Below are 72,089 nucleotides of genomic sequence, written 5' to 3'. Positions count from 1 at the left end.
CCTATCGCCATCTGGTAATCTCTGAAGCTAGTTGTTATAGTTGTCTGTGATAGGAGCTTGTTCCTCAGGTGACTCTGTTAGCCTCTATCAGCAGACTAGCTCTATCCTTAGCTTCAGTGGTCAGAGTACTTTCTGCAGGCAAGCTCTCTTCTTGCACAGAAGGTGGCCAGATATCAGTTGTTCGAACCTGCCTGGCAGAGGTTGTGTTCCACTCACCAGAGGTCTTAAGATCCCTTGGAGGGTCCCGTGAGGAACTTGGGGGTGTCTGGAAACTCCACGTGAAAGGAACCCCAGTGCTAGGGTGGACTGGAAGGGACTTTTGCCCCTGTTTAGGCTGGGTATCTGCCTCCCTAGTTAATGAAATCTCAGGTCCTGCGTGAATGGATTGGTGCAGACGCTGTGTTCCACACACCAGAGATCTTAGGATCCCTGGGGGATCCTGTGTGCATCCTTGCAGGTGTCAGCAGACTCCCCGGGCAATGCACCCCAATGCTGGAGTGGACCCGAAGGCTTATTTTATTTCTTAATTTCTTTATATTTCTTTTCTTTTCTTTCTTTCTTTCTTTCTTTTTTTTTTTTTTTTTTGAGTTTTTTGGAGACTGTTTTTCTCTGTGTATCCCTGGCTGTCCTGGAGCTCCCTCTGTAGACCAGACTGGCCTTGAACTCAAAAATCCCCTACCTTTTCCTCCCAATTGCTGAGTTTAAAGGCATGGGCCGCCATTGCTTGGCAACACTAAAACTATGAAACACCAAAATTAAAAACACTCAATTTTTAAATAAGTATTCAAGAACAAGAACAGCAAAATAACCTAAGAAAACCACTAAAATACAAAAAAAACCAAAAAACAAAAAAACAATAAACAAAAAATAAAAAAAAAACCCTGAAGGATAAATAAAACCTCAAAACCCTAAAACACACTAAAATCATTTAAAGAAACAGAAAAAAATACTAAAAATACACTAGAAGCCTGAAAAAAAAGACAAATAAACACTCTAAAACACTCTTCTAAAAACCCTACAAACACTAAAAAAAATCCTAAAAATCTTTAAAAAACACACAAGAAGCCAAAAATATCACTAAACCTTTTTTTCTTTTCTTTCTTTCTTTCTTTCTTTCTTTCTTTCTTTCTTTCTTTCTTTCTTTCTTTCTTTCTTTCTTTCTCTCTCTCTTTCTCTCTCTCTCTCTCTTTCACTCTCTCTTTTCTTTCTTTATTTCTTTCTTTCTTCTTTTTTTTTTTTTTTTTTTTTTGAGTTTTGGAGACGGGGTTTCTCTGTGTAACCCTGGCTGTCCTGGAGCATCCTCTGTAGACCATGATAAAATTGAACTTTTAAATCTATCTACCTCTGCCTCCCAAGTGTAGGATTAAAGGCAAGGTCACCACTGCCTGCTAACACTAAAACTCTTAAGCCCCAAAAATATAATTCTTAAATTAAAAAAAAGAAAAAAAAACTCAAGAAAACAAAAAAATAGAAACAATAAAATGCTAAAAATACCCTAAAGCCTAATAAGAACTGAAAATCACTAAAACACTGGACCAAGTAGCACTCTGAACCCAAAAGAAGGGGCTCCTCAGCGTCCCTCCTCATTCAGAAAGCTTGGATGATTGCATTGCTACCTCAAGCAGAACTGAGGTAGATCAGAATGAGATCAGATCAGGTGAGGAAGATCAGAACTGGCCAGTGCAGGCACAAGGACAGCTTCTCCACGGGCTCTAGACTGGCCCGTGCAGGCTTGACGACAGCCACTTTCCAGCTGAGGACTGACGCGTGCAGGCGCAAGGACACTCACTTTCAAGGCTCAGGACTGGCCCTTGCAGGCATGAGGACAGCTGTTCTCGAGGTTTGCTTGATTCCTGAGGCCAATGGCCACTCTAGTTCTGTGTGCTTGGCCTTCAGGACACGTTCACAGTTCTAGGGAGAGAGAGCCTCTCTCAGAGGAAGCTGCTTAAGTGTTTATTTTATTTATTTATTTATTTATTTATTTATTTATTTAGCCTCGAGTAACCATTTGCAAGTACATTTGCTGCCCCTTTCATGGGCAGTGGCCCATTTCATGTTTCTTGAACAAAGTCCTTCACAATTAAATGGCCAGATGTGTGGAGAGGTGGCAGCAAGTCTCAGCCTGGACTTTACCCTCTGACCACAGACCGTCGGTTTCCCAGCCTCCACAGCCTGGGACCCCCTTCACTGTCCCCCAACCAGATGGTAACACCTTACCCCAACAGGGTCAGCACTTGACCAGCAGAGACCCGAGGGACTTTGCTACTCCGGGGCCCCTTAGACCCACTGGGTAAATGTTCAGGTTCCCAAATCCCTATAAAGACCAGAGATTCAAAACACCTGATGCGCATGTGACAGAAAAGCTACTGAAACTCAAAGCTCTTGTCAAGGCTTCGGCCAAGAAGAGGACCTCGGACCCTCTGAAGGATCTAAAAAAGAACAAAAAAATGGAAACTTACACTTCCTCTGAAGGTTCCTGAGAGCAAGAGTCACCCACTGACCAGGGATACCAGACCATCTGTTTTACAGCCCGCCACCAGAAAAAGAGTAGCCTCCTCTTCTGTGCCCATCCCTGGGAAGGTGACAAGAAGCCAGTCTATATCCAATGTGTTTGAAGAATCTATGGATTTTGACCAGTTGGGTGCCAGAGTGCCTGCAACATCTTTTAAACATGGGGCAGGAGATGTCAGTCAAAAGTTCAAAGATGATCACACAGTGCATGGGCCATCTTCTGCTGGACAACATGGACAGGTAAATTCCCCGCACATTCAAGGTTCCCCACACCCTTCCCGATTTAGCCAGGAAGATCTGGGATCTTCCACTTCGCCCCAAGATGCTCAGGGACTGTCGCTATCCACCCAACATGCTCAGGGACTGTCCCTATCAACCCAAGATGTTCTGGGTTAACCAGATATTTCCAAGAGTCTATGGGACATTCCACTTCTGCCCAAGCATCCCAAAGACTTCCCACTTGTGCTGAAAGGAAAATCATACATGCCTCCTCTTCCATAAGGAGTTCTAAAAGGATGTCCCCTACCCTACATAACTCTCATCTTTTCAATTCTCCTCCAAAGCATGTTGGACAAGACTCCTCTGTTCAAGGGGACCTACCACAGGCCCCATCAGACAAGGAGGGATCCAAACCTCCTTCTCCCAAAGGTAACGTCAGAGATTTCTCCTTTGTCCCAAATGCACCGAGTTCCATCTCCTTTTCCCAAGAGAGTTCAACATGTTTGACAGCTGCCAAAGCAGAGCATGGAGATAAGTCCTGTAACAAAGAGAGCCAAAGATGTTCCCCTTCTCCCCCAAAGTGCTCTATGCAATCTGCTTCTAGTAAAGTTAGTGTGAGACCTGACCCTGCTGACCAAGGGGATTTCAGAACTTCCCCTTTAAACCAAGAGGGCTTTCAAAGTCCTCTACCATTAAAAAACGGGCTTGGATCATCTCTTACAGTCCAAAGGGAAAGAAATGCAAACATGATTCCCCAAGTGAGCCTCAAACCGCTCATATCTGCCCAATCAGAGACAAAAATTTCCACACTTATACCAGGAGTTCAAGGACCTTTGCCATCCTTAGAAGGGGCTCTTGAGAGTTTCACACATAGGCTAGATGTGATAGAAACTCCCGAGTCGTCCAAAGGGACTCTTGTGCCTTCTGCACAAACACAAAGTGAACTAGAACCATCAACATCTTCGCCAGGGGTTCTGAAACCTTCTCTATCTGTAAGGGGGCCACTTGGATTATCCCCCTCTATGGAAGAGCATCAAAGACATGTTCTTAAATCTGCTCTCCCACAGAAAAGAAGATTAAATCATTCTCCTGCTATGAAAAGTGACCCTGAACATTCTCATTCTAGCAGAGGACTGAAAGATGCTCTCTCCAAACAATGGGTCCTCAGAAAGTCCCTATCTGATCAAGAATTATTCAAATATCCCCCACCAGCCAAAAGGGCCCTCCTGACTTGTCATCAGGTCCCAAACAGCCGAGATTCTGCCAAAATGCTTCCAGGGAGCCAAACAAGCTCCATCTTTGTACAGTGTGCTGAGACCATACAACCCTCCATGCAGCCCTTGGGGGCGCTGGTACATTATGTATCTGTAGGAGAGGCTGTAAAGAAGTCCCCATATACACCAAAGATGCTAGGATTTCCAAAACCTGTACAGGATTCTCTGAGTATTACCCTATCACATAAAGGGATTGTAGGACAGGATACCTCTACAAAAGGAATTATAGCCACAGTCCCATCTTTAGAAAGGACTCGTGGTTGTGACACATCTACAAAAGATGTTCTAGGACAGATTCCATCTGTACAGAAGGTTCTGGATCCAATCCAATGTGAACAAGGTGCTATGGGACGTGATTTGCACACACAAGAGTCTGTAGCATCCTGTACAGTTAAGAAGGGAATTCCTTGGATTCTACCTGTGCACAAGAATCCATAGGACCTCCCCAAATTTCACAGGAGACTATGAAAACTACCCTATCTCCTCAAGAGGATCAGCCATCTTCCCCAAATACACAAGATGCTACAGACTCTTATTCACATGGACAAAGGGCCGTTGGTCCTTCTCCATGCCAACACATGTCTCCAGAATATCTTCCAAATGCCCAGAAAGCTCTGGGTTCTACTTCATCTTCAAAAGGCCCCGTGGAACCTGTTTTGACCATCAAGTTGGCTAAGATACCTGATACTTCTAGACAGAAGTTGTTATCCCCTTCTCCAGCTGAAGATAGTTTTCTTGGAAATTCCATGAGTACACAAGTAGGGCTAGAAATCTCCCTACCTGCCCAAGAGTCTCTTAGATCTCTCAAATATGTCCATGATGCTCTAGGAGAGGCCACATCTACAGAGGTATCTCTAGGCCCTTCCCCTCATTCTGAAGCCACAGTCAAGTCTTGCACAGGTACACAAGACACATTAAGACCTTCCCCATCTGTGCAGATGTGCATAGGATCTACCATATCTGAACAGGGCACTTTACAATTATGCAAGTCCCATTTTAGCAGAAGTTCTGGAGTCTACTTTGTCAAAGTGTTGTTGAATGTAATATGATTATTAGGATGTTTGGACTCACATACAAGTAATGTTACTCATCTTCCAGAACTGCTGTTAAGAACAGTAAGATTATACTATACATGTCATGTATTATTCCTTTTAGAATTAGACTATTCCTGACAAGTCTGAAATTCCTAGAACACAGTTTTACCTGTTTGCACAGTACATCTATGAACTGATTATATATATCTATATATATCTATATCTATATCTATCTATCTATCTATCTATCTATCTATCTATCTATCTATCTATCTATCTATATATATAGTGTGTGTGTGTGTGTTTGTGTGTGTGTGTGAGTGTGTGTGTGTGTGTGTGTGTGTGTGTGTGTGTGTGTGTTTGTAGCAGTGGTGGCCCATGACTTAAATCCCAGCAACTGGGAGAAACAGTTAGAAGGATTTTTAAGTTCAAGACCAGCTTGGTCTACAGAGGGAGTTCTTGATCAGCCAGAGAAACCCAGTCTCTAAAAACTCAAACAACTAAAATCAAGAAACAAGGTCATGTACTCTTTCCAATAGTATTTAATAAAGTTAATAGAACAGCAATGGAATGTGCTGTAAGATCGAGTATTGACAAATGGGACCTCATGAAACTGAAAAGCTTCTGCAAGGCAAAAGACACTGTCAATAAGACATAAAGGTTACCAACAGATTGGGAAAGGATCTTTACCTATCTTAAATCAGATAGGGGACTATTATCCAATATATATAAAGAACTCAAGAGGGTGGACTCCAGAAAATCAAAGGACCCCATTAAAAAATGGGGCTCAGAGCTAAACAAAAATTCTCACCTGAGGAACACCTAATGGCTGAGAAACACCTATGTTGAATAGAATTGTATTTTTTTTAAAGGAATTTATTATAAATCTTGCCTAGAGAGCAAGGAAAAAAAATATTAAAAGTGATTCAAATAGAGAAATTTGAAGTCAAATAATTTTAGTAATAAATAGCATAACCTGACACGAAAAACCCCTAGAAACCTTCTAGAAAGCTCTTAGATCAGATGTGTAAATTCAACAAAATAATAGAATAGTCAGGATATAAGAACTAGTAGACAGCATCATTGGTTGAATTGGAGAAAGACTGAAGGAGGCTGATGTCACAGGCCCCTCCCATGACATGCATTTCCTGCCCTGGGCCTGAGTGACTGAAAAGCCTTGGCCCCCTGGCCCCGCCCCCTGCAGCTCACTTCTTGCCCCTGGACCTCGCCTCTCTGGCCTCCATCAGAGGCTTCTTCATTGACTTCAGGGCCCTGGGACTCCCCCTACACCTGCTTGTCATATTTAAATAAAAAATATCCCATGAGTTCCTGAACAGAAGGGATTTTTATTTTTTTATTTTTATTTTATTTTTATGAGAGCCCATTGGGTCAAAGGGGTACATTTTATGACCTCGATCATCACTTTATGAGTCTTCAAATACTATAGCACATTGTTTCACAAAATGGTTTTATAATTTTTGGGGTCTTTTTAGGGTTCTTGAGGTTTTGTTGAATTTTAGGGCAATTTTTAGGGGTTTATCTCTACCTCCCAAAGTACTGGAATTATTCACATCAACATTTCTGGTTTTTTAGATTTAAAGTTTTTTCGGGTCTTTTTAGGGTTCTACAGATTTTTTATTATTATTTTAGGTTGTTTAATGCTTTTTAAAAAACATACCTAAACCACATGATCATCTCGTTAGATGCTGAGAAAGCATTTGACAAAATCCAACACCCATTTATGATAAAAGCTGTTTATCAGATTTAGTTTCTCTCTGGTGGAATTATTTTGCTTCCGTTTGTTTCTTCTTAGATTATCAGATTAAGATTGTGAAAATGGCTCTTTTGGAAAATCAGAGGTCTTTTGTATTTAAAGAACCCATATAATGGCAGAATCTCTCTGTCCCTGTCTCTGTATCTGTCTCTGTCTCTCTGTCTAAGTCTCTGTCTCTGTCTCTCTGTCTCTCTGTCTCTCTGTGTCTCTCTCTGTCTCTCTGTCTCTCTGTCTATCTGTCTTTCTCTCTGTCTCTTTCTCTGTCTCTCAATCTCTCTGCCTCTCAATCACTCTGTCTCTCTGTCTCTCTCTGCCACTCTCTGCCTCTCTCGGTCTCTGTCTGTCTGTCTCTGTCTCTGTCTCTGTCTCTGTCTCTGTCTCTGTCTCTGTCTCTGTCTCTGTCTCTGTCTCTGTCTCTGTCTCTCTCTCTCTCTCTCTCTCTCTCTTTCTCTCAGGCTGCCTAAGAATCAATAGTTCTCTATTGCTTCAGTTCTGTGCTACCTGCCATGATGATTGACCAAAGTTCTGACGCTGTATCCCATCGTCCAAATAAATGCTTTATTTTCTAATAATAGTCTTAACCATGGTGTCACTTCACTGCAATAGAACAGTGACTAAGACATGGTCAAGCCAATAAACAGTGTTTCCTGTTATCACTTCAAGTTACTATTTTTGGCTTCCTAGGAGATAGTCTGTAACCTGTAAGCAACTAACCCTTTTATTCCCAAGTTATTATTGATTGTAGTATTCTTTATGGTGAGAAAGAAGCAAACTAGAACAATTACCTGTCATATAGGTACATGACATCTTACCTTTAAATTAAAATGAAACGTCTATACATTATTGTGTGAGGTTATAGGATAAGTGACAGTGATACTATTGGACATTTTGCTTCTGTAAGAATCTGTCCCACTTACTGGTTCTATTGTTGTAAGGATACACCAGTTTCATAGAGGAAACTACATAGAAAATGTTTTATATAGTTTATACTTCCACATTGCTGTTTATCACCAAAGAAGTTAGGACAGAACCTGAAATAACACAGAATCATGGAGCCAGGAGCTCATGCATAGGCTATGGAGTGGTGATGCTTATTGACTTGCTCCTCAAATCTTGCTTTCATAAAGAGCACAGGACTACCAGTATAAGGATTTCACCATGCACAATGGACTGGGCAGTCTCCCACCAATTAAGTAAATACTTGGGAGTTAGATCATATGGAGGCATTTTCTCAACTGAGGCTCCTCCTCTTTAAAGAATTTAGATCTTGTCAAGTTGCTATGAAACCAGTGTGGCAGTCTGAATGTAGTTGGCCTATGAGGAGGTGTGGACTTGATGGAGTAGGTGTGTCCTTGATGGAGGAAGCATATCATTCTGGGTCTTTAAAGCTCTGTCCAGTGTGGAAGAGACTCTCCTCCTCCCTGCATGCAAAACAAATCTTTTATCCTGGCTGCAATTGGATCAAGATGCATAACTCTCAGATTACACTCCACCACCATGCCTGACAAGACACAACCCTGTTTCCTGCCTTGATGATGGTGGATTGAACCTCTGAACATGTAATGAAATGTTGAAAAGCCCTCATGAAATGTTGTCCCTTATGAGAGGCCTTGGTCATGGTGGCTTTTCAAATGAATGAAACCCTAACTAAGACAACCAGCTAGTACAGAAACTCTCCCAGATATCAAAATTAATCAACAATAGAGAGTATTTTCAAGTCATGCAGCATACAAACTTATTCCAGAGAGAAAAACAGCAATGAATGAGTACATGATAAGCCTCCCTCAAAGAGACACTCTTAGAGTGCAGATTTGGCCAAGGCAGACACCCATGAAGCTCAGGGGCTCCTCAGGGGAAGTGACCTACCAAGTGGGCAACCTCAAAGCATTTGAAACCCATGACAAACAGCATAGGAAAGATGTCAGCACAAATGCATTCGATACACCTTCTATGTTTTCTGAGAAGGAGGTCACAGACAAGTAAAAGACTGGAATTTCAAGGGCATAGACAGGTTGAAGTAGCACACAGATATGTAGATAGTCATAAGTTTGGTGGAGAGCCAGGTGGAACAGACAAGTGTGGGAGATTTTGATGGTCATCTGGGTCATTCATCACAGATATCCAAAAGATCACAGGATTCATCAGAGGCAAAGAGTGCTCAGGGAAGGAACACAGGATCTATTCAACACCTGAAATTACATAACAGCATACTCATTTTATTTTCTGAATTATTTATTTGAATGAACATAAAAAAATCATGGTGTTTATGATGTTTTAGGGAGACTCATATATATACTCTTAGATTTGGATTCACTAGTTATTCTGGTATAATGTACTCTAAGAAACACACACACACACACACACACACACACACACACACACACACACCACATCCTTCTGTAATGACTGGCTGGCTATTTGTTAAGAAACAAAAGAAGCCAATGTGGATATGGCACAAGTTTGACTATGTAAATGAACTTTCTATTCTTCGTGAGTCTCCTGCTTCATTTTGTGAGAATTCCTTCTTTGAATTTATATATCCCTCAGGGTCCTCTCCTCCTTTGTGTGTCCATTGTTCTTTTTAAAGGTCACTATCAATTTGATCTTTCTTACATTCATCGTGGTTTCATTTCTGCATGTAAATAATGTATTTCTTAAAATAGATATCTTTATGGGAATAGAGAGATGACTCTAAATCCAGAAGACTAGATTTGGTTTCTTGAATTCATATCCAAGGCTCAAAATCACCATTAATGGCAGCTCCAGGGGACCCAACAACTCATATCTCTGTGGTCACCTGCACTCACAAGCACATGTCCTACCCTCACACATATAAGAAAAGATAAAAATATTAAAAAGAGAGACAAGTTTCACTAGACTTCATTATTCAAATGAAACCTGATACTCTCTAATTGCTGAATCTGTTTGGATCATTTTTATGGGTTACTCCTTATGTTCCAAGGCCAAATTCCTTTTATGTGTCACTCTTTAACCAACTTTGTTCTTCCTCAGACATCATACCAGAGATTCTACTGATGTTATATCCTTCTCCGCTACTTAATAAACACCCTTCTTTTGCTGTGATTCCTGCTCCACCACATCCCATCTCCAATTCCAGTCCTCCATACAGAGCAGAGATACTAAGTCCTATTAATTTTACCATGTGTGATATCAGATATATGTACTGTTCTTCCACCATAGCCCATCTCTTCCACCAAAGTCTTCACTTACAGCATGTCATATCACACGTTTTAAATTTTAGAGCAAAACAAATTTTATTGGCAATCATACTGGGTTTGTCAAAGACACTTAAGTAGACAACACAGGAAAACAAACATTTTTTTTCCTATTCTACAAGTTTATGGGCCTGTACTTTTGTGATTTTTTCACCTTAAGGAGTCTTTGACACCAGATTATAGACATAGATCTGGAGATCACCATGAAACTTGATAAAGTACACAGAAGGATTGGCAAGAATTTGGTAAACAACCTTTCCAAGATTTTTGGAACCATCCTCTCTGGTGTATTGCACCCAGTTTCCTATTAAGAAGTCACTGTTATCATGTGATGTCACCTCAGCATGAGGAGTCTCTGGAATGATGTCAAGGTTACCTTCATCATAGTCATCCAGGAGCTGATAAATGTAGAGGACCGGATCCTTCTTGTAGCTAATGTAAAACCAGTCCTTCATGACTGGCACCTGGGCTAGCACCATCCCATTCCAGTTTTCCTCAGAGCCATGCTTTCCCTCAAATTTGTGTTGTACCGCTCTGCCAACCAGGCTTCTGGCTAGGTGGGCATCCCTTATCTGAGGAAATACTACATTGTGAGGCAAGACCTTAAGATTTAAAATCCTCTCATCACTGAGGAGCTCCTGTCCATAGACGCTGTCAATACCGTCATACTTCAGCAAATAAAGAGAAGGGTTTGTTGGCAGTTGATCTAGAACTATGGCCTTCCAATGGCTGACAGGTTCATTACCTTCCTTCCAACTGTGAGAAATTCTGCAGCCGACAATAATTCTCAGGGCCTGGGATGAAGGCATCCTCCTCCTCTTCTTTTTGAGAGATGACATGCTCAGCCTCTTCAGAGGTATTGTCTTCTAAATGGTTGTAGAACTGGTGTAGTAGGCCACAGCAACCCTGGTCCACTGTCTTGTGACTATCATTCTTTGTTCAATCATCATACTTGGCCATTATCTGGGTTTGAAGATCTTGCCTGTTTAAACCAGAAACAATGCTGTTGCCTCTGTCATAAATATGAGATCTTAAAGGGCAATGGGTGTGGGGTGCGAGAGAATGCTGGACCAATGCTCTTCTTTAAGAGAACTTCTGGGTAGGTGAAGAAGGCTATGCTAATCAGGTGTGTGCTTCTAAAGTCAATTTTATCAAAATAAGAAGTTCATAAGCCAGCCATTATGGTGCATGCATTTATTCCCAGCACTCAGGAGGCAGGGTCTGGCATTTTTCTGAGTTAGAGGCCAACCTGGTCTACAAAGTTAGATCCAGGGCAGCCAGTGATGTACAGAGTATTCCTGTTTCAAAAAGAACAAAATAACAAAACAAAACAAACAAACAAACAAAACAAAGAACAAAATAACAAAAAATGAACAAAGAAAACAAACGAATAAAAAGAGAATTTAATAGGAAATGGTCGTGACTTAAGTCTTTATCCCAGATTTCAAGGGGCAGTGGGAGGCTGACCTTTGTGACATCAAGGCTAGCCTGGTCTGACAGCCATAGCTACACACAGAGAAACTCAAAATAAAATTAAACAAACAAATAAACCAACGAACAAGGGATTCCAGGAAATGAACATAGGGAAATTAACAAGTAATTCACTAGAGCTCAGAATAACATACTCAGATAAAATTTTCTTCAGCCCTGAGCTAATTTTCCTCTGCTGAGGAAACTTTCCTTAAATGGGTAGGTCAGTGTGGAAGTTGGTATGTCTGTTGCCCTCAAGGATCAAGCAGAATAGAATTAAAAAATGAGCCAGAGTTGTCACCATACCTCTCTTGTATTTGCATGTTCTGAGCTAGGTGGCTACTTTCACAAATATCTACCTAGGGACAGAGCACACAACTGGCCTTCTGTATTGTGTCTCCAGATCCAGTCCCAGGCACATTATTGAAGCTATTGCATCTCCGACTTCAACAAGATCTCAACAAGTCCATGCCATATCAGCCATTTAGAAGTAATGTCTTCTAAAATGCACATGGACAAAGGGGAGTTTTGGCATATTAGTGGAATTCTGAAGGAGATATTGTTAGCAAGGTTAATAAACTCAGGAGATCAAATAACCTAAACCATCCACCCTCCTAGATCCCAAACATGGGAGAAATTAGAATGTACAGTTACTCACTGTAAGAGGGAAAACATATAGCCTTAAGGAGCCATGAGAGTCCAAGATACTTCATAAATATACATACCCCAAACAAATGTCCTAGTTTTCAAGATTCTGTCTTCTGAACCAGGCCAGGCACCAAAAGCCTCTGGAACAACATTATGGGTCAGGAGCTGACCTGGCATTCACACACCACTGTGAAGATACTGAACCCAGCTTCAAGGAATTCTAGTGTCTCCAAGTGGAATAGATGTGCAAACTCTGACCAGTGCTCTGTGACATCACCCTATCTCAGCTTACATCATAGAACCTCTATCAGGCTGGTTTTGTCTGGAGTTACACTCAGAAACTTTGAGCATCTAGAATTTACATTTTTATATGGCCTCCTAGAAATCCAAAATAAATCCCTACAAAAATGGCCTGATTACCTGATTCACATTCTGCCCAAGTAGATTCACTCTTGTATCATTTTTATTGTGTATTTGTTTGTTTGTTTGTTTGTATGTTTATTCGGGTTTTTGGGGGGAGGTTGTTTCTATTTTCCTTCGTGAAAGTCTTCAGTGTCTGACACACCAGCATTCTTGGTGGTTATTTTCCCTGTAACAATCTTCCCCTTGGTTATCTTTAAGCTGTTCTTGGAATCAGAAATGTTGCCAGACTCTTGAGGCAACACACTGTATAGCACACTATTCATTTTATCAAAACCCACAGTTAGAGGAAGACAATTTTTTATTCAAAGAAAGCTGGAATTTGACAGGATTGAATACCTTGTATTGAAGCCAATGGCAACCATGAATTATGGATTCTTTGCAAAGTGCAAGGAAATCATAGTCCTTGGGCCTGCTTACAAATTTGAGATAAACTTAAAACAACATGATATCTAACAGTCACATTTTAAAGCTCTTTAAAATTTACCACCATTTCTGGTTACAAGGAATTTCATAGATTGAATGCAGTAAAACAGGATGAAATAGATAATGTAATTTTATTTTTGAAATATGGGTTGACAGAATACTGGACACAGGTAAGTATGGAATTTACTTACAAATTAGAGGGCACTTTAATTGTTCATGCCACATAGATCTTCAGTTCTTCAAAAAATCTTTTTCAGTCTCCTCCACTGTCCCCACCACACTGTACATCCTCTTCATAGTGAATGACACCTACTAATTAGTTAGACTCTTCCAGCTCAGCCATCAACAAAAGATCATTCCTTACAGATGTGGCCACATGTCAGTGTGATGGGAGTCAGTCTTCATCTGAGGTACTATCTTCCCAGTTTGATTTTTGTTCCAATAATAATCTAAGAAGGACCACTAAACATCCATATTATCAATGTTGATTGTTATACTGTGTGAAATAGACAAGCTATGGAGGAAATATAGATGTCAACCACACGATGAATTTTTAAAATGAGAGAGAGAGTGAGTGTGTGTGTGTGTGAGAGAGAGAGAGAGAGAGAGAGAGAGAGAGAGAGAGAGAGAGAAAGAGACAGAGACAGAGACAGAGAGACAGAGAGACAGAGATAGACAGAGACAGAGACAGAGAGACAGAGAGACAGAGACAGAGAGACAGAGAGACAGAGAGAGAGACAGGTATTTCTCATCTAAGTTTACTAGTGAAGGGTTTTGTTTTCAGAAAGAATAGATGGGAATGGGAATTATGTTAGGTGAGACAAGCCAAACTCAAAATGACAATTGTCAAATTATAATTTTAATAAGGCACATTAAATAAAAGGAGATATTTTGAAAGTGTATGGGCAGCAGCAGGGGGGCTGAGCAGGTAGAAATGGAGAATAGTGGGGAGGATGAAGATGGTTAAAGGACAATATAAACCTGTGAAAAGAGTCACAACAAAGTCCAGTGACTTGTACACTTAAAGCACATTGGTATTAAGTAGAAGATTCTAAATGATGGTTTGATTAAATTGGGAATTTTAGCTTCAAGATACTATAAAATTTATTTTTATGTTTCTACTCTCATGTGGATGTTGCATTTTGGGCTAGATATGGTTGACAGGATATGGCAAGGTGTTTACATCTTTGTATATCATTATTCACCCTAAACACATGTCACTCACTGGGCTGCCATGCTTTCATAGGGAAGGAAGTAGCTAGAGATTTTAAGTGTACATGAGGTAGAAAGAAAAATGCCCCCACATGACTATAGATTTTCCTTATTCACCTTCATATGTTGTTTGAATGTGTTTCTTCAAATGTAATTTTCTGTAGACTAATACTCAGGTTTTAATATATTAGGAAAAATTGGACTGGGTCAGGAGGGATAGGACCTACAAATAAAAATCAATGAATAATGCTGTCATAGAAAAGGTTTAATTATGACAGGGAGTTTGGTTCCCTCTCTTGTCTTTCTAGCCCATTGGATCCCTTCTGTGATTTCAACATCTCACTAGAATTTCTTTATCTACTGATAGTGTCTTCTTCTTGAATTTCCTGACTCCTGAAAAGAAGTCTTGCAAAATAGGCTTTATTATATACTAGAAATTAGTGTCATTCTTTTGGTCAATACAACTTGTATGATTATGTCTCAGAATCATGATCAACTGAACCATAGGGGAAAATAATTAGGCTATTTGTGCTCACTAAAGACGAGATGAGTTCAGTGTTATCATGCGTTCTCTTCATGAAAGAAAGCTGCATAGTGGGTGAGAATAGATCAGAGAGGTACAGCCCAGGAGGGACTCAGCCATCTGCTGTTGGCCTTGGAGATATAAAGGGACACTACATAAGGGATCCCTAGGAAGTGTGCCAGCCACTGCTTTTAGCTAGTGGAACCATTTTTAGAATCACCATTTTCTAGATTTTAAGAGATAACTGGATTACTTTAATTTACTAAGTAAGGCCATTTGATACATCAGTGATCATCAACAAGCTGTACAGGTGTGGAAAGAAGTTTGGGGACTCAGAAGAAGCCTGTTCTTGAAAAACCCTCTGCGTTCAAGGGTGGGAGACATCTGCCCAGCAACACTAGATAAACAATATACATTGGTAATGGTACCCCCATCCTGTCCAGACTAATGGTTTTCAAACCATGGGTTGAGACTCCTCTCAGTGCTCAAACAACCCTGATACAAGTGTCCCATATCATATATCTTGTTTATAAGATATATACATTACAATCAATGACTATAACAAAATTATAGTTTGAATTTGCAATGAGATAACATTACGATTTGGGAGCTGTGTTTTAAAGGGCCACAATATTGGGATAATTGAGTACCACTAGTCCTGACTCTTCAAAAGCATGCGATTCAGGATCATCTGGAGGAATAATCCCCTTTACTCAATCTGATACTCCCGGAATACATCACCCAAAATTGTGAAAGTTAAACAGCTGCCTTACCATAGACTATAAGCAGGGCATGCTCTCATCTTTATTTTATTTTATTTTATTTTTAGAATTTAAAGGGATTTTTTTTTTTTTTTTTTTAGAACTTTAGCATTCTCTTTAGGGTTTCAGGTTTTTATTTAGGGCTTTAAAGTTTTGTTGGTATGTTTACATCGTTAAAGGGTTTTTTTGGATTTCAGTGTTTTGATGGGTTTTTAGCTTTTTCTTTTTAAAGGATTTTAGGTATTTTATGGTTTTAGTGTTTTTTGTGTCTTTTTAGTGTTCTTCAGTTTTTCAGAATTATAGGAATTTTCTTAGTGATTTAAGATTTTTTTGAAGTTTTTTTTTAAAAAGAAATTTCATGGTGTTTTCTTGTTTGTATATGTTTTTTAAAGAATTTTATTGTGTTTTTAAATTTTTGGGATTTTTTTTTTGGAGCCTTAGGGTTTTTTTCTTATAGTTTTACATTTTTTTATTAGGGTTCTTGAGGTTTTGTAGAATTTTAGGTCTTTTTTAGGTTTTTAGAATGTTTTAGGATTTCTTAAGAGTTCTTGTTTTGTTTTGTTTTTATGTTTTATATGTTTTTTTGTTGTTGTATTTTTGTTTGTTTGTTGTTTTTTCTTTTTTTTTTTTTACAGCTTTAAGTTATTTGAGGGATTTTTGGTTTTTGTTTTAGTGTCTTTGTAGGGTTCTTGGGTTTATTTTGGTATTATAGATTTTTTTTTTTTTTTGAATTTAGGATTCTTTTTAGGATTTCAGTTTTTATATTTAGGTTATTAGGATTTTATACGTTTTTAAAAGTGTGTTTCAGAGATTTGGGGAGATTCAGGGTTTTGATGTATTTTAAGTGCTTTTAATATATTTTAGGAGGATTTTTTTAGGATTTTAGGGTTTTTTTGGGGGGGTCTTTTTATCATTCTTGAGTTTTAAAAAAGAATTTTGGATTTTTGGTGATTTTTTTTAAAGCTTCATTTTTGTTTTTGTCTTTGTTTTTGTTTTTAATTTTATGGTTTTTAGGGATTTTTCAGGTTTTTTAAAAAAGATTTAAATGTGTTTTTTTGTTGTTGTTTAATTCTTTAATTTTTTTTTAGGGTGTCAGGGTTTTTTATTTTGATTTTTAATAATTTTAGGGTTTGGGGAGGTTATGGTCTTTTTTTTTAATAGTTATTTTTAGGGCTTCTTTTTAGGCTTTTATAAATTTTTTCATGGTTTAATTTTTTAGTTTTTTTCTGATTTTAGGGATTTTTATGTGTATTTTAAAAATGAGTTTAATTTTTAATTTTTTAGCTTTATAAGGATTTAGGAATTTTTTTAGGATTTTCATAAAAATCTTTAGGGTTATTTTGGGGTTTTGGGGGTCTTACGTATTTTTGAAGGTTGTTTTTTGATTTCTAGAGATTTTTTTTTGTTTTGTTTTCTTTTATTTTTAGAAGTTTAAAGTTGCTTTGTTTGTTTGTTTGTTTGTTTTATTGTGTTTCACGGTTTATTTTAGAGCTATGGGTGTTAGGTTTTATATTGTTATTTAAGATTTTTGGGTGTCTGTGTGTGTGTGTTAGGGTTTTTTTTTTGGAATTTTAGGGATTTTTGGGGGGTTAGGTTTTTCTGAATTAAAGAATTTTTTTTTAGAATTAGTGTTTTTTAGCATTATAGGTATTTAGGTTTCTTTTTTTAAGATTTCAAGATTTGGGGGGAAAATTCAGGGTTTTTTGAAAAATTTTTTAAGGAATTTTTTTAGGGTTCTAGAATTTTTTTTTTAGAAATTTAGGGTTTTTCAGGGTTGTAATTGTGTGTTTTTATTTTGTGTTTCTCTTGTTTTTATCGTTTGTTTCATTTTAGGGATTAGGGTTTCCTGGTTTATTTTAGGGTTTAATGTACATTGTAATGTTTTATATATATATATATATATATATATATATATATATATATATATGTTTATTTAAAGGTTATAGATTATTGTTTTTGAGTATTGGTTTTGTGTTTCTGGTTCCAAAGATTTTGTTTTATTTTATTTATTTATTTATTTATTTAGAAATGTAGTTTTTTTTTTTTTTAGGGATTAGGGTTTACTTGTTTATTTTAGGGTTTTAGGTTCATTGTAATGTTTATATATGTATATATATAACATAAATATATGTTTATTTGAAGGTTATAGTGTTTTGTTTTTGAGTATTGTTTTTGGGTTTTTGGGTCCTAAGTTTTTATTTTATTTTATTTTATTTTATTTTATTTTATTTTATTTTAGAAATTTAGGGTTTTTTGTTTGTTTGTTTGTTTGTTTTTTTTTTTTTTTTTTTTTTTTTTTTTTTTTTTTTTTTTTTTTTTAGTGTTTTAAAATCTCCTGCAAGTTTTTGTTTTGGTTTTTGTTATGTTTTTTGTTTGTTTGTTTGTTTGTTTTTTTAGGAATTTTTTTAGGACTTTAAAAAAAATTAGGGTTTTTTAATGTTTTTGAATTTTTAAAAAAAGTCTTTAGTGTTATTTTTAGGGTTTTACGAATTTTTTAGAGTTTCAGGTTTTTTTCTTTTAGAGTTTTAGGTTTTTTTTAGATTTTTGAAAGTTTAAAAAAAATAATTTAGGGTTTTTTGGCTTCTTATAGGGTATTTCTTTGTTCTTTGTTAAATTCCCCCTCGACCCCTTCCTATTCCCCGGGATGTATGCTTTAAAACCAGACACATCAGCCTAATAAATGGAGACTTAATAAGACCCTCTGCTTGGTTTCTAGCTTTTCTTCCCCTTCCAATTCCATTTCCTCCCAGGTTTGCAGTACCACTCGCACCCATGTATAACTGAACCCTATGGGACTGGATAAGGAGCACCCAAAGTGAGGGCGAGTTTTGGACCTTATTTCCTTCCAGTGGAGGTTCCAGAGAAGTTTGTCCTGACCCCAAGAATTTAGAAGTAGTGAAGGACCCCTTCCACTGCTCATAGAAGAGAGAAAAGTCCTTGAATAGTTGATTCATCTCCGCTCCAGGAACTGGGAAACAAACTATCAAAGAAAGCAGCCTTTATAATTTGCTTAAAGATAGCTCTCATGAAAAGAGGAGTTAGAGTTAAAAAGTAAGATTTGATAAACTTTTTTGTTTGTTTTCATAGACCAGGCATGTCCATGTTTATTATAGTTGGAGCAGAGATACATTGTAAGAAATGGAGAAGAGTAGGTAGAGGACTAAATGAAATTTTGACAAAGCAGGGCCCTGATGTGATGCTGTCCCTGAGAATTTATTTACTTATTGGAGTTTATTCCGTGATTTGGTATAAAATGCAGCTGATGATCCAGAGAAACAGCACCTTTTGTCAGTTGCAGAATATTGCCTCTATCCCTTGTCTCAGGAAGCTTTAGAGGGCTCCCTCCCTACTACAAAGCCTCCAAAAGCTGCAGACAGGTCTGAAGTCCCACAGGCTGCTCTTTATCCACATGTCCAGGTAACCATTTTGTCTGAGCAGCCCGCCCTGGGCAATCCACCACTGATCAATCCAGTCTTTAAGAAATATTTGGCTTAAAGCCCTTTAATTTCAGAGGACTCAGACACTTTAGAGAAAGAGGTAGTTCGCCCAGTAAACTTGAGCTGCTGTCTTGCTTCAGACCCTCCCTGCAGTGCCCCTCCCTATCTGCTGCCTATTAGTTCTTCTGCACCATGGTGTCAGGTTTACAGGTTTCTATTCTCATTGCTGCTAAGGATAAGCTGGTGTCTCAGGTAGCAGGATTACAAGAAGGACTAAAGCTACAGATGCAGTATGCTCGCCTTTCTAAAGAGCTAGCTTCACTCTAAAATTGCTTACAACAGACTATCCTGTTTCCTCCTCCAGCTGCAGTCTCAGGAGGCATAAAAAAGAAAGCTCAGTGAGCCATAAAAAACAAAACATTGGCTTTCCTTGTAATCACTCTCTCCAAGAGAACTTCTAGCTGTGACCTGCCCACTTCTATGGCGGAGGAGCAGCCCCCAGCCACCAGTGCCAAATCTCCTTCTGCAGAAATAGGGCCTTTAGAAGTGCCCCATGCCGATTTCTTTGTAGACACTAACAGCGAGGGTGGAGAAGATTATGAGAGTGATAATGAAGTAGAAATCAAGAAGAATTAACTGTCCCTATTCAACAGACAGAGCTTTGTAGGCTAAGTTTTAAAGACTTAAAAGAGCGTAACTCTGCGGTTAGAACTTATGTTCCATCTGCCCCTTATATGCTTACGCTCCTAGAAGTGAAAGTAGTGATTGGATCAAAGATATTTAAACTGTGTTAACTCGAGGATAGTTTTTCTCATGGAGGGTTGATTTCCTCAATAGGTGCCAGACCATTGCAGTAGCTAATCAGAAAAACCCTCTAGTGCCTGGACTGGCTGGACCTTGGAAAAGCTTTCTGGTCAAAAAAAATATTTGGCTAAGGCCAGGCAGAAATTGCCCAGTGGGTCTCTTGGCGCAAACTGCTAACACAGCATTGGGAACTTGGCATGCTATTCCTATGAAAGGTTCCATTATTTCCCCTTTAACTAAAATCATTCAAGGAACCCAAGAAGACTTTAGTGAATGTGTTAGTAATTTGCTTGAGGCTGCAAAAAGGACCTTAGGTCATGAGGATGTGAAAGAACCTAGTGGGGAAACCCCCACTCAACTCCCAATTCAGCGTGCACCCAAGAATCACAAATAGAACACAAAGACTTTTAATGGCGGAGCTCCGGGTCGAAACGCATCTCACACAGGAGACAGTGAATTAGACCACGAGGCTTGGAAGAGAGGGGTTTTTATAGAAAAAGAGTGGGGCTGGGGGAGGAATTGGCACGGTTTCACATGATTGGTCCATTTAAACATCAGCAGCCTGAGGTCAGAAGGGTGGGAGATAGGGAGGCAATGGGCCTGCCCGGGCATGTCCTGGTCTGTTCTGCTATGTTCTCAGCCCCAGGTTTCAAAACTCACAAACAACACTTTGGGCTATTTGACATACATTACATGAATCACAGGTCTCAAGTTTTATTTTCTTTCATTCCCCTCTTCTTCTGTTTAGACTAATTCTAATCATAGAATTTTAGAGATTGGTGTCCCCTAACTCTTCATTTACCTGAACTATATGCTGATATTGTCTCTGAAGAACCATGAGTTTTACTGTATCAATGCTACTCTGGATGAAAGCCATTCCTCTATTTATTATAAAGGGGCCGAAAACTAAAGGTAAGCATATCATAAGGATTGGTCCAGCTACAGCGGAAATCAAAGAAGTTATCCAAGATGGTCATAATTCAAACCACATCTCAAACCACCCACTTTGAGCATTCCATTCCCGTTTCCTTCACTCTAATCTTTCAGTTTCTGCATAGAGTCTCTAACTCTTCCTGTATGATCTGCATAGAAGCAACACTCTTCTTTAAGGGCGGCACACAGTCCTCCTTCTTTTAGGAACAACAAATCAAGGCCTCTCCTGTTCTACAAAACTACCTCAGACAGGGAGGTCAAAGATTTTTCTAAAGCATCAATGGACTTCTCTATTGCCATTAGGTCTTCATTGACAGCATCCCTCAAAGACTGAATTCCCTGTCTTCCTTCTATCAAAGCTGACACTTCTGTCCCCACTCCTACTGCCATACCTATTCCCATGAATGCAGCCAGGGTTAAAGTAATTGGTTCTCTTTTCGACCACGGGCCAGCATAGCTTTCTTCTAAACTGGATGCAGGGTGATAATATATATGGGGTAACAGCTAGATCATGACACAAAAATCATGAGTTGAATTAAAAACCTTAGTTGATACACAGGGAGTAAGTCCTGTATTGCAAACCCACCATCCAACCGGGGAAGATACAAGATAGTAATTAGCTTCCGTTCTGGACATGGACTGAATTTGTCTGCATAGGTGTTTGTGAGTGGAAGGTGGGGTGCCTATACAGAGACCTGGACTCCTCACAGATACATCAGTCAGGGTCAGTTTTTGTCCTGTTCCCCAAGAGCAGGAAGTATGGCTGCTGATTCTGTTGAAATCTCCATTGAAGGCAATTTCTTCATAATAAGGCGGACCCGAGGACAGGGATAGCCAGCAGTCCTCAGTAGCCCTTGGATCAGTTCTATTAAGGGCATAAACAGCTCCTCTCACTAGGTTAAACATCCTCTGTCTTGTTGAAGGAATCTCAGGGGTAATAGTTAGAGGTACCTGAGGATTGGGAGGTTAGGTGATAGCAGCCATACTAAGGGGGTCTGCAATCAATGGAGTACGCTGAGTAATAGTATGGGTGAAGGGTGTGGACTTGGTTGGGGGGCCTAAAGGATTGTAGGGGGTCTCTATTTTTAATCTGATAGTGAACAATAATCCCTCATCATATCTTTCCTTGTAAGTCCTAAGACCCCAGGTATACCTTTTTGTCCATCCCAGAGCTCTTTTCCCTGGTTCAGTAAAGGTGACACAGCGCAGATGGCACCAGTCAGTACACTCATCTAGGTCAAATCCTCCAGGTATATAAGACGCTAGGGAATAGTTGGCTGTTACTCTAATATAGTCCCAGCTTGAGGAGGGCTTCCAGTGGGCTGTACCTGAAGTCTCGCAACCCCAGCTCTTGCAAAAGAAGTCAGCCTTACCTCCACATGTTGGATTAAGGGATTGACTTTGGTGGGACCCGGGACAGACAAAGAAGGGATGGGTTTGAAGCATACTTCTATCCCTTTGGTTAGAGCAACCACCCCATGGGTCTCTCAAATGTTTTTCTACGTACGGACAGGGTGTTAAAGGTGCCCTCTGAATGTCAGAGTACCCCACCAAGTCCCATCCAGTAGGGGCTCCTATAGCCAACTTAAAGATGTCAGGGAAAAGAGCAGGCCACCAAGTCCACAGAGGGTGTACCTTGGCTATTGTCCATACAGCCCTACCCCCCTCATTGAGTACCTCCCACGTTTGTTGAACAGGACTGTGGGGGTTGAAGTCCATTGGGATCACTCCTACAAAGCAGGCACAACTTAAAAGGGTTAGTAGTCTTCTCCAAAGTCCACTCATCATGGCTGACTCCAGGGGGTGCTCTCTTGACGTGGGATGCATGGACCCAAGTGGGGATTCCAATTTGATCACGGTGGGCGTTGTCAGTAGAACCAAGTAGGGTCCCTTCCACCTTGGATCTAGGTTTCCCGCTTGGTGTCTCCTCACCAGGACTGCATTTCCTACTTCAAACTGGTGCAGCACCTGTGTGTCACCAGCAATATTGGTTTCTTTTAGCTGTTCCCAGACCTCATTTCTTACTATTTCGAGAGCTTTTAATCGAGCCAAAATACTAGAAGAAGGAGAGAAAGACACATCCGGGCGATTCCTATCCCCTACAGTCATAAAAATGGGTGGCGACGCCCCATACATTAACTTAAATGGAGTTAGGTCAAGGGGTCCAGGTGTATTCCGAACCCTGAACAAGGCATAAGGGAGAACGGCTGTCCAATCACTTCCACTGGATTCTAAGGCTATTTTATTCAGAGTCTTCTTTAGCGTTCTGTTCATCCTCTCTACCTGTCCTGAACTCTGGAGTCTGTATGTACAATGTAATTTCCAATTTGTCCCCAGTTGCCTGGCCAATCCCTGACTTACCTGGGAGACGAAGGCAGGTCCATTGTCTGACCCCATTACCTTAGGTATCCCAAAGCAGGGAAGGATTTCTTCAAGTATCTTCTTGACCACTACATTAGCCATTTCTTTCTTGGTGGGGAACGCTTCGACTCATCCCGAGAAGGTGTCTATAAAAACTAGGAGATATTTATTTCCATACATAGTTGGTTTCACCTCAGTGAAGTCAGTTTCCCAGTAGGCTCCAGGCCTGTCTACTCGCAGTTGTTTTCTTTCTTGGAGCTTGCTAGACTCAGCATTGGTAAGTGCACAAGCAAGGAAGTTTTTTATTATCTCCTCCACAATTCTCTTTAATCCAGGAATGTAATAGGGGGACTTACTAACCAATTTTAGTATTTTTTTAGTTCCTAAATGAGTCAGATGATCTATGTTAGCTAAGTAATCTCGCCCCTCTTCTTCTGTGAGGGTTCTTTTATTTATTTCCTCAGCAGCAGGCTTTTGGGTTCTCATAACCAGTCATTGGCCCTTGGGCTGCTTTTTTAGCTTCTTGGTCTGCCATTTGATTTCCCTTTTCAACGGGCCCAGTTCCCTTCTGGTGTCCTGGGCAATGGATAATTGCCACCCAACGGGGCAGATGAACAGCTTCTAATAAGCTGAGAATTTCTTCTTTATTTTTGATATCTTTGCTGGCAGACATCAGCAGTCCATGGTGTCGGTATATTGCTCCGTGACTATGAGCCGTGGCAAAAGCATACCGGCTGTCGGTATAGACATTAAGAGTCCTTCCTTCTGCCACCTTAAGGCTTGAATTAGTGCAATTAGTTCCCCTTTTTGAGCTGATGTACCATCCGGTAGGCTGCTGGCCCATATGACAGACTTTCCATCCACTACTGCTGCCCCAGCCCTCTGCTTACCTTCTACTACAAAGCTGCTTCCGCCCGTGAACCAAGTCATCGCCCCTGGCCAAGGTTGGTCTGTGAGTTCTGGCCAGATTCCAGGCTCTTCTGCCAGTATTTCTTCACACTTATGTGCAGGGGTCTCGTCAGCCTCAGGTAGTAAGGAGGCAGTGTTGAGAATGGCTGGGGATGCGAAACTTACTCGCTCTGTCAGCAATAGACTCTGGTAAAGCGTCATTCGGGCATTGGTCATCCAGCGGTCCGGCGGTTGCCTGACGATGCTCTCAAGAGAGTGTGGGGCCACTATGGTAACATTCTGGCCCATAGTCAGTTTGTCAGCATCTCTTAATAGCATAGCCGTGGCTGCTATCGCTCGCAGGCAGGAGGGCCATCCACTGGCCACAGGGTCCAGTTTCTTTGATAAGTAGGCTACCAGGCACTTCCATGGTCCCAAAACCCGGGTAAGGACTCCCCTTGCCACTCCATTTCTTTCATCAATGTATAGGGTGAAAGGTTTGTTTAAATCTGGCAGGGCCAATGCTGGAGCCTGCAACAGTGCCTTTTTGAGAGTTTCAAAGGCTAGCTGATGTTCCCTGGTCCAGGTGAATTCCCCTTTCTCTTTGGTTAGTGGATACAAGGGAGCTGCCAGTGAGGCAAATCCGGAATCCAGAGTCTGCAAAACCCGGCAGTCCCCAGGAACTATCTTACCTGGCAAGCAGTGGTTGGGGCCGGGATCTGCATAACAGCTTGATTTCTGGCTTCTGTGAGCCACCGTTGTCCATCTCTCAGGACATATCCTAGGTAGATCACTTCTATCTGGCATAACTGAGCCTTTTTAGCAGAGGCCCAATAGCCCAGCTTACCTAACTCACCCAGGACGTTATGGGTTCCAATTTCACAGTCCTTGCATGTTTCTGCAGCTAGGAGCAGGTCATCTACATATTGCAGAAGAGTCACCTGTGGGTTATTGGCTCGGAAAAGAGCAAGATCTCGGTGTAGGGCTTCATCGAACAAAGTGGGTGAGTTCTTGAATCCCTGAGGCAGCCTCGTCCATGTGAGCTGTCCGGCGTGTCCACTTTCAGAGTCTCACCATTCGAAAGCAAACAAGGACTGGTTGTTGGTGTGTAACCTCAAACAGAAAAAAGCGTCTTTAAGATCCAGGACTGTATATCATGTCCGACCAGGTGGCAAGGTGCTGAGGAGGTTATATGGATTTGGCACCGTGGGGTGTATGTCCTGAACTCTCTTATTGACTTCTCTAAGGTCCTTGACTGGACGGTATTCACTGGTCCCTGGTTTTTTTACTGAAAGTAAAGGAGTGTTCCAAGGGGATTTGCATGGGACCAAAATGCCTTGTTGCAGCAGTTTGTTGATTTGGGGGCATATACCCTCTTGAGCTTCTCTGAACATGGGATATTGTCGGACCCCTATAGGGGTGGCCCTGGACTTAAGTTCAATCACCATGGGGGGGACCAGTTTTGCCATCCCCACTCCTCCCGTCTCTGCCCATGCCTGAGGGTATTGATTCAACCAGTCCTGTAATCTCTCATGGGGCTTTACTTTATTTTGGTAAAGTCGATATTCCTCTCCTAGTTGTAAAGACAACTCTAGAGTCTGGGGCACTTTTATTCCCCAGAAAACCTCTGGTCGATGAAAGGTGAAAGTTATTTGTGCTTTTAACTTGGTTAGTAAGTCTCTCCCCAATAAAGGCATAGGACACTCTGGAATGACTAGAAACAAGTGAGTTACTCGATTTCGCCCTATGTCTACTACTTGGGATGTGGTCCATGGATACATTTTTTGTCCCGTGGCCCCAATCACCAAGGTTTTTTCATTTTTCTTCACTTTTCCTAGAGGAGTTTTGAGTACTGAAAATTCGGCTCCCATGTCGACTAGAAAATCCTCGGGGGTCCCCTCCACTTCTAAGTTTACCCTAGGCTAGGGGAGGGGGTCCAAGCCCCTTTCCCCCTAGTCTTCATCTTCTCCAAGAGAAAGCACCTTTACCTCTTGTTTTTTTTGTTGTTGTTGTTTGTTCCCCCCCCCCCCCCCCGGACAGTTGCTCTTCCAGTGGCCCATTTCCTTGCAATATGCGCATTGGTTCCTCTCCAGGTGCTGCCCGCTTTCTCGGGGTCTCCTTGGTCCCTGCTGTCTTTTGTCTCCCAGGTTTCCTGAATGTCTACCTCTTCTTCCTTTATCTCTTTCTCCTACTGCGGCCAGGATCCTAGTCAAAACCTTTTCTTGCATCTTGTCTCTCCTATCCTCATCCTCTCTTTTCTCTCTTTTCTCTCTCTCTAACTTTTCATCTTCTGTTTCTTTCCTATGATACACTTTCTCTGCCTCTCTAACTACATCCCTTATAGTGTAATCCTGCAAGCCCTCAATTCGCTGTAACTTCTTCTTAATGTCAGGAGCCTACTGGTCAATGAAGGCCATAAGTACTGAGGCCCTTTGACCCTTACGTAGGGTGGAATGGGGTATATCTCCTATAAGCATCCATGAGCCTTTCGAGGAAGACTGAGGGGGGCTTAGTTGCTCCCTGCATAACCTCTATTACCTTGGCCAGATTCGTGGGCTGCCGGAGAGCACCTTAGAGACCCGCCACTAGGACCCAGCGATAATTGGACAGTCATTCCCTACCTGGTGCCATATTATAATCCCATCATGGCTGGGTTAGCGGGAATCCTTCATCTATTTCAGCTGGAGTTTGGACAGGGCGCCCAGCCTCGTCTCAGACGTTTTTCTGAGCCTGGAGGAGAATTCTCTCTCTCTCCTCGGTTGTGAATAGAGTCTGCAGAAGCTGCTGGCAGTCATCCCAGGTCGGCTGGTGTGAATAGATTAATGATTCAACCAACCCAGTGAGTTTTGCAGGGTTCTCTGAAAAAGGGGGGTGATTAGCTTTCCAGATATAGAGGTCAGAAGAGGAAAAAGGCCAATACTGTAGAGGCTGTAGACTGTTCAGATCAGCAGGGGGAGCTCCAATAGCCCTGAGGGGGAGCGCCAAGGTTGAATCCTCAGGCCCCTCAGGGGTGACTCCTTTCCAGCTCCTTGTTCCTGTGGAGGGACCCCCTCCTCCGGCAGGGGCCTGAGGTAGGGGTCCCGAGGGAGCTGAAGATTGGGGCTGGGGAGCATATGGTGGGGGTTGAGGGGTGTCAGGCCACTCAGGGGGTTCTTCAGTCTCTGGATAGATCTTGGGGGGTTTCATCACTGGTGTGCTGCGATCAAAATCTCCCCTGCGCAGTGGTTTTGGTTTCTCTTTCTCACCATTTTCTCAGATGGCTAGAATCTTGGTGCCAGGGCGGAGAGGTCGGAGGAATGGGCGAACCCATGGGGATGGGTAGCGAGCCAAGTCCTCCCATACTGTGATGTACGGTTGCTGCTCTGGATACGACCCTGGCCCCTCCTGAAAAACAATGGCCTTCACAGCCCTTATGGTGGGTAAGTAAAAAGTTCCTTCTGCTGGCCAACCTACTCCAAAAACAGGCCATTCCGAGGAATAGAAAGTAATCTATGGCTTTTTCTTCACTGTTACTGACAAATTTCGTCCTCTAGCCCTAACGTCCATTCAATGGTCCTTAGTCAAAGATAAAGAAGTAGACACAGTCTGTCCCATAGTGAAGAATAAGAATAAACACAACACAATGACAGAGACAGAAAACACTAAGACATCCAAACACACCCGTCCGAGTCTGGACTTATACAACCAGCCAAATGCTACCTCTGATGGAGTGGGATTCTGCGTCCACTCCTCTGGCAGGAAGAGCACTCACTCTTCTTCACTCTGCCAGGCAACAGCCAGGTCCTCCTGACTGTTCTGTACCCTGGGCACTCCATGGTCTCCCTCGGAATGTCTTCCAGGGGTGCAGCCTGTGGGGAAATAGACTGTCCTCTTCCCACAGCCACTAGGGTCCTTATGGTCCTCAGTGGCAGCTGCCAGAATACAGAATACCAGAACTGGTAACACAGGTGGGGCTCAAACCCACAATCTCAGAACTGAAAAACTTAGACACAAATTCAGCAGTGCCACACTTAGACACTTAGACAACAGACAACATAACAAGACTCACACAAACAAACGTACCTCCAAGGGGTCCTTTGGGGTTCCTGGGTGTCAATCAGATCTCTTTGGTACCTCCAAATGAAAGCACCTAGTGGGGAAACCCCCCACTCAACTCCCGATTCGGCATGCACCCAAGAATCCCGAATAGAACACAATGCCTTGATGTAACAACACGAGGTATTTTAATGGTGGAGCTCCGGGTCGAAACGCATCTAACACAGGAGACAGTTGATTCGACCATGAGGCTTGGAAGCTAGGGGTTTTTATAGAAAAGGAGTGGGGTTGGGGGAGGAATTGGCACGGTTTCACATGATTGGTCCATTTAAACATCAGCAGCCTGAGTTCAGAGGGGGGGAGGGAGATAGGGTGGTAATGGGCCTGCCTTGGCATGTCCTGGTCTGTTCTGCTATGTTCTCAGCCCCAGGTTTCAAAACTCACAAACAACACTTTGGGCTATTTGACATACATTACATGAATCACAGGTCTCAAGTTTTATTTCCTTTCAGATGCAGACAATAATCTTGTAAAACATCTGGCTTTTGAGAATGCTAATTCGGCTTGTAAGGCAGTCCTGCCTGGTAAGATTATGGACAAAGATCTTAATGAGATGATTCATCTTTGTCGTGTTCCCTTACAAGATGTCTAAGACAGTCAATCTTGCAATGAGTGCAGCTCTTCAACCTCTTATGGCAATAGGCAAGGCTCTTCAGCAAGCTGGCCTACAAACTAGTTGTTTTAAGTGTAGCCAGACTGGACAATTTGCATGAAAGTGTCCCATTGTGTCCTCCCTTAACGGTGCTCCAGCACAACCTACTGACCATTCTTTTAGGCCTACATGGCCTTATTTTCTTTGTCCACACTGCAAAAACAACCAGCATTGGGTAAACACTTGCAGAGCTCAGACAGATGCATCTGGGAATCCCCTGCCTCCCGTTCAGGGAAATGGATATGGGGGACAGACCAAGTCTCAAAAACCATCGCATTTCTCCCAGACATGGTGTACAGCCAGCAGACAAATCAGCTACTGGTCTCTCCAGAGCCATCATGAGCAGAGCAGGACTGAACTTGTGTTCTGCCACCAGTGCAAACTTAACACCTGAGCATGGCGTTTATATCCTCCCTATAGGGTCTATGGCCCTCCTTCACCTGATGCTTATTATTATTATTATTATTATTATTATTATTATATATTAGGGCGTGCTTCTGCCACTTTGAAAGGACTTACTGTCCATCCCTCTGTAGTAGATAATTACTACACTGGAGAAATTAAAATTTTAGTTAGTGCCTCTCAAAGACCAATTTCTGTATCAAAGGGCAACGTTTAGCACAAGCCTTGCCTCTACCTTTAGATACTTCCGATCCAGCAATGGGCACACATCGTGGTTCTTCACAGCCAGGGTCATCAGATCTGTATTGGGTACAAGCAATTACCAAAGATTGCCCTACACTCTGCCTTAAGATAAATGGCAAGAGCATTGAGGACCTTTTAGACTCAGGTGCAGATTCTCCTATGATTTTACAAAGTGCCTGGCCTGCTACTTGGCCATTAAAGACCTCTTTAACTAATTTACAGGGAATTGGACAATCAAGGAATACTCTCCAGAGTTCAGAGTTATTGACATGGGAAGATGATGAAGGAGATTCTGGTTCTATTCAGCCTTATGTTGTCCCTGGTCTGCCCATTAATTTATGGAGAAGAGACATTCTTTCTCAAATGAGAGTCATTATGTGCAGTACCAATGGAGTCATTACTCAACAAATGCATACTCCGTGTTAACTCCATGGACACAGACTGGGTAAAAATAGCCAAGGGATGCCTACACCAATAAAGGCCACCCCCAATAGTTCAACCAGGTTTAGGTTATGACTCCTATTTTTCATAAGGAACATTGCTCTCCCTGCGCCTCAGGCAGATAAGATTACATGGAAAGATGATACCCCTGTCTGGCTTGACCATTGGCCCCTTCCTGCAGATAAATTGTCAGCAGCCATAGAGTTAGTGGAGGAAATATTGATAGCTGTACACATTGAATCATCCTCTTCGCCTTGGAACACTCCTTTGTTATAAGAATGTGAAATGGTAAATGGAGGATGTTACAAGATTTTAGAGAAGTTAATAAGACTATGGTCCCCATGGGGGTCTTAAAACCTAGTATTCCCTATCCAGTGGATATTCCCAGGGGATATGTAAAATTAGTGATTGATATAAAAGTTTGTTTTTTTTTCCATTCCTCCTCATCCTAAAGATTGTAAATGCTTTGCATTTACCCTTCCAGTAGTTAATTGAATAGGGCCTTTGCCTCACTTCCAATGGATGGTCCTTCCTCAAGGCATGTCTGTCACATACACAGGTCTAGTCAGCTTGACAGGCCTAGAGGCCTAGAAACCACTAACGCGGCTGAGAGTTTCATGGAAACTCTCCTCCAGGAGTCTAGTGTTCTCTCTAACCCATATATTAATATTCCATTCCCGAGTTAGTCTGGTGTATGGATCCATGTGCTCTGTTTTAGTATTATCCTATTATAAGTGCCTTTTAAGACTCTCTCTCTCTCTTTTGAGTTTGGAAGGTTGGGTTTTCCTATTTATCTCTGGTTGTCTTGCATCTCTCTGTGGAAACCATGCAGATCCTAAGTAAAAAAAAAAAAAAAAAAAAAAAAAAAAAAAAAAAAAAACAACAACAACAACAACAACAACAAAAAAAAAAACATAACAACAACAACAAAAAAACCTTCAAATGGCTCCCAATTGCTGGGATTAAAGGCAGGGGCCAACAATGCCGGGCAAACCAAAACAATAAAACACCAAATATAAAACCCTAATTTTCTTTTAGTAAATATCAAAAACAAAAACAACAACAACAACAACAACAAAAACAACAATCCGTAAGAAATACTGTAAATGCTAAAAAACTGAAGTCAAATGAAGGCTAAATTAAATCCCAAACACTAAAATACACTAAAATCATTTAAACAAAGAAAAAAACAATAAAAATACAAGGAAGCCTGAAAACAAAACAAAGCAAAACAAAAACTCTAAATCACTCTTTAAAAACACTCTAAAACTTTAAAATAATCTAGCAATCTAAAAAGAATACGTAAGTAGCCGAAATATCTCTAAAACATTTATTTATTTATATATATATATATTTATTTATTCATTCATTCATTCATTCATTCATTCATTCATTTAATAAATTCTGTCATTCTATCTTTCTGTTTTTCTATCTTTCTCTTTTTCTCTTTTTGTTTCTTTCTCTCCATGTCTCTTTCTTTGTCCCTTTTTCTCTCTCTCTCTGTCTCTGTCTCTGTCTCTCTCTCTTACCCCCTCTCTGTCTCTCTCCCTCTCCCTCTCCCTCTCCCTCTCCCTCTCCCTCTCCCTCTCCCTCTCCCTCTCCCTCTCCCTCTCCCTCTCCCTCTCTCTCTCTCTCTCTCTCTCTCTCTCTCTCTCTCTCTCTCTCTCTCTCTCTTTTGACCTGTCATTCTATCTGCCTGCCTGCCTTTCTTCTTGCCTTCCTTATTCCCTTCCTTGCTTCCTTCCTTCATTCCTTCCTCTCCCTCCTCTATCTCCTCTCTCTCTCTCTCCTCTCTTTCTCTTTCTGTCTCTGTCTCTCTGTCTCTCTTGCTATTTGTCTCTCTGTCTCTTTCTGTCTCAAGCTCTGTCTCTCTCACTGTCTCTCTCTCTCTTTCTTTCTGACTATTTGCCTGCCTGCCTCACTTACCATCTGCCTGTCTGCCTGTCTGCCTCCCTGCCTTTATTCCTTCCTTCCTTCCTTCCTTCCTTCCTTCCTTCCTTCCTTCCTTCCTTCCTTCCTTCCTTCCTTCCTACCTTCTTTCTTATGTGTTTCTTTGTTTCATTGTTTCTTTGTTTGTTTGTTTCTTTCTTTCTTTCTTCTTTCTTTTTGTCTTTGTTTTTTGTTTCTTTCTATTTCTCTCTCTCTGTCTCTCTGTCTCTCTGTCTCTCTGTCTTTCTGTCTCTCTGTCTCTCTCACTCTCTCTCTCTCTCTCTCTTTCTCTCTCTCTCTCTCTCTTGAGTTTTGGAAATTAAATTTCTCTGTGTATCTCTGGTTGTCTTTCAGCTCCCTGTGGAGACTTGCTGAACTTTAAGTAAAAAAAAATACCTACCTCTCTCTCCCAATTGCTTGGGTTAAAGACATAGTCAAACATTGCCTGGGAAACCCAAAACGTTGAAACCTCAAATATAAAAACCTAAATATTTTTTAGAAAAAATCAAGTAGAAAAACAACAACAGAACCCTAAGCAATACAGTAATGTGCTAAAAAAATGAAGTAAAAGAAAAACTCAATTAAACTGCAAATCCAAAAATACAATAAAGTGATTAAAATGAAAAAAAAAACACTAAAAATACACTAGACACTTGAACAAAAACAATAACAACCCCTAAGAAATACAGTAAAATGTTCAAAAGAACATGAATTAAAGTAAAGCCTAAATTAAACCCCAAATCCTAAATTACACTACAAAAAAAGATAAAACTGTAAAAATACACTAGAAGCCTGAAAACAAAACAAATACAAACAAACAAACAAACAAAAATGAAACAACAAAAACTCTAAATCACTCTTGTAAAAACTATACAAACATTTTAAAAATTCTACAAATCTAAAATAAATACACACATAGCCGAAATGTCCTTGAATATATATATTTGTCTGTCTGTCTGTCTGTCTGTCTGTCTGTCTGTCTGTCTGTCTGTCTGTCTATCTATCTATCTATCTATCTATCTATCTATCTATCTATCTATCTATCTATGTAATTCTGTCTTTCTTTTTCTATGTTTCTGTCTCTCTTTCCTTCTTTCTCAATTTCCTTCTTTCTTTAAATCCTCTTTTCTTGCTTTTTTTTTTTTTTTTTAATTTGTGTGTGATTTTGGTGACTGGGCTTCTCTGTGTATACCCTGGCATTCATGGATATCACTCTGAACACCAGGCTGGCCTGGTTCTTAATAAACAAAGAAAAAAACCAAACCAAAACAAAACAAAACAACACTATACATATACTAAAACACTTAATGCCTAAAATCTCTAAAAAACTGTTCAAAAAAACTAATATATGTGTATGTGTAGGTGTAGGTGTAGGTGTAGATGTAGGTGTAGGTGTATGTATATTTACAATTATATGATTTTTTAAAGCTTCGAGGTTTTCTTTGTATGCTTTTATGTTTTTAGTGTCTTTTTAGGTTTTTTACAAAGGATTTTTTATTTTTTACTTATTTTTTTGTTTGTTTGTTTGGTTTTTTTTTTTTTAATGGTTTCAGGTTCTATTTCCGGTTTAGAGTTTTAGGGTTTTTAGGTTCTTTAAGGTTTTTTTTTTTAACAATACTTTTAAGGTTTTTGTTTTTTTGTTTTTTTTTTTTTTCTTTTTTTTCTTTTAGGGATTTAGGATTCTTTTTAGGTTTTCAAGATTTCATTTAGAATTTTAAGGTTCTATAGTTTTGTTTTGTTTTTTTTTAAATAGGAATTTAGGGTTTTTCTAGAGTTTCAGGTTTTTGATGTATTTTTAGGTTTTTTTGTTTTAAATTTGGGATTTTTATGGTTTTAGGAATTCTGGCACAATCTTTTTAGAGTTCTTGATTTTTTTCAGAGTTGATTTTTTGTTGTTGTTGTTGTTGTTGTTTTTAGTGTTTTAGGGCTTTTTTAAGTTTTTTATAAAGGATTTTAGGGTGTTTTAGTAATTTAGGGTTCTTTTATGTTGTTTTCTAAAATTTTTTTTTTTTTTTTTTTTAGATTTTTGAGCTTTAGTTTTACAGCTTTATAGGTTTCTAGAAGGATCATTTTTTAACATTATATGTTTTTTTTAGGGTTAAGGGTTTTTCATGTCTTTTAGGGTTCTAGAGGTGTTTTATTATTATTTTAGGTTGTTTAAAGGTTTTTTAAAAAATTAGAATTTTTGAGGGTTTTTTTACGTTTTTAAAATGTTTTTATTAAGAATTTTATTTTTATTTCATTTTATGCTTTTATTTTATTTTCTTAAGGATTCTTTCCTATAAAAGATGATTTTAGGATTTTTCTCAGTGTTTTGGGCAATTTTTTTAATGCCATAAAGTTTTTTTTTATGGTTTTAAAATTTTTGAGTTCTTTTTAGGGTTCTTGAATTTTTGTTGAATTTTAGGGCAATTTTTAGTGTTTTAGAATTTTTGGGGTCTTATTAGAATTCTTGCTTTTTTTTTTTTTTTTAGAATTGTAGTTTTTGTTTTTAAAAGTGTTTATTAAGTATTTTAGGGTCGCTGGGCAGTGATGGCCCTTGCATTTAATCCCAGCACTGGAGAGGCAGAAGCAGGCAGATTTCTGAGTTTGAAGCCAGCCTGGTCTTGAGAGTGAGTTCCAGGAATGCTAGAGCTACAAAAAGAAACAGTCTCAAAAAACCAAAAAAAAAATTATTTTAGGGTTTTTTGGTTTTTTTTTTTTTGGTTTTGTTTTGTTTTGCTTTGTTTTATTTCGATTCTTTTTGTTTTTGTTTTTAGCTTTTTAAGGATCATTTTGTGTTTGTTTAAAGAACCTAAGATTTTTCTGGGTTTTCTTTTTTTTTTTTTTTTGATGTTTCTTGATTTCTTCTACATTTTTAAGGTATTTTAGCGTTCTTTAGTGTTTTTAAAGGATTTTAGGAATGTTTTAGGTTTTATTATTATTATTATTTAAAGTATTTATTTTTTTTTGTTGTTTTTTGCTGATGTTTTTTGTTTTTTAGGGTTTTAGGTTTTCTGGTTATTTGTAGGGTTTTTTGGTGTATGGGAATTTTGGGATATTTTGTTGGGGTTTTAGTTTCTTTTAGTTTTTTTTTTATATAATTTTGTAGTTTTTTTTAAGGGTTTTTGTTGATTTTTTAAAAACATCAAGGTTTTCTTTTTTAGGTTTTTATTGTCTTTTCGGGTTTTTTTAAAGGTCATTCTTATTTTATTTTATTTTTTTTTAAGTCTTGAAGGATTTTTTTTAATGGTTTCAGGACCTTTTTTAAGGCTTTATGGGTTTTTTTGGTCTTTTTTTTTTAGGATTTTTGAGTATTTTGAAAGAATTTTGAGGGTTTTTTAAGGGGCTTATTGTTCTTTTTAGGGTTTCATGTTCTTATTTAGGGTTTTAAGATTTTTTTTCAAATCTTTAGGGTTCTTATTGAGGGGAGTTCAGGGTTCGGGTATAGCCAAGGATACACAGAGAAACCCAATCTCAAAATATATATATATATATATATATATATATATATATATATATATATATATATATATATATATGAATAAAGTAAGGAAGAAAGAATGAAAAGAATTTTAGGGACATTTTTTGGCTTTTGGTGTACTTTTCTTTAGAATTTTTAGGTGTTTTGTTTTGTTTTGTTTTTTTAAGGAATTGTAGGGTTTTTAAAAGAGTTTTTGTTGTTTTGCTTGAATATATATATATATTTTTTAATTTTAGGGTTTTAATATTGGTGTTTCATTGTTTTATGGTTGCCAGGAAATGGTGGCAGAGTGACTTCCTGGACAGACAGGGATAAACAGAGAAACCCAGTCTCATAAAAGAAAAAACGAAAAAAAAAAAAAAAGAAGAAGAAGAAGAAAGAAAGAAAAGAGTTTTAGAGTACTTTTTTTAAGATGAGTGTTTTAGAGTTTGTTTTATTTTTGGTTTGTTTTTTGTTTTTTGTTTTGTTTTCACAGTTTTCATGTATACTTATTGTTTTTTCTGTTTTTTTTTCCTTTTAATGGATTTTAAGGTTTTTTGGGTTATGGATTTTTTTTAGTCTTTAGGGGTTCCTTTTTATGGTTTTTCAAAAATTTTTTAGGTTTTTTTTTTCTTGTTTTGTTTTTGTTTTTGTTTTTGTTTTTTTGTTTTTGTCTTTGCTAAGATTATTTGAAAATTTTAGAGTTTTATTTTGCATTTTATGAGTTTTACTCTTGCCAGACAGTGGCAGCAAATGCCTTTAATCCCACACTTGAGAGGCAGAGGTAGTGGATTTATGAATTTGAGGTCAGCCTGGTATACAAAGTGAGTTCCAGGACAGCCACAATGAAACGCTGTCTCAAAAAACCAAAAAAAAAAAAAAAAAAAAAAAAAAAAAAAAAAAAAAACAAGAAAAAAAAAAAAAAAGAAAAGAAAAGAAAAAAGAAAAAAGAAAAAAAAATAGTTGTATGATTATTTTTGGGTTAATGTTTTTTTAAAAATTCAGGGTTTCTTAAAAGTTTTTGTAGGGTTTTTAGAAGAATGTTTTTGAGGTACTTTGGTATTCAGGGTTTTAGTACATTTTTAGAGTTTATTCTATATTTTTAAAAGGATGTTAGGGTCTTTCTTTTAGTGATTTTTGGTTCTTAATAGGTTTAAGAGATTTTTTTTTTTAGCATTTTACTGTTTTATTTAGGGTTTATGTGTGTGTTATTGAGTTTTGTTTTATTTTTTTAATTTTAGGTTTGTATCTTTTGAGTTTAAGAGCTTTAGTGTTGCCAGCCAGTTTTTTTTGTTTGTTTGTTTGTTTGTTTTTTGTTTGTTTGTTTTTTGTTTTAGTGTTTTGGGGTTTTATTTAGGCTTTATTTATTTATTTATTTATTTATTTATTTATTTACTTATTTATTTACTTATCTATTTATTATTTTTGCATTTTACTGTTCTTCTTAGGAGTTTTTTGTTGCTGTGGTGGTGGTGGTGGTGGTGCTTGTTCTTCTTCTATTTTTAATTTTAGGGTTTTAAATTTGGAGTTTAAAAGTTTTAGATTTGCCAGTCAGTGGTGGCCCAAGCCTTAAATTCCAATACTTGGGAGGCAGAGGCGGGTGGATTTCCGAGTTTGAGGCCACCCTCGTCTACAGAGGCAGCTCCAGGACAGGTAGGGATACAAAGAGAAACCCAGTCACGAAAAAAAAAAAAAAAAAAGTAAGAAAGAAAGAAAGAAAGAAAGAAAGAAAGAAAGAAAGAAAGAAAGAAAGGAAGGAAAGACAGAAAGAAAAGTACTTTATGGATATTTTTGACTTATTGTGTGGTTCTTTTTTTTAATATTACAGTTTTTTTTAAGGTGATTGTAGGGTTTTAGAAGAGTATTTTAGAATATTGTTTGGTTTTAAGAGTTATAGTGTATGTTTAGAGGTTTTTCTATAATTTTTAAAGGACTTTAGGGTGTTTTAGTGATATCTGGTTCTTACAAGGTTTAAGGGACTTATTTTTTAGCACTTTACTGTTTTATTTAGTTTTTGTGTGTGTGTTCTTGAGTTTTTCTTTTTAATTTGAGGGTTGTATATTGTGAGTTTAAGAGTTTTAGTGTTGCCAGCCCCTTTATTTAGAATTTTTAAAATTTAGGGGTTTTATTTAGGGTTTGAAGGATTTTTAGAAGAGTGTTTTAGAGTTTTTTTGGTTGTCAGGCTTTTAGAATATTTTTAGTGATTTTCCTCGTTTTTAAAGGATTTTAATGTATTTTAGGGTTTAGGGGTTTAATTTAGGCTTTATTTAATTTATTTCTTGTTTAGCATTTTACTCTATTTCTTAGGGGTATTTTGTTGTCATTGTTGTTGTCCTCGATTTTTTTTTTTTTTTATTTAGGGTTTTATATTTGCGGATTGTTTTACGGTTGCCAGACAGTGGTGGCACATGCTTTAAATCCCACCAATTAGGAGGCAGATGTAGGTGGACTTTTGAGTTCAAGGCCAGCATAGTATACAAAGGGAGCACCCGAACAGTCAGAGGTACATAGCTAAACACAGTCTCCCAAAACTCAAAAACAGAAAGCTCAAAAAAAAATTTTTTTAGAGTCTTTTTGGGGTTCTTGTGTATTTTTTTTTCTTTTTTTCTTTTTTAGAATGTTAGTGTTTTTCTTAAGGTTATTTGGAAGATTGTTTTAGAGTTTTGATGTTTTTTGTTTTTGTTTTGTTTCATGTCTTTCAGGATTCCAGTGTATTTTTTTGTTTGTTTGGTTTTCTTTTTTTTTTTTTTTTTAATATTTTATGGTGTTTTAGTTTTTTTTTTGTTTTTTGTTTTTTGTTTTTAAGGCTCTACAGGTTTTTTTCTTTTAGGGATTTTTTTTTTTGCCTTTTTTTGTTAGTTTTGTTTTCATTTTAGTATTATTTTTTTATTTTTAATGTTTTTGAGTATTATTATTTTTTTAATATAAGGTTTTATTTTTGGATTTTAAGACTTATGTTTTGGCTCAAAGTGGTGGCCCTTGCCTAGATTCTAATCAACTGGGAGGCAGAAGTAGTGGAATTTTTAGTGCATGGCAGCCTGGTTCAAAGAGGGAGCTCCAGTACATCCAGAGTTACACAGAGAAACCCAGCCTCCAAAAACTTAAAAAATAAAAATAAAAATAAAAATAAATATAAATAAAAAAATAAATATAAAAAATAAAAATAAAGAAAGGAAGGAAGGTAGGAAGGAAAGAAGGAAAAAATAAAAAAAGAAAAAGAAAGAAAGAAAGAAAGAAAGAAAGAAAGAAAGAAAGAAAGAAAGAAAGAAAGAAAGAAAGAAAGAAACTATTATGGACATTTTGGCTTAGTGTGTATTTTTTTTTTTCTTTTTAGATTTCTAAATGTTTTTTTTTAGGGTTTGTACAATTTTTAAAAGAGTGTTTTAAGAGGTTTTTTTTTTTTGGTTTTCAGGCTTTCGGATATTTTTAGTGTTTTTCTTGTTTTTTTAATGATTTTCGTATATTGTATGGTTTTGGGATTTAATTTAGCCTTTCTTTTTCTCTCTCTTTTTTTTTCTTTCTTTCTTTTTTCTTTTTTCTTTTTTATTAAGCATTTTACAGTATTTGTCAGGGTTTGTTGTTATTATTCTCCTTGATTTTTTTTTTTAATTTTAGTGATTTATATTTGGGTTTTAATTGTTCTAGGGTTGCCAGGCAGTGGTAGCCCATGCCTTTAATCCCAACAATTAGGAGACAGGATTTTTTGAGTTAAAGGACAGTATGGTCTACACAGAAAGCTCCAGGACTGATAGGGATACACACACACACAAACACACACACACACAAAACCGTCAAGACAAAGGGAGAAAAGAAGGAAAAAAAAGAAAGGAAGGAAGGAAGGAAGGAAGGAAGGAAGGAAGGAAGGAAGGAAGGGAGCAAATTATTACTTTATGCCAATTTTTGGGCTTTCTGTGTGTTTTTGTTTTAGTTTTTGTTTTTGTCTTATTTTTTTAAGCAATTTAAGGTTTTTTAAAGGTTTTTCGGGATTTTTAAAAGATTTTTTTAGAGGATTTTTTGGTTTTTAGGGTTATAGTTTTAGTTTTTTGTTTTTTTTTTAAACATCTTAGAAGGTTTTTTTTTGGGAGGGACTTTAGGGTTTTTCTTTAGGGTTTTAGTATTTTTTTTAGGGTTGTGTGTGTGTGTGTGTGTGTGTGTGTGTGTGTGTGTACGTGTGTGTATGTGTGTGTGTGTGTGTGTTGGAGTTTGTTGAGGTTGAATGCAGCAAGGTCTACAGAGTGAATTCCAGGACAGCCAGAAGTACACAGAGAAACACATTCACCAAAAATTAAAAAAAAAAAAAATTAAAGAAAAAAAAAAGAAAGATATTAATAAAGAAGGAAAAAAGAAAGAAAGAAAGAAAAAGAGAGAGACAGAAGGAAGGAAGGAAGGAAAGAAAGAAAGAAAGAAAGAAAGAAAGAAAGAAAGAAAGAAAGAAAGAAAGAAAGAGAAAGACGTAGTGAAATTTTAGGCTCCTTGGTATTTTTGTAGCAATTTAGGTTCTTTTTAAGGGTTAATAGGGTGTTTAGAAGACTATTGGTGAGTTATATTTGTTTTTCCTTTTTTTTTTTTTCTTGGTATCTTAGGTTTATGGATTTATTGTTTGGTTTTTTTGGTTTCAGGATTTTCGTTTATTGTTTTTATTGTCTTTTTTTTTTTTTCAGGCGTAAAGTGTTTTAGCTTTGCCAGTCAGTGGTGGGTCATGCCTTTATTCCAAGCCCTTGGGAGGCAGAGGTAGGTAGATTTGTAAGTTCTAGGCCAGCCTGGTCTAAAGAGTGAGTTCCAGTATAGCCAGGGCAATACAGAGAAACAGTTTCCAAAAACAAAATAAATTAAACCAAAAAAATAGCTTAAGGGTCATTTTAGGGTTGATATATGTATATAGTTTTTTTTTTAAGGGTTTTGTAGGTTTTTAGACGAAGTTTTAGATTTATTTGGTTTTCAGACTTCTAGTATAGGTTAAGTGTTTTGTTGTTGTTTTTTTTTTTTCTTGTTTTTTAAGGATTATAGTGAGTTTTAGGGTTTTGGTGATTTATTTAGGCTTAATTTTATTTTATTTTTTTAACATTTTGCTTTATTTCTCAGGTTTTTGTTTTGTTGTTTTTTGTTTGTTTGTTTGTTTGTTTTTAATTTTGAGGTTTTATATTTAGTATTTAATTGTTTTATGTTTGCTAGGAAATTGTGGACCATGCCTTAGGGTCGCCAGGCAGTGATGGCCCTTGCATTTAATCCCAGCACATGGGAGGCAGAAGCAGGCAGATTTCTGAGTTTGAGGCCAGCCTGATATAAAGATGGAGCTCCAGGAAAGGTAGAGATACAGAGAGAAACTCATTCTATAAAAACACAAAAAACAAATGAAATAAAATAAAAAGAAATAAAATGAGAAAAGAAAGAAAGAAAGAAAGAAAGAAAGAAAGAAAGAAAGAAAGAAAGAAAGAAAGAAAGAAAGAAAGAAAGAAAGGAAGGAAGGAAGGAAGGAAGGAAGGAAGGAAGGAAGGAAGGAAAGAAAGAAAGAAAGAAAGAAAGAAAAGAGAAAGAAAGAAAGAAAGAAAGAAAGAAGGAAAGGAAGAAAGAAAGAAAGAAAGAAGGAAAGGAAGGAAAGAAGGAAGGAAGGAAGGAAGAAAGAAAGAAAGAAAGAAAGAAAGACAGAAAGAAAGAAGGAAAGAAAGAATGAAAGAAAGAAATGAAGAAAGAAAAGAAAAAATTACTTAAAGGACATTTTGTCCTTTCTGGTTTTTTTTCTTTCTTCTTTTTTTTTTTTTCTTTTTTTTTTTATATTTTAGAATTTCAGTTTTTTGGTTTTTTTTTTTGTAAAGGGTTTTGTAGGGTATTTTATAACAGTATCTTATAGGGTTTTTTTTTGAGTATTTTAGTGTATTATTAGTGTTTTTTCTGATTTTTTTAAAAAGTGTTTTAGGGTGTTTCAGTGTTTTGGGTTTTTTCATTTCTTTTTTAGGGTTCTATCTTTTATTTTTTGGGTTTTTTGTTTTGTTTTTTTTAGAGTTTTAGAATATTATTAATTTTTTAATTTTAAGGTTTTATTGGAGTTAAGAGTTTTAGGGTAGGCAGGAAGTGGTGGCCCATGCCTTAAATCCCAGCACTTTGAGAGGAAAACATATTGGATTTCTTACTTCAAGGCCAGCCTGGTTTACAGAGGCAGGTCCAATATAGGAAGGGATACACATAGAAACCCAGTCTCCAAAATCTGAAAAAAAATAAGAAAAAAGGAAAGAAAGAAAGAAAGAAAGAAAGAAAGAAGAAAGAAAGAAAGAAAGAAAGAGAGAAAGGAAGGAAGAAAAAAGGAATTAAAGAAGGAAAGAAAGAAAGAAAAGAGAAAATTACTTAATGGATATTTTGTCCTTTCTGGTTTTTGTTTGTTTGTTTGTTTGTTTTTTGTTTTTTGGGTTTTTTTTTTTCTTTTGTATTTTTGTTTTCTGCTTTATTTTTTATTGGTTTTTTTTGTTTTGTTTTGTTTTTTGTTTTGTTTTGTTTTTTGTTTTTGTTTTTGTTTGTTTGTTTGTTTGTTAGGATTTAGAGTTTTCATTTAGTGTTTTCTTTTTTTTTTAATTTTGAAAAAAAACATAAAGTTTTTTTTTGTTTGTTTTTTTTGTTTTTTTGTGTGTTTGTTTGTTTTTCGAGACAGGGTTTCTCTGTGTAGCCCTGGCTGTCCTGGAATTCACTTTGTAGACCAGGCTGGCCTCGAACTCAGAAATCCTCCTGCCTCAGCCTCCCAAGTGCTGGGATTAAAGGCGTGTGCCATCACGCCCGGCTAAAAAATATAAAGTTTTTATATTGGGGGATACACAGAGAAATCTAGTCCTGAAAAGCTCAAAAAATAAATAAATAGATAGATAGAATGATAGATAGATAGATAGATAGATAGATAGATAGATAGATAGATAGATAGACAGACAGACAGACAGACAGACAGACAGACAGACAGACAGCAGACAGACAGACAGACAGACAGATAGATAGATAGATAGATAGATAGATAGATAGATAGATAAACAAATAGAAGAAAGAAAGAAAGAAAGAAAGAAAGAAAGAAAGAAAGAAAGAAAGAAAGAAAGGAAGGAAGGAAGGAAGGAAGGAAGGAAGGAAGGAAGGAAGGAAGGAAGGAAGGAAGGAAGGAAGAAAGAAAGAAAGAAAGAAAGAAAGAAAGAAAGAAAGAAAGAAAGAAAGAAAAGAGAAAAATAATTAATGGACATTTTTGCCTTTTTTGTTTTTTGTTTTTTTTTTAGAATTTTAGTGTTTTTTGTAAAGTGTTTTGTAGGTTTTTTTTAATAAGAGTATCTTAGAGGGTTTTTTTTGGTTTTTCGTATTTTAGTGTATTTTTAATGTTTTTATGATTTATTTGTAAGTTTTTTAGGGTGTTTAGGGTTTTGGGTTTTTTTTTTCAATTTTTGTTAGTGTTCAATCTTTAACTTTTAGGGATTTTTGTTTTGATTTTATAGTTTTTGATTTTTTTTTAATTTTAAGCTTTTATTGTTGGATTTAAGTGTTTTAGGGTTGCCAGGCAGTGGTGGCCCATGCCTTAAATCACAGAACTTGAGAGGAAGAAGTACTGGATTTCTTAGTTCAAGGCCAGCATGGTTTACTGGGGCAGTTCTAGTATACCTAGGGATCCACAGTAAAACCTAGTCTCCAAAAATCTCAAAAAAAAAAAAAAAAAAGAAAAAAACAAAGTAGGAAAGAAAGAAAGAAAGAAAGGAAGGAAGGAAGGAAGGAAGGAAGGAAGGAAGGAAGGAAGGAAGGAAGGAAGGAAGCAAAATTACTTTATGCATATTTTGGGCTTCCTGTTTAATTTTTTTTAAAGAAATTTAGTTTTTTTTAAAGCATTTTCAGGATTTTTTGAAGATTGTTTTAGACATTATTTTGGTTTTCTGTGTTTTAGTGTATGTTTAGTGCTTTTTTAAAAAAAATTCAGAGTGTTTTTGTTTGTTTGTTTTTGGCTTTAGGGTTTTCTTTAGGGTTTTAGTATTTTTTTTTTTGAGTTTTTGTGTGTGTATGTGTTGTAGTGTGTTATGGTCGAAGGCAGCATGGTCTACAGAGTGAGTTCGAGGACAGCCAGAAGTACACAGAGAAACTCAGTCTCCAAAAACTTGAAAAAAAAAGAAGAAAAAAAATAAAGAAAAATAAAAAGAACGAAGGAAAGAAGAAAGAAAGAAAGAAAGAGAGAAAGAAAGACAGACAGAAAAAGAAAGAAAGAAAGAAAGAAAGAAAGAAAGAAAGAAAGAAAACATATTTAGTGAAATTTATGGCTCTGTGTATTTTTGTAGAAATGTAGGGTCTTTTAAAAGGTTAATAGGGTTTTTGGAAGACTATTGTAGAATTTTATTGGTTTTTTTTATTGTTGCTTTTTTTTTTTTGGTCTCCTAGGTTGTCGGGTATTTTGTTTGTTTGTTTTTTGGCTGAAGGGTTTTCGTTTAGAGTTTTCCTTCATTTATTTATTTTTTAATTATTATTATTAATTGTATTTTTGAAAAAAAATTAACTTTTTATTTTGGAGGTAAAGTGTTTTAGCTTTGCCAGTCAAGGATGGTTCATGCCTTTATTCCCAGCCCTTGGGAGCAGAGGCAGGTGGATTTGTAAGTTCTAGGCAAGCCTGGACTACAGAGTGAGTTCCAGTATAGCCAGGGCTATACAGAGAAACACAGTTTCCAAAAACAAAATAAATCAAACCAAAAAGTAGCTCTAGGGTCATTTTGGGGTTGATATATATCTATATAATTTTATATTTTTTTTATTTTAAAGGTTTGTAGGGTTTTTAGATGTAGTTTTAGATTTATTTGGTTTTCAGACTTCTAGTGTAGATTGTTTTGTTGTTGTTTTTTTGTTTTTTTTTTGTTTTGTTTTGTTTTCTTGGTTTTTAAGGATTATAGTGAGTTTTAGAGTTTTGGTGTTTAATTTAGACTTAATTTTTTTTTTTTTGCATTTTACTTTATTTCTTAGGTTTTGGTTTTGTTGGTTTTTTGTTTGTTTGTTTGTTTTAATTTTAAGGATTTATATTTGGTATTTAATTGTTTTACCATTGCTAGAAAATTGTTGACCGTGCCTTCAATCTCAGCACTTGGGAGGCAGAGGTAGTAGATTTGTGAGTTTGAGGCCAGCCTGATCCAATGAGGGAGCTCCAGGACAGGTAGGGATACACAGAGAAAACCCAGTCATGAAAAATTCAAAAAACAAATGAAATAAAATAAAATAAAATAAAATGTGAAAAGAAGGAAAGAAAGAAACAAGAAAGAAAGAAAGAAAGAAAGAAGGAAAGAAAGAAAGAAAGAAAGAAAGAAAGAAAGAAAGAAAGAAAGAAACATAGATAGATAGATAGATAGAAAAGGAAGGAAAGAAGGAAGGAAAGAAATAAGGTAGGAAGAAAGGAAGAAAGGAAGGAAGTAATAAATTAAGAAAGAAAGAAAGAAAGAAAGAAAGAAAGAAAGAAAGGAAGAAAGAAAGATAGAAAGATAGATAGATAGATAGATAGATATGTAGATAGATAGATAGATAGACAGTAGACTGAACGACAGACAGACAGACAGACAGACAGACAGACATATAGATAGATAGATAGATAGATAGAAGGAAAAGGAAGGAAAGAAGGAAGGAAAGAAATAAGGTAGGAAGAAAGGATGGAAGTAATAAATTAAGAAAGAAAGAAAGAAAGAAAGAGAAAGAAAGAAAGAAAGAAAGAAAGACAGACAGACAGACAGACAGATATGTAAATAGGTGAAAGATAGATAGATAGATAGATAGATAGATAGATAGATAGATAGATAGAAGGAAAGAAAAGGAAGGAAAGATGGAATGAAGGAAAGAAGGAAGGTAGAAAGAAATAAAGAAAGAAAATAAGAAAGAAAGAAAGAAAGAAAGAAAGAAAGAAAGAAAGAAAGAAAGAAAGAAAGAAAGAAAGAAAGAAAGAAAGAAAGGAAGGAAAGGAAAGAAGGAAGAAAGGAAGACAGAGAAAGAATTTAAAGGAAGGAATATAGGAAGGAAGGAAGGAAGGAAGGAAGGAAGGAAGGAAGGAAGGAAGGAAGGAAGGAAGGAAGGTAGGTAAGGAACGAGGGAAGGAAAGAAAGAAAGAAAGGAAGCAAGCAAGCAAGCAAGAAAGAAAGAAACAAACAAAACAAACAAAGGAGAGAGTTTTAAGTTCATTTGGATTTCTGTATTTTTAGAAGAGTGCTTTTGAGAGGTTTTTTTTCTTTTTTTTTCAGTTGTCTAGTGTATTTTTTTTTCTAGTAAATTAACCAATTTTACTGTGTTTCAAATTTTTAGGGTTTTATTTACGCTTCAGAAATTTATTTTTAATTAATTATTACTTTTTTTTGTATTTTAATGCACATTGTGATATTGTGTGTGTGTCTGTATGTGTGTGTTCTTGAATAAATATTTAAAATTTGGGAGGTTCAATTTATTGGTTTTAGTGTTGCCAGGAAATGAGGGCCATTGCCTATAAAACCTAGATATAGGGATGAACAAGTAAGGGATTTTTAAGATGGAGGCTAATTTGGTCTATGGAGTGACACACAGAATGGCCAGAGAAAGACAGCGAAAGCCATTCTCCAAAATTCAAAAAAGAAAGAGAGAGAGAGAAAGAGAGAGAGAGGAAGGGGAGGGAGGGAGGGAGGGAGGGAGGGAGGGAGGGAGGAAGGAAGGAAGGAAGGAAGGAAGGAAGGAAGGAAGGAACGAACGAACGAACGAACGAACGAACGAAGGAAGGAACGAAGGAAGGAAGGAAGGAAGGAAGGAAGGAAGGAAGGAAGGAAGGAAGGAAGGAAGGAAGCAGGCAGTCAGGCAGGCAAGCAGGAAAAGAAAGCAAGCACGAAAGAGACAAACAGAAAAAGAAAAAAGAATTGGGTTTCAGAGTTATTTTTAGCCTCTTTTGCTTTTTTTTTTTGGAATTAATATTTTGGGGGTGTATTTTGTTTTTGTATTTGTTTTTTTAAGGCTTTGAAGTGTGTTTCAAAGAATGTTTTGGAGAGTGTGTGTGTGTGTGTTTTTTTTTTAAACTTCTAGTATATTATTAGTAGTTTTCCTAGTTTTTTAGAATTTTAGGACCTGGGGTTTTATTTAGGCTTCAAGGATTTTTTTTTAATATTTTAATGTTTTCTTTGGGATTGTGTGTGTGTGTGTTCTTGAATATTTATTTCAGTTTTGATGGTTTTAATTTTGGAGGATCATAGTTTTAGCATGGAAATAGTGGTCCATGCCTATAAAATCTAGCCCCAGGGATAAACAGGTAGTGGATATTTTAGTTGTCAGCTAGCATGGTCTACTGAATAACTTCCAGGACAGTGAGGGATACACAGAAAAACCCACTTTCCAAAAAATTACAAATAAATCAATGAAAGAAACGGAGGGAGAGACAGACAGAGAGACAGACAGACAGACAGACAGACAGACACACAGACACACAGACACACAGACACACAAACACTCAGAGAGAGAGAGACAGAGAGAGAGAGAGAGATAAAAGAGGAAAGGAAGGAAGAAAGAAAGAGAGAGAGAGAGAGAGAGAGAGAGAGAGAAAGAGGAAGAGAGAGAAGGAGAGAGGAAGGGGTGAGGGATGAAGGAAGGAACAAAGGAACTAAGGAATGAAGGAAAGAAAAAAGAATAAAGGAAGAAAATATAATTGTGTTATTGAGTCATTTTTGGTCTCTTGTGTACTTTTTTATTTTTAGGGGTTTTATTTAAGATTTTGAAGTGTTTTTAAAGAATGTTTCAGAGCGTTTTTTTTTGTTTTCAGAATTCTAGTGTATTTTTCATATTTTTTCTTTTTTTTTAAAATTTTAGTGTGTTTTGGACTTTTCAGGTTTCATTTAACTTCAAGGATATATTTATTTTAATATTTCATTGCTTTCTTTATGTTCTTTTTTTGTGGGTTTATTCTTGAATATTTATTTAAAAATTGAGGTTTTTTGTTTTGGTGGTGCATAATTTTAGAGTTGGCAGGCAATGGTGAAATGGTAGGGGATTTTTTTTAGTTGGAATCTAGCCTGGTCTTGAGATTGATCTACCAGAGAGCCAGGGATAAACAGAGAAACCCAGTTTATAAAATTAAAAAAATATAGAAAATGAAAGGGAGGGAGGGAGAGAGAGAGAGAGAGAGAGAGAGAGAGAGAGAGAGAGAGAGAGAGAGAGAGAGAGAGAGAGAGAGAGAGAAGGAAAAGGAAAAAAAAGAGGGAAGGAAGGAAGGAAGGAAGGAAGGAAGGAAGGAAGGAAGGAAGGAAGGAAGAAAGAAAGAAAGAAAGAAAGAAAGAAAGAAAGAAAGAAAGAAAGAAAGAAAGAAAGAAAGAAAGAAAGAAAGAAAGGAAGAAAGGAAGAAAGAAAGATAAAGAAAGGATACTTCTTAGTTCTTTAACTTCATTTGATTTCCTGGATTTTTAGAAGAGTGCTTTCGAGGGTTTTTTGTTTTCAGACATCTAGTGTATTTTTGTGTTTTTTCTAGTTTTTTAAACAAGTTTACTGTGTTTGAAGATTTGGGGGAATTATTTTCCCTTCAGCAATTTATTTTTTATCTATTATTAATTTTTTTTGTATTTTAATGCATATTGGGATTATTGCAATAGAGTACACATATTTTATACTAGTGTATAGAACAGAATTTAAGGTAGTAAATAGCCATAAAATATTGCTATCCTTATTAATTCTGGATCACAAAAAATATATATCACGAGAATATATTATTGTTCAATAACACTGAAATTATTTGAATTTTAAAAAATATTGCTTACAATTTTAATATAAAATATTTGCTACTAGGTCAATACACAGAAAATAAAGTAATAAAAATAAGAACAACCAAAACTTTAGTAAATTTTTTAAATGCTAATGCTTTAAAATTAGGATTCAATCTAGTAAAGAATATATAATTTTTCTCTAAATAATACTCAAAATAAAAAATTATGAACAGTAATAGTGATTTTCTATTTTCACATATTTTTCATGCTTTCTTGGTAAATATATTAATCTTTAATAAAAGTGTTCAAAGAATGTGCAAATAGAATGTATTCATGAGAACATAATTAAAACAATTTTTATTTTTTAAATAAGATTATTTATTTTATATTAAAATAAAATTAACTATTTCTAAAAATGACATTAAAGAATACATGGCATATTAATATTAACACATTCATATTATATTAAAATGAATTAAAGTATTTTATTAAATAAGCAATGTTAGGGCTGATGTATACAGCATTAGTACAATAAATGTGTGTGTATGAATTCCAAAAATAAACCTGTGTTGTCACTTACTAATGTATAGCAAAACAAGTGACAAAAAGGTGTTACAAAACGTCACAGACTACTAAAGCTTTTGATATAAAGCATGATGTTGAATGATGCTAAATGTTCTTTAGGAATATTATATTTAATGTCAGTGAATGTGGTGTGGCAACTGACAGGTCATCCTACACTGGGACAGCTGCCAAGAGACCTGTGCTCATCAGGCTCTTTACTGAAAGCAACTGGAAATGAGGACTCTAACTATTAAGGGTGGAGGTAAGGCCACCCTTGAGGAATTCCTTCTGCAACATCCCGGTGGCTCAGTTTTAATCTCACATTTCTTAATTACCAAGAACCAGAATAAATTAGAACTGAGAATATTAATACCAAACACGACCTAGTGCATACAAGCATTATTTTAGGGATCCTAAAATATCCTAAATCCTTGAGATGACTCTGTGAACAATGACAGAAATGGAACAACAACAACAAAAATATCAAAAGAGTGTCTAAAGCCCATGAGCTATCTTTGGCTAAAGGGCAGAGATTTGTGCTGGCAGCTTTGAATGAGAAGACTAGCAATGCTTTGTTGTAAGAAAGCAAGAAAGACCACATTTTCATAATCACTACCTTATAGAAAAAAATGCCTCAGATTTGAATAAGCAATTGTTTAATAAGACTACAGAGCAAGCGAAGCAAAAGAATAGCAAACTGAGGTTTATAAGTCTTTAAAGATCAGTTCAGCCTTTGGAAATGGCATAATGAGCATAATATAAAATATTACGATAATAGACAATTATTATCGATACAATAAGCAATTGTACCACAAGATCAAAATTACGCATAGCATTTCTGTAGAATGCTGGATTGAAGAAGAACAGAACCAACTGCACAATATGTGAGCCAACGAGGATTTGCGACATGAAAGGTAGTTAAGTAGTTCACATGTTCAATGAGCAAGATCGGATTAGGAAAACTGTGTTCTCTGGGCCTAGCCAAGCCCATTTTGTGGGAGTCTGCTCTTTTTCTCGTCTTAGATGAAATCTTGCACAAGCCTTATGATTTTCCACTCACTTTCAGACAATAAAAAGGCCTCCAGGTTCAATAACAGCTCCATTCATTCCTGTATAACAAAATAAACTCCAGCTTTAATTTAAAGGTAAATCTCCAGGTTAGAATCAATATTCTGTATCCACAGTCTTTTATTTTGAGGAAATACAGAAAAGATGAAGGAAGGAAGAGAGTACTAGGGGAGGATTCTAAAGATCATCTGAAGGACAGAGTTCTTGCCCCAAGATCTGTCTCAAGCAGAAAGCTCTGAGAAGATATTTCACTATCCTTTCTTCTTAAAAACTTTCTTCTGCAAATTGTATCTTGGGTATTCTAGGTTTCTGGGCTAATATCCATTTATCAGTGAGTGGATATCAAGTGACTTGTTTTGTGATTGGGTTACCTCACTCAGGATGATATCCTCGAGATATATCCGTTTGCTTAAGAATCAAGAGATTCATGTAATTCATGCTTTGCAGCGATGCCCTTGGGCTGGGTGAGATTAGTAACTGGGCTCTGTTCTTCCTTACAGGATAGCAAGGGCAGGAAACCTCTCCCAGCAATTTTAGCTAAGGAAGGCTCAGCTGACTGGCCACTTGCATTCCAATCCTCTTCTACAAATGACAGTTTCTCTGTCTGTCTGTCTGTCTGTCTGTCTGTCTGTATGTCTGTCTGTCTATCCGTCTCTCTCTCTCTTTCTTTCTTTCTTTCTTTCTTTCTTTCTTTCTTTCTTTCTTTCTTTCTTTCTTTCTTTCTTTCCTTTTTCTTCTTTTTTTTTTCTTTGTTTTGTGGGAGGGGGTTTGAGGAATGGATTTCTCAGTATATCCTTGGCTTTTGTTGAGATCAATCTGTAAACCAGGCTGACCTTGAAATAAAAAATCTACCTGCCTCTGCATCCCAAGTTCTGGGATTCAAGGCAAGGACCACCACAGTCTGGCAACCCTAAAACAATTAAACCTCAAACATAAAATGCTATTTTTTTTAAATCAAGATCAACAACAAGAACATCAAAAATATTAAGAAATACACTAAAAAGCTAACAAAAAAAATAAAGCCTAAATTAAACCACTGAACCATAAAATACACTAAGACCCTTATAAAAACAACAACAACTACAGACAAACAAACAAAAAACAAAAACAAGAAAAAAACACTAAAAATACACAGGAAGCCTATAAACCAAACCAAACCAAACCAAAACAAAACAAACCAAACCAATCCAAACCAAACCAAACCAAACCAAACCAAACCAAAACAAAACAAAACAAAACAAAACAAAACAAAACAAAACAAAACAAAACAAAACAAAACAAAACAAAACCTCTAAAACACTCTTCAAAAAACTCTACAAAACCTTACGAAAGCCTATAGTCAACTAAAAAAAAATACACAAGGCAAAATGTTCCTAATACCTTTCTTTCTTTCTTTCTTTCTTTCTTTCTTTCTTTCTTTCTTTCTTTCTTTCTTTCTTTCTTTTTTCTTTCTTTCTTTCTTTCTTTCTTTTTTCTTTCTTTCTTTTTTTCTTTCTTTCTTTCTTTCTTTCTTTTCTTCCTTTCTTTCTTTCTTGCTTTCTTCCTTTCTTAATTTCTTCCTTTCTTCCTACCTTTCTTCCTTCCTTTCTTTCCTTCTTCCTTCCTTATTTCCTTTCTCACTCTCTTTCTCTCTCTCTCTCTTTTCTTTCATTCATTCTTTCTTTCTTTCTTTCTTTTTTCTTTCTTTCTTTTTCTTCCTTCCTTCCTTCCTTCCTTCCTTCCTTCCTTCCGTCATTCCTTCTTTTTTCCTTTTCCTTCTCTCTTTCTCACTCTCTCTATGTATCTATCTATTTTTTCTCTCTGTCTCTGTCTCTGTCTCTCTGTCTGTCTGTCTCTGTCTCTCTGTCTCTCTGTCTCTCTCTCCCTTTCATTTTCAATATTTTTTAATTTTTATAAACTGGGTTTCTCTGTTTATCCCTGGCTCTCTGGGAGATCAATCTCAAGACCAGGATAGCCTCCAAATAAAAGATCCCCTATCAGTTCACCTTAGGGCTAACATTTTTATGAAAGGGGCAGCCATTGCTTGCCAACTCTAAAATTATGCACCACCAAAATAAAAACCCTCAATTTTTAAATAAATATTCAAGAATACACCCACAAAAAAAGAACATAAAGAAAACAATGAAATATTAAAATGAATAAATCCTTGAAGTCTAAATGAAACCTGAAAATTACAAAACACTAAAAATTAAAAAAAACAACAAAAAATATGAAAAATACACTAGAATTCTGAAAAAAAACTCTCTGAAACATCCTTTAAAAACACTTCAAAATCTTAAATAAAACCTCTAAAAATAAAAAAAAAGTGCACATGATACCAAAAATGACCCTGTATCACAATTCTTTTTTCTTCCTTTTTTCTTTTTTCTTTCCTTCATTCCTCAGTTCCTTTGATCCTTCCTTCATCCCTCATCCCTTCATCCCTCCTTCTCTCTCTTCCTCACTCTCTCTCTCTCTCTCTCTTTTTCTTTCTTATTCCTCTCCCCCTTTATCTCTCTCTGTCTCTCTCTGTCTCTCTCTGTCTCTCTCTGTCTCTGTCTCTGTCTCTCTCTCTCTCTCTCTCTCTCTCTGTCTCTCTCGGTCTGTCTCTGTGTCTGTCTGTCTGTCTGTCTGTCAGTCTGTCTGTCTGTCTTTCTGTCTGTCTGTCTCTTTCTCTCTCTCTCTCTCTCTCTCTCTCTCTCTCTCTCTCTCTCTCTCTCTCTCTCTCCCTCTGTTTCTTTCATTGATCTATTTGTAATTTCTTGGAGAGTGGGATTCTCTGTGTATCCCTCACTGTTCTGGAATTTATTCTGAAGACCAAGCTAGCTGTCAACTAAAAAATCTCTCCTCTCTCTCACTTCCTCTGTTTATTTTTTTTTTTGGGGGGGTTTTTAGATTGGGATTTTCTGTGTATCTCTTACTGTCCTCCAGATTCCTGTAGAGATGATGCTGATCTCTAAATAAAAAAAAAAATCACTTACATCTGCCTCTCAATAGCTGGAATTAAAGGCATGGTCAACACTGACTGGCAAAACCAAAACAATGAAAACACAAATATAAAACCCTAATATTTTTGGAAAAAAAAGAAACAACAAAAAATAAAACAAGAATTAGAACAACAAAACCATAATAAATATACTAAAATGGTAAAAAAAGTTAATTAAGGTATTCATTAAAACTGAAACACTAAAATACACTAACATCATTAAAAAATAATAATGAAAAACAATAAAAGTACACAACAAGCTTGAAATCCAAAAAACTCTAAATCACTAAAGACTACAAGATTTTGTAATACCCTAGAAATCAGAAAAGTGTACACAAGAATCCAAAATATGCCTAAAATATTTATTTATTTATTTATTTATTTATTTATTTATCTATCTATCTATCTATCTATCTATCTATCTATCTATCTTTCTCTCTCTCTATCTATTTATTTATTTTTAATTATTTATTTATTTTATATTTATCTATCTATCTATCTATCTATCTACCTATCTATCTATCTATCTATCGTTCTCTCTCTCTCTCTATCTATCTATTTACTTATTTTTAATTATTTATTTATTTTATACATTCTGTCTTTCTATCTTCTTTTCTTTCTATCTTTCTTCCTTCCTTTCTTTCCTTTCTTTCTTTCTTCCTTCCTTTCTTTCCTTTCTTTCTTTCTTTCTTTCTTTCCTTCTTTCTTTCTTTCTTTCTCTCTTTCTTTCTTTCTTTCTTTATTTCTTTGTTTCCCTTTCCTCCTTCCTTCCTAAATTTATCTCTCTGTCTCTCTTTATTTTTTGTCTTTGTTTTTTTCTTTTTTCTATCATTTTCTCACTCTCCTCTCATCCCTTCCTTCTTTCTTTCTTCCTTCATCATTGCTTCAATCCTTCCTTCCTTCCTTCTTTCCTTCCTTCCTCTCACTCTCTCTCACTCTCTTCTTCTTTCATTCATTTCTTTATTTCTTTGTTTCTTTCTGTATTACTTTCTGTAAATCTCTCAAAAGATATAAATATTTCTAAATGATCCCATGCATCCTATCTGATCACCAGGACAAGGCTGAAGTCAATTAAAGCTTAAATTAAATATCAAACACTAAAATACAATAAAATCATTTTTAAAAAAATATAGAAAACACTAAAAATGCAATAGAAGCTTGAAAAAGAAGAAACTCTAAATCAGTTTTCTAAAAATTCTACAAATTCTTTTAAAATACCATAGGAATCTAAAATGAATACACATGAAGCCGAAATATCCCTAAAATGATTGCTTGCTTATTTATTTACTTATTTGTTTATTTATTTATTTGTTTGTTTGTTTATTCATTCATTCATTTATTTATTTTAAATAAATTTTGTATATTTTTAAAATTATCTCTTTCTCCCTAAGTTTCTATTTCTGAATCTTACTATCTTTATCCCTTCCTATCTCTCTCTCTCTTTTTCTCTCTTTCTTTTTTTCTTTCTTTTTTCTTTCTTTCTTTCTCTCTCTCTTCCATCCTTTCTTCCTTCATTTGTTCCTTCCTTTGTTCCTTCCTTCGTTCCTTCCTTCTTTCCTTCCTTCCTTCCTACCATCCTGCCTTCCTTTCTCTCTCCCTCTCTTTCTTTTTTCTTTTTCATTCCTTGTTTTTTTTTGGTTTCTCTGTGTGTGTGTGTGAGAGTGTGTGTGTGTGTGTGTGTGTGTGTGTATTACTTTCTCTTTCTCTCTCTCTGTCTCTCTCCTTTCTCTCACTTCCTCTGTTTATTTATTTATTTATTTATTTTAGTTTTTTAGATTGGGATTTTCTGTGTATCTCTTACTGTCCTCCAGATTCCTGTAGATATCATGCTGAACTCTAAATAAAAAAAAAAAATCACTTACATCTGCCTCTAAAGAGCTGTAATTAAAAACATGGTCAACACAGACTGGCAAAACCAAAACAATGAAAACACAATTATAAAACCCTAATATTTTTGGAAAAAAAGAAACAACAAAAATTACAACAAGAATTAGAACAACAACAAAACCATAATAAATATACTAAAGTGGTGAAAAAGTTAAAGTATTCATTTAAACTGAAACACTAAAATACACTAACAACATTAAAAAATAATAATAAAAGACAATAAAAGTACACTACAAGCTTGAAATCCAAGAAACTCTAAATCACTAAAGACTCTACAAAACTTTGAAATACCCTAGAAATCAGAAAAGAATACACAAGAATCCGAAATATTTATTTATTTATTTATTTATTTATTTATTTATTTATTTATTTATTTATTTATTTATTTATAATTATTTATTTTATACATTCTGTCTTTCTTTCTTCTTTTTTCTATCTTCCTCCTATTCTTTGTTTTTTCTTTCTTTCTTTCTCTCTTTCTTTCTTTCTTTCTTTCTTTGTTTTCCTTTACTTCTTCCTTCCTTACTTTATCTCTCTGTCTCTCTCTTTCTTTATTTTTTGACTTTATTTGTTTTTTCTATTTTTCTATCTTTTCCTCACTCTCCCTTCCTTCCTCCCTTCCTTCTTTCCTTCCTTCATCCTTCCTTCCTTCCTTCCTTCCTTCCTTCTTTCCTTCCTTCCTTCCTTCCTTCCTTCCTTCCTTCCTTCCTTCCTTCCTTCCTTCCTTCCTATCACACTCTCTCACTCTCTCCGTCTTTTTTTTCTTTTTCTTTTTTTGTTTGTTTCTTTTTTATTACTTTCTCTCAATTTCTCAACAGATATAAATATTTTGAAATAATCCCATGCATTTCATCTGATCACCCTGGAAAAGGCTGAAGTCAATTAAAGTTTAAATTAAAACCCAAACATTTAAATACATTAAACTCAATAAAAAGAAAAAAAAAATAAAAATACAACAGAAGCCTGAAAAAAAAAAAGAAACTCTAAATCGCTTTTCTAAGAACCCAACAATTTTTTTTTAAATACCATAGAAATCTAAAAAGAATACACATGAAGACAAAATTTCCCTAAAACATTTGTTTGTTTGTTCATTGATTTTTTATTAATTTTGTATATTTTATGAATTCTGTCTTTTTAACTATGTTTTTATCTGTCTCTTTCTCTTTTTCCCTTCCTTCCTTCCTTCCTTCCTTCCTTTCTTTCTTTCTTTCTTTCTTTCTTTCTTTCTTTCTTTGCTTTCCTCCTTCCTTTCTTACTTTATCTCTTTGTCTCCCTCTTTCTTTATTTCTTGTCTCTATTTGTTTTTTGTATTTTTCTATCTTTTCCTCACTCTCCCTTCCTTCCTCTCTTCCTTCTTTCCTTCCTTCCTTCATCCTTCCTTCTTTCCTTCCTTTCTTCCTTCCTTCCTTCCTTCCTTCCTTCCTTCCTTCCTTCCTTTCTTCCTTCCTTCCTTCGAAATAATCCCATGCATTTTATCTGATCACCCAGGAAAAGGCTGAAGTCAATTAAAGCTTAAATTCAAACCCAAATATTTAAATGCACTAAAATCATTAAAAAAAAAAAAAAAAAACTAAAAATACATTAGAAGCCTGAAAAACAAGAAACTCTAAGTCACTATTCTAAAAACTCTACAAATTGATTTAAAATACCATAGAAATCTCAAAAATACACATGAAGCCGAAATATCCCTAACACATTTGTGTATTTTTTTTGTTCATATATTTTTAATTAATTTTGTATATATTATAAATGCTGTCTTTTTCCCGATGTTTTTATCTCTGTCTCTTTCTCTCTTTCTCTCTTTCTCGCTTCCTCTCTTTCTTTCTTTCTTTCTTTCTTCCTTTCTTTCTTTCTTTCTTTCTTTCTTTCTTTCTTTCTTTCAGTCTTTTTTTCTTTCTTTCTCTCTTTCTTTCTTTCTATCTCTCTTTCTTGCTTGGATTTTGGAGATTTGGATTCCCTGTGTATACCCTGGAGGTCCTAGAAATCACTCTTTACATGAGGCTGGCCTTCAATTAGGATATCCACCTTCCTCTGCCTACCAAATGTGGGATTGAAGGCATGGATCATCACTGCCTGGCAACACTAAAACTCTTAAACACCCAAATAATAACCCTAAACATTTTTAAGCAAATATTTAAAATCACACACACAACACACACACAATCAAATAAACCAGTAAAACATTAAAAAAAATTAACTAAACCCTAATAAGAACCGAAATTCAAGAAAAAAATGTTAAAATTCATAATAAACAAAGGAAAAAAAACTATAAAAATATACTAAAACACTTAAAACCAAAAATCTCTAAAACACTATTCTAAAAATCTTACAAAACCCATAAAAAACTCTAAAATTCTTAAAAGTATAAATATATATATACATATTTAAGAATCCAAAATATTCCTATTTTTTTCTTATATTTTTTTTTTCGTTTATTTTTTGTAGACAGGGTTTCTCTATGTATCCCTGGCTGTCCTGGAACTTACACGAGACTAGCCTGACAATGAACTCAGAAATCCAAGACCTCTGCCTCTAAAGTTCTTGAATAAAAGGCATGGGATACCTCAAACTGGAAACCCTAAAATTTTTAATCTAGAAAATAAAACCTTAAAATTTTTAAAAATACTTATGAACACACACACATACACAAACACGTACTAAAACACTAAAATATAACAGTAAGGGCTGGTGAGATGGCTCAGTGGGTAAGAGCACCCGACTGCTCTTCCGAAGGTCCAGAGTTCAAATCCCAGCAACCACATGGTGGCTCACAACCATCTGTAACGAGATCTGGCGCCCTCTTCTAGAGTGTCTGAAGACAGCTACAGTGTACTTACATATAATCAATAAATAAATATCTTTAAAAAAATATATATAACAGTAAATCCAAAAAAAAACCTCCACAATCTTAAAAAACACTATTCATACAAAAAAAAAAAAAAAAACTATAAAAGACCCTTCTAAAAACCCTTAAAACGCTTTCAAAATTCCAAAAATTTCCATAGAGTAACTTTCTTATGTACAGTATTTCTTTCATTATTTTTCCTTTTTCTTTTTTTCCTCTTTGTTTCTTTGTTTCTTTGTTTCTTTGTTTCTTTCTTTCGTTCTTTCGTTCTTTCGTTCTTTCTTTCTTTCTTTCTCTCTGTTTCTTTCTTTCCCCCTTTCTTTGTCTCTCTCTCTTTTTCTTTCTCTCTTTCTTTCTTTCTTTCTTACTTTCTTCATTTTTATATTTCACTCTGTCTGTCTTCCTTCTTTCCTTCCTTCCTTACATCTTTTTTCTTTTTTTCTTTCTTTCTTTCTTTCTTTCTTTCTTTCTTTCTTTCTTTCTTTCTTTCTTTTTTCTTTTTTCTTTCTTTTTGTCTTTGTTTTTTTGTTTCTTCCTAAATATCTCTCTCACTGTCACTGTGTCTGTCTCTCTGTCTCTCTTTCTCTCTCTGTCTCTCTCTGTCTCTCTGTCTCTCTGTTTCTCTGTCTATCTCTCTCTCTCTGTCTCTCTCTGTCTCTCTCTCTCTCTGTCTCTCTCTCTGTCTCTCTCTTGAATTTCTTTGTGTATCTCTGGTTGACTTCCAGCTCCATGTGGAGGCCTCAAAGAACTCTAATTAAAAAACAAAACAAAACAAAACAAAACAAACAAACAAACAAAAAAAAACACCTAACTCTGTCTCCCAATTACTGAGATTAAAGAAATGGGTCAACATTGCCTGGCAAACCCAAAACTAGGAAATCTCAAATATAAAACCCTAAATGTTTTAGAAAAAATCAAGTACAAAAACAACACCACCAAAAACAAAACCCTAAGCAATACAGTAAAATGCTACAAAAGTCAAGTAAAATCAAACCTAAATTAAACCCCAAACCCAAAAATACACTAAAATCATTAAAAAGAAAAAGAAAAAACACTAAAAATACACTAGAAGCCTGAACAAAGACAAGGACCAAACCCAAAGAAATACATTAAAATGGTAACAAAATAAAGTAAAATAAAGCCTAAATGAAATCCCAAATCCGTAAATACACTAAAATCATTAAAAAAAAAAAATGTGTATACCCTGGCAACATGGAAATCACTCTGTAGTCCAGGCTGCCCTTAGAAATCAGAAATCTACCTGCCTCTGCCTAACCATGTGTGGGATTGAAGGCATGGATCACCACTGCCTGGCAAAACTAAAACATTTAAACCCAAAAAATATAAACATAAATATTTTGTAAAAACATTCAAGAACACAAACACCCAAAATAGGAAAACGTTAAGAAAATGAAATAAAGCCCAATAAGAATGAAAATCAAGAAAAAAAAATCCTAAATTCTGAATAAACCAAGAAAAAATTAGTATACATATACTAAAACTCTTAATGCCAAAAATCTCTAAAATGCGAAAAAAAAAAAAAAACTACAAAACTCATAAAAAAAAACTAAAATTATATATATTTATTTATTTAGGTTTATGTTATGTTTATGTTCATATTCATATTTATATATTCAAGAATCTAAAAATGATTTTAACCCCCCCCTTAAAAAATTCTCTTTGTATTCCTGTCTATCCTGAAACTCACCATGCAGACTAGTCTGACCATTAACTCAGAAATCCAAGACCTCTGCCTATAAAGTTCTGGGATAAAACGGATGGGTCACCACACACTGGCAAAAATAAATTTTTATACTACAAAATAAAACCATAAATTTTTGAAAAATACTCAAGAACTGACAAACAAACAGACAGGCAGACAGACAGTCAGTCAGACAGACAGACAGACAGACACACACACACAAACACACACATATTCACTCATACAAAATAGTAAAACCTTAAAATATAACCATAAAAAAAACAAAAAACAAAAAAAACAGTCTAAAACCTATTAAAAGACACTAAATATAAACTAAAATCGAAAAAAATCCAAAAAATAAAAACTATAAAACAATCATCTAAGATCTCTAAAAACGTTTCCAAAAAACTCTAATATTCATAAAAAAATACGAAAGAACCCAAAAGAATTCCATACAGTAAATTTCTTACTTAATCTCTTTCTTTCTTTCTTTCTTTCTTTCTTTCTTTCTTTCTTTCTTTCTTTCTTTCTTTCTTTCTTTCTTTCTTCCTTCCTTCCTTCCTTCCTTCCTTTCTTTCTTTCTTTCTTTCTTTCTTTCTTTCTTTCTTTCTTTCTTTCTTCCTTTCCTCTCTCCCTCCCTCCATCCCTCCCTCCCTTCCTCCCTCCTTTCTTTCTTTCTTCTTTCTTTTTTGGATTTTTGTTTCTCTCTCTCTCTTTCTCTCTCTTTCTCTCTCTCTCACTCTCTTTGACCCTCCCTCCCCCCCTTCCTCTGTCTCTCCTCTCTCTCTCTGTCTCTCTCTGTCTCTCTCTGTCTCTCTCTGTATCTCTCTGTCTCTCTGTCTTTGAGGTTTGGAGACTGTGTTTCTCTGTGTATCAATGGCTGTCTTCTACCTCCCTGTGGAGACCTTGCTGAACTCTACTTTAAAAAAAAAAAAAAAAAAAAAAAAAAGCACCTAACTTTGTCTCCGAATTGCTGGGATTAAAGTCATGGAACAACTTTGCCTGGCAATCCCAAATGATCAAATCACAAATATAAAACCTTTAATGTTTTTTTAGAAAAAAATCAAGTACAAAACAACAACTGTAGTCTCCCGTCCCCAAGCCTGATACCTGCAAGCTCAGTGGTGGAGTGTGCTGCTCAATTGTTCTGCCTAGCCCACTGCTGGAGCTTGCTGATTTGCTCTTCCAAAGCCGTCACGTGGTCACCCTGCTACTGGACCCCAAGATTATTATTTGACAGGAATTGGGACCCCTTCCCCTGCTCCATAACTGCGTGCAGAATAGTAAAATTGAGCTTTAATCAGAATGACTGTCTTAGGTCCATTTTTATCTCATACTCTCTAGCCCTTCTTCTCTTCCAGGTTATTAAGGTACCTTTCCAGCCTAGAACCCACACATATGGTCATGTGGGTGGAGACAACATTTTGCGAACAAACACAGGACTGAAAAATGGCAGAGGACATTTGGAAGAAGCACTGCTGGTTTGAATCTCCATAAAAGAAGAAAATAATTACAGGAAATTCATACCGGAGAAGGTCGGTATGGACTAAGTTGAAACAGCATTAACCCAAATGCTAATTCACTTAGTTTCAGCAGTGAAGTTTATCAGGGACTAGGGACTGTTAGGCGATTAGACATAGCTCCCAGAAGGTACATTTTTAGGCATTAGAAATGAAAGGATTTATTAAAAAGGAAATTAATGATCAGGTGGATAAGCCACAGTCCCAAAAAAAAAAAAAAAAAAAAAAAAAACTGCATCATGAGGAGGGAGGAAAATGTCCTAAAAAGCACAGTTAATTTCAGGAGTGCCATGCTTTGTTCTCTCTGGGTCTTATAACAAAAGTACTCTGGCCCCTTTTGTGTGTTGTCTAATGCTGGTGCACCAATCTGTTCTCAGGTTCAATTCATGTATGTTTGTGTCCAGTCTGTATGAATGAATATTCTATGTTTTATGTTGGATAATAAAGATGGTATAAAAAATTTTAACTGCAAAGCCAAGAGCTGCCACGTGCCTCAATCAGGAATTAGACATATGGCAGCAGAGTCCCTGCTGGAAAACTGTTCTTTTTAGAAAAAAAGGGCAAGTCTACAATCTCTTAGTTTCAGGGTAAAAAAGCTGATAAATGGTTCGTGATTAATGAATTTGACAAATTATAAAGTGCCCTTTATTCTATGATTGTAGCTACAAAAATTAATATTTTCTGATTGGTCTAAAGTAACTGCTTCATTTGGTGCTTTTTATTGGAAATGTGTTCTGTGTGTTTTCACAATCAGCTCAAAAGTTGTTGGTTAAGATTAATAATTGTTACATTGCTACAGATAGTCTTAAATTTCATAACTCAACTTCAGAGTTCTTCTAACATGTGACATAAGGAAGACCAAGAGACAGGGTCTCTAAAGATATTTCTAGTTTAAATATTAATGAATGTGGTTTCTATTCTAAAAACTAAAATTTAAGATAAGATTTAAAGCAATGCCTCTTTATTAAAGCACTAAAGCTTACATATATTCATAGGTATTAATTGGCAGGCAAACTTTGTAATATGATAGTAATACTTCTAATATTATTGATTTTAAAGATGATAAATTGTTTTAAACTTGGGTTTTGCTTTACCAAGTTTGTAGATATTATCCTAACGTTGCAAAAGAGACTTGAAAATTATGGTTAAAACTTCCAGTGTTCCATTGACTACAGCTTGCAGTTTGACTGCAAATTTAAGATTTTCTACTCACCCATATATTGTTAATTAAGATTATTACAAGAGTAATCATCCTATAATTGTGCTAATACTTCATACAAAACTTGGACAGAGTTATCTAGCTATGTTTGTCTTTATGCATAGATTAGACCCGCATACAATCAGTTTGTGTATAGTTGATGCCTGGAAGGAAACTGCAGTTGGGCAATTTTTTCACAACACTAAAGTCAAATAACCTCATTTAAAAATGGGGATGAGAGCTAAACAAAGAATTCTCACCTGAGGAATACCGAATGGCTGAGAAGCACCTGAAAACTGTTCAGCATCCTTAATGATCAGGGAAAAGTAAATCAAAACAACCCCGAGAGTCCATCTCACACCAGTCAAAATGGTTGAGATCAAAAATTCAGGTGACAGCAGATGCTGGCAAGGATGTGGAGAAAGAGGAACACTCCTCCATTGTTTTGGAATTGCAAGCTTGTACAACCACTCTGGAAATCAGTCTGGCGGTTTTTAGAAAATTGGACATGATACTACCAGAGGATACTGCAATACCTCTCCTGGGCATATATCCAGAAGGTGTTCCAACTAGTAAGAAAGAAATATGCTCCACTATGTTTATAGCAGCCTTATTTATAATAGCCAGAAGCTGGAACGAACCCAGATGCTGCTCAATAGAGGAATGGATACCAAAAATGTGGTACATTTACACAATGGAGTACTACACAGCTATTAAAATGAATGAATTTATGAAATTCCTAGGCAAAAGGTTGGACCTGGAGGAAATTATCCTGAGTGAGGTAACCCAATCACAAAAGAACTTAAATGATATTTTCTCACTGATAAGTGGATATTAGTCCAGAAACTTAGAATACCATAGATATAAGATACAATTTGCAGAACACATGAAACTCAAGAAGAACGAAGACCAAATTGTGGATACTTTGCCCCTTCTTAGAATTGGGAACAAAACATCCATGGAAGGAGTTACAGAGACAAAGTTTGGAGCTGAGACAAAAGGATGGACCATTTAGTGACTGCCATATCCAGGGATCCATCCCATACTCAGCCTCCAAATGCTGACACCATTGCATACACTAGCAAGATTTTGCTGACAGGACCCTGATATAGCTGTCTCTAGTGAGACTACACTGGGGCCTAGCAAACACAGAAGTGGATGCTCACAGTCAGCTATTGGATGGATCACAGAGCCCCAAATGGAGGAGCTAGAGAAAATAGGAAAGGAGCTAAAGGGATCTGCAACCCTATAGGTGGAACAACATTATGAACTAACCAGTTCCCCGGAGCTCTTACTCTAGCTGCATATGTATCAAAAGATGGCCTCGTCGGCCATCACTGGAAAGAGAGCCCCATTGTTCTTGCAAACTTTATTTGCCCAAGTACAGGGGAAAGCCAGGGCCATGAATTGGGAGTGGGGGGTACGGGAGTGGGGGGTAGCGAATAGGGGACTTTTGGGTTAGCATTGGAAATGTAAGTGAGGAAAATACCTAATTAAAAAAAAAGAAAACAAAAATTCCTAGACATACACTAAAACCCTGAAAACCTAAAAAGACAAAAACAAACAAACAAAATAAAACAGAACAAAACAAAACAAGCAAAACAACAAAAAAACTCTAAAAAACTCTTCTAAAAAAAAATAAGAACCATTTTAAAAAATCCCTACTATTCTAAAAAAATATAAAAAGAAGTCAAAACTGTCGATAAAATACTGTTATTTTTAAATTTCTTTCTTTTTTGCTTTGTTTCTTTGTTTCTTTCTTTGTTTCTTTGTTTCTTTGTTTCCTTGTTTTTTTCTTTCTTTCATTCTTATTCTCTCTTTCGTTCTTTCTTTTCTTTCTTTTTCCTTCCTTCCTCCTTCCTTCCTTTCTCTTTTTCTTCCTTACTTCCTTTCTTTCTTTTCTCTCTCTCTCTCTCTCTCTCTCTCTCTCTCTCTCTCTCTCTCTCTCTCTCTCTCTTTGTTTCTTCCTTTCTTTTCTGTCACTGTTACTTTCTTTTTAACTTCTTTCTCTCTCTGACCTTCCTTTGTTTTTGCTTTTTTTTTTTTTTTTTTTTAGTTTTTTAGAAAGGGTTTCTCTATGTATCATTGGCTGTCCTGGAATTCACTTTGCAGACCAGACTGACAACACAGAAATCCAAGACCTCTTTCACTAAAAAGTTGAGAAAAAAACGTGTGGATCACCCCTGACTGGCAACCCTAAAATTCTCAAAACGAAAAATAAAACCTTAATTTTTTTTAAATCTATTAAAACACATTCACACACAGACATATACAGACACAATTAGTAAAACCATAAAATATAACCCTAAATCAAAAAAAAAAAAAGAAAAAAACAGACTAAAAAGTTTTAAAAAATACTAAACATACACTAAATCCCTGAAAAATCTAAAAGACAAAAATCAAAAAAAACAAGAAAACCAATATTCTAAAACACTCTTCTAAAAACAATAAAAACCATTTTTAAAAAATCCCTATTCTAAAAAAAAATGCCAATAATGTCGATAAAATACATTTATGTATAAATTTCTTTCTTTTTTCTTTTTTTTATTTATTCGTTTGTAAGTTTCTTTCTTTCTTCCATTTTTTCTTTCTTTCATTCATTCATTCTTTCTTTCTTTCCTTCTGTCTTTCTTGTTTGTTTGTTTGTTTGTTTGTTTGTTTTCTTTGTGTAAGGCTTGGTTTCTCAGTGTATACCCTTGAAGTCATGGAAATCAATCTTTAGACCCGTCTGGCCTTGAACTGAGAAATCCACCTGCCTGTACCTAACCAAGTGTGTGATTGAAGGCATAGAGAACAATGCAGTGGCAACACTAAAACTTTCAAACCCCCCAAAATATAACCCTAAAAATTAAAAGAAAAAAATACTTAAGTGCAAAGAATCACACACACAAAATCAATAAAACAGTAAAATATTGAAAAATGAACTAAACACATTTTCACTTTCTTTCTTTCACTCTTTCTTTCTCTCTTTCTTTCTTGTTTTTTTTTTTTTTGTGTGTGTGTGTGTGTTTGTGTGTGTGTTTTGGAGACTAGAATTCTTTGTGTTTACACTGGCAGTCATGGAAATCACTCTGTAGACCAGGCAAGCCTTCAACTTAGAAATCTGCCTGCTTCTGCCTACCAAGTGTAGGATTGAAGGCATCGTCACCATTGCCTGGAAACACTAAAACTCTTAAAACTGAAAATTAAGAGTAAAAATTAAAACAAAACAAATTAAAACAAAACAAAACAAACAAAAAAACACAAAAACACAAAACAACAACTACAAAAAAAATCAAGAACACACAGACACACACAGACAAGTAAAACAGCAGATCTTTAAAAAAATGAACTAACCCGTAATAAGAACCGTAAATCAAGAAAAAAACCCTAAAATCTTAATAAATTCCCACCATAAGAACTAAACAGATTCTAAAATATTTAAAGCCAAAAATCTCTAAAATTCTGTTCTAAACACCCTACACACACACACACACTCACATATATATATATATACAAACATACATACATATATATACACACATACACATATATATATACACACACATATATATGTATATGTATGTGTATGTATATGTATGTATGTGTATGTGTGTGTATGTGTGTGTATGTGTACGTGTATGTGTATATGTTTGTGTATATGTATGTGCTTATATATATGTGTGTGTGAGAGAGTATGTATATGTATATATATATATATATATACATACATACATATACATAATGAAGAATCCAGAAATTACCTTTTTTTTTTTTTTAATTTTTGGAGACACCGTTTCTCTATGTATCCTTGGAAGTCCAGAAATTCACTGTGTAGACTAGCCTGATAATGAACTCAGAATCCAAGACCTCTGTCTCAAAAGGCTGGTATAAAAGATATGGATCACCACTGTCAGGCACCTTAAAATCCTTAAACCTCAAAATAAAACCTTATTATTTTTTTGAAAAATTCTCAAGAACACACACAAGTAAAACCCTAAAAAATATCCATAAAGGCCCCCCCCAAAAAAACTCTATAAAATATTTTAAAAAAACTAAACATACACTAAAATCCAACAATCATAAACAAAAACAAAAACTGTACAACAGTCTTGTAAGAATACTTAAAAAATAAAAAACCTATTATAAAAAACATAATAAAAAAAGATCGCAGGAGTGGATGTTCACAGTCAGCTATTGGATGTATCACAGGGCTCCCAATGGAGAAGCTAGAGAAAGTACCCAAGGAGCTAAAGGGATCTGCAACCCTATTGTTGGAACAACATGATGTACTAACCAGAGCCCTGGAGCTCTTGTCTCTAGCTGCATATGTATCGAAAGATGGCCTAATCAGCCATCACTGGAAAGAGAGTCCCATTGGACTTGCAAACTTTATATGCCCCAATATAGGGGAATGCCAGGGCCAAAAGAATGGGAATGGGTGGGTAGGGAAGTGGGGGGCGCTATGGGGGACTTTTGGGATAGTATTGGAAATGTAATTGAGGAAAATATGTAATAAAAATATTAAAAAAAAAAAAAGATCGCAAAAATTTCCATACAATAAGTTTCTTACTTACAGTCTTTCTTCCATCCTTTCCTCCTTTCTATCTTTCTTCCTACCCTTTCTTTTTCTTTCTCTCTTTCTTTCTCTCTTTCTTTCTCTCTCTCTCTCTTTCTTTCTTTCTTTCTTTCTTTCTTTCTTTTCTGAATTTTTTCTTTCTTTCTAACTTTCTCTCTCTCTCTCTCTCTCTCTCTCTCTCTCTCTCTCTCTCTCTCTCTCTATCTCTCTCTCTTTCTCTCTCTCTCTTTTAAATTTTTTTAAAGTTTTTTAGACAGGGGTTCTCTTTGTATCCTTGGCTGTCCTGGAACTCACACTGTAGACTAGCCTGACCATGAATTCATAAATACAAGAACTCTGCCTCTAAAATGCTGGTATAAAAGGGATGGGTCACCACAGACTGGCAACACTAAAATTCTTAAACTACAAAATAAATTTTATTTTATTTTTTAAATATTCAAGAACACACACACAGAGACACACACACAAAATCATAAAACAGTAAAACAATAAAAACATAAACTAAACTCTAATAAGGACCAAAAATCAAGAAAAAATCCTAAAATTATTAATAAATAAAAAAAAAAACACTAAACAGATACTAAAAACCTTAAAGAAAAAGATTTTCTAAACGTTGTTCTAAAACCCCAAGAAAACCCGAAAAAAAAAAAAAAACTCTATAGTTCCAAATATATATATATACACATTCAAGTATCCAAGAACGACCCTGAATGTCTTTCCTCCCCGCTCCCCCCGAGTTTTTCTTTCTTTCTTTCTTTCTTTCTTTCTTTCTTTCTTTCTTTCTTTCTTTCTTTCTTTCTTTCTTTCTTTCTTTCTTTCTTTCTTTAGTTTTTGGAGACACGGTTTCTCTGTGTATCCTTGGCTGTCTGGAACTCACTCTGTATTCTAGCCTGACCATGAACTTGGAAATCCAAGACCTCTGTCTCTAAAGTGCTGGCACAAAACTCATGGGTCATCACTGACAGCAATCCTAAAATCCTTAAACCACCAAAAAACCTAAAATTAAAAAAAATATATATTCAAGAACATACACACACACACACAAATAGTAAAAACCTAAAATATAAACATAAAGGCCTCCAAAAAACTCTCTAAAATGTTTACAAAACACTAAACATACACTAAAATCTAAAAAAAAAAAACCCTAATAATTATACAACGCTCTTCTAAAACCGCTTTAAAATAATAGTACAAAAGAACCCAAAAATTTCCATAAATTAAGTTTCTTAATTACAGTCTTTAGTCCTTTCTTGCTTCTTCCTTCCTTTTTTTCTTCCTTCCTTTCTATCTTTCTTCCTTCCCTTTCTTTCTTACCTTTCTTTCTTTCTTTCTTTCTTTCTTTCTTTCTTTCTTTCTTTCTTCCCTTTTTTTCTTCCCTTTTTTCTTCCCTTTCTTTCTTCCTTCCCTTTCTTCTTCCTTTCTGTCTTTCTTTCTTTCTTTCTTTCTTTCTTTCTTTCTTTCTTTCTTTCTTTCCTTCCTTCCCTCCTTCCTTTCTCTTTTTCATTCCTTCCTTACTTTGTATCTTTCTTTTTTCTTCCTTCCATTCTTTTATTTCTCTCTTTCTTTCTTTTCTGTAATTTTTTCTTTCTTTCTTTCTTTCTTTCTTTCTTTCTTTCTTTCTTTCTTTCTAACTTTCTCTCTTTCTCTCTCTCTCTCTCTCTCTTAGATTTTTAGAGCTTTTTTGAGTTTTTTACAAAATAAATTTTAATTTTTTTGAAAAATATTCAAGAACACACACACACAAACACACACACACAAGTAATAAGACCAAATAAATAAAAGTAAAGCCCAAAAAATAATCCAAAAACATTTTAAAATATTAACCTCCAAAAAAAAAAACCTATACAACTCTCTACTAAAAACTCTTTAAAAACTCTAATATTCATCAAAAAAAAAGAAACAAACATTTTCATACAGTAAATTTCCGACTTACAGTATTTCATTCTTTCTTTCTTTCCAACTTTCTTTCCATATTTCTTTCTTTCTTTAAGCCCGTTCAGGAACTCAGAAATCCAAGACTCTTTCTCTAAAAAGTTGAGATAAAAGGCATGGATCACTCCAGACAGTAGGCAACCCTAAAATTCTCAAACCACAAAATAAGACCTTTAAATTTTTTGAAAACTATCCAGGAACACACAGACACACACACACAGAAACACACAGAAACACACACAGACACAAACATAGATACATACACACACAAATAGTAAAACCATAAAATATAAACCTAAAGCAAAAAAAAAAGTCTCCCTAAAATGTTTTTTAAAAAACTAACCATACACAAAACCCTTTAAACGAAAAAAAAAAAAAAAAGGAAAAAAAAACGGAAAAAAAATAGGAAAAAATATAAGGAAGCCCAATATATGCATAAAGTAATTTGTTTCCTCCTTCCTTCCTTTACTTCATTCCTTCCTTCCTTCTTTCCTTCCTTCCTTCCTTCCTTCCTTTACTTCATCCTTCCTTCCTTCCTTCCTTCCTTCTTTCCTTCTTTCCTTCTTTCCTTCTTTCCTTTCTTTCTTTCTTTCTTTCTTTCTTTCTTTCTTTCTTTCTTTCTTTCTTTCTGAGTTTTTTGCACAATGGTTTTCTCTTTGTATCCCTGCCAATACTGGGCATGCCTCTCTAGAGCATGCTGGCCTCGAACTAAGAAATCCAACACTTATTCCTCTCAAATGCTGGGATATAAGGCATGGGCCACCACAGCCTGGCATTCCTGAAACTCTTTTCTTGTTTGTTTATTTGTTTGTTTTTTTTGTTTGTTTGTTTTGTTTTGTTTCGAGACAGGGTTTCTCTGTGTAGCATTGGCTGTCCTGGAACTCACTTTGTAGACCAGGGTGGCATCGAACTCAGAAATCCTCCTGCTTGTGCCTCCCTAGTGGTGGGATTAAAGGCATGTGCCACCACGCCCTGCAACCCTGAAACTTTTAAAAAGAAAAGAAAAAATAAGAAAACTCAAAAACTCACACAAAAAACACTGAAAAACAAAGATAAAACATTAAAAAACATTTAATAAAACACCCCAAATCCAAAAATACCCTAATATCATTAAAAAAAAAGAACAAACACTAAAAGTGCACTAAAATACTGAAAACCAAAACAAACAAAACAAAAAAAAAAACAAAACTGTCTTATAAAAACCCTACAAAAGCATTAACAAAAACACTAAAATTATAAATAATAATAATAATATTAATAATAATAATAATAAAACAAGGACACAATATGAACTTATAAGTCTTTTTGTTTTATTTTGTTTTTTTGTTTTTTGTTTGTTTTGTTTTGTTTTGTTTTGTTTTGTTTTGTTTTGTTTTGTTTTGTTTTGTTTTGTTTTTGGAGATTGGGTTTCTCTGTGTGTATCTGGTTGTCCTGGACTGCCATCTGTAGACCATGCTGGACTCGAAATCAAAAATCCACCTAACTCTGCCTCCCAAGTGCTGGGATTTAATGCATGGGAAACAAATGCCTGGCCATCCTATAACTCTATAAAAATAAAACCTAAACATTTCAAAAAATAATAATAGTGAAATACTCAAAAAAAAAATAAATAAATAAATAAATAAATCCAAATAAAAGATAAACCTTAAAAAAATTTTGATAAAAATCCCCAAAATCCTAAAACACCATAAAATTCTAAAAAAAAAAAAAACAAAAAAAAACACTAAAAATACACTAAAGTACAGAAAACCAAAAATAAAACTCTAAAACTCTCCAAAACTAAAACCATAAACATACACTAAAACCCTGAAATCCCAAAAAACTCTAAAACAATTATCAAAAAGGCCTAAATACCCTTTAAAAAAACGTTAAATTCTAAAAAATAAAAATTAATAAAAAGAAAAAAACAATACATAGAAAGCCTGATATGTCCAAAGAGTCATCATCTTTTCTTTCTTTCTTTCTTTCTTTCTTTCTTTCTTTCTTTCTTTCTTTCTTTCTTTCTTTCTTTCTTTCTGTCTGTCTGTCTGTCTGTCTGTCTGTCTGTCTGTCTGTCTGTCTTCCTTCCTTCCTTCTTTCCTTCCTTCCTTCCTTCCTTTCTTTCTTTCTTTCTTTCTTTTTTTCTTTCTTTCTTTTCTTCCTTTCTTTGGGTGTGTTTTTGGAGACTGGGATTCTATGTGTGTACAGTGGTAGTCCCTGAAATCACTCTGTAGACCAGGATGGCCTACAACTCAGGAATCCACATGCCTCTGCCTACCAAGTCTTAGATTTAAGGCATGGATCACCACAGCCTCGCAACACTAAAACTCTTAAGCCCCCAAAATATAACCCTTTAATTTTTAAAAAATACTCAAGAACACACACACACACACAAACACACACACACACACACACACAGTCAAATAAAACAGTAAATCATTAAAAAAATGAACTAAACCCTAATCAGAACCTAAAATCAAGAAAAAATCCTAAAATTCTTAATAAACAAAGAAAAAAAATCACTAAACATATACTAAAAACCTTAAAGCCAAAGTTCTCAAAAACGTTGTTCTAAAACACCAACAAAAGCCTTTAAAAAAAACTCTAAAAATCTAAATATATATATACATATTCAAGAATCTAAGAATGACCTGAGTTTTTTTTTTTTTTTTTTTAGTCTTTTTTTTTTTTTTTTCCCAAGTCATTTGAATTGTGCATGTTAAAAACTGCACGGTTGCCCGGCATGGTGGCACATACCTTTAATCCCAGCACTCAGGAGGCAGAGGCGGTTGGATTTCTGAGTTCGAGGCCATCCTGGTCTACAGAGTGAGTTCCAGGATCAGCCAGGACTATACAGAGAAACTGTGTCTCGAAAAACAAATCAAAACAAAACAAAACAAAACAAAACAAAACAAAACAAACAAACAAAAAAAACTGCACGGTTACCAACAGCAGTCTTTTGGCAAAATGGACCCTTATTGTGGGTCCAACCAATGCTTCCCCTGCAAAAATCATTGAGTGGTATCCTAATGCAGTTGCTCAACTTGCAATTCGTGGCATTTTTTCTTTCTTTTTTTTTTTTTTTTGAGTTTTTTGCACAATGGGTTTCTCTTTGTATCCCTGCCAATACTGGGCATGCCTCTCTAGAGCATGCTGGCCTCGAACTAAGAAATCCAACACTTATTCCTCTCAAATGCTGAGATATAAGGCATGGGCCACCACTGCCTGGTAATACTGAAACTTTTTTTTTTTTTTTTTTTTTTTTTTTTTGGTTGGTTGGTTTTTTTTTTGGTTTTGTTTTGTTTTGTTTTTATTTGAGACAAGGTTTCTCTTTGTAGCCTAGGCTGTCCTGGAACTCACTTTGTAGACCAAGCTGGCCTCGAACTCAGAAATCCTCCTGCTTGTGCCTCCCTAGTGGTGGGATTAAAGGCGTGTGCCACCATGCCCTGCAAACCTGAAACTCTTAAACTCACCAAATAACACTTTAAATTTTAAAAAGAAATGAAAAGAAAACATAAGAAAACTCATAAACTCACACAAAAATACCCTGAAAAACAAATATAAAACCTTAAAAAACACTTAATAAAACACCCCCAATCCAAAAATACCCTAAAATCATTAAAAAAAAAAGAACGAACACTAAAAGTGCACTGAAATAGTGAAAACAAAACAAAAACAAAAGTCTTATAAAAACCCTACAAAAGCCTTAACAAAAACACTAAAATTATAAATAATAATAATAATAATAATAATAATAATAATAATAATAAAGACACAATATGAACTTATAAGTCTATTGGTTTTATTTTGGATTTTTTGTTTTTTGATTGTTTTGTTTTGTTTTGTTTTCTTTTGTTTTGCTTTGCTTTGATTTGCTTTGCTTTGCTTTGCTTTGCTTTGTTTTGTTTTGTTTTGTTTTGTTTTGTTTTGTTTTGTTTTGTTTTGTTTTTGGAGACTGGGTTTTTCTGTGTATATCTGGCTGTCCTGGATCACAATCTGTAGACCATGCTGGCCTCAAAATCAAAAATCCACCTAACTCTGCTTCCCAAATTCTGGGATTTA

This window comes from Mus caroli, unplaced genomic scaffold, assembly GCF_978045245.1.
Source record: "Mus caroli unplaced genomic scaffold, Mus_caroli_1 scaffold_22, whole genome shotgun sequence".
In the NCBI taxonomy this organism is placed as follows: Eukaryota; Metazoa; Chordata; class Mammalia; order Rodentia; family Muridae; genus Mus; species Mus caroli.
The sequence above is the reverse complement of the archived record's forward strand: the minus strand, read 5'-3'. Positions refer to the sequence as shown.